Here is a 65,501-nt window from a genome sequence, read left to right on the forward strand (position 1 = left end):
CGTGGAAATACATTTTCAAAGAAAGATGCATTTCTCGATTCCATTATTGTATTCTTATGGATTTCAGGAATATTCGAATCGTGGACTAGGAATCGATAAGCCAAACTGTTATGTGCATATCCAATAAAGATGCAATCAACCGTTTTAGGCCCATTCTTCACCTTTTTAGGCACCTTATTTAAAAGGTAATTTTCCGTGAGAATCGCGTCTCCCCAGATGTTGGGTGGCATCCTAGAACTAAGTAGCATAGCATTCATCATATCCTTTAGAGTACGATTTTTGCGTTCTACTACACCATTGGATTATGGTGAGTATGGAGCAGTCCTTTGATGTATAATCTCATTCTGAGCACAAATCTCAGCAAATGGCGATTCATACTCACCCCCTCGGTCACTTCTTAGTGCCTTAATTTTCTTGTTGAGTTGGTTCTCAACCTCATTTTTATAGAGAATGAACTTCTCTATAGCCTCACTTTTGCATTTTAGCAAATACACATAGCAATATTTCGTGCTATCATCTATGAAGGTAATAAAATATTTATTATTCCCTCTAGATAACGTTGATTTTAAATCACTCACATCTGTATGAATCAGATCAAGGGGTTCATTGTTTCTTTCAACACTTTGGAAGATGATCTAGTCAGTTTTGTCTCTACACAAGTTCACACTTGTGCATGTTAATTGACATATATTATAGTCTTCACTACCATAAATTAGAAAGACTCATCCATATAGGTGAAAAAATACCCATGACTGACAATTGTCATTTTAAACAATCCACCACTCATGGCTATATATCAATTTTAGACAAAACACATTTGTCAACACTGAGTTTTATACTCATAAAAAAACTTTAAGAACATACATCAATTTATTTGATAATTTCAGTTATGTTCTACAGATCAATCCAAATGGCTTGGTCATACCAAAGCTCTAAGTCATTTAGTCCCCAGTCATAATCAATGACTTTTTCCATGATATCCTCCGATGTCATACAACAGAGGTTCATGTCAGCAACCTCCTGAGTGACGGCTTCAATCAGGTTTGCCTCCCTCTTTTTGTTTCTCTTTGGTTTGTTGCAGTCGACAAACTTATGACCAGTCTTGTCATAGTTGTAGCACTTGCCTTTAAACCTTGGCTTCTTGGAGATGCCTCCTTTCGGCCCCAGCTTGGACCCATGATACTTGCCTTTCTTGTTTTTGGAACCTTGACCATGTTCCATCATGTTTGCCTTGTTAGAGACATCATTGATCCATGCTTTCTTTTTGGATCCTCGGTTGTCTTCCTCAATGCGAAGTCTAACCTCTAGATCCTCCATGGTCATTTCCTTTCGCTTGTGCTTCAAATAATTCTTGAAGTCCTTCCAAGCAGGTGGTAACTTTTTCAATAGCACATGCCACTTGAAAACTTTCACCTAACTGCATTCCTTCAGCGTGAATCTCATGCAGGATTAGCTGAATCTCAGAGAATTGACTCATCACGGTCTTTGAATCCACCATTTTATAATCAAGAAAGCGGCCCATGATAAACTTCTTGGCGCCAGCATCCTCGATCTTATATTTTTCTCCAAGGATTCCTATAGCTCCTTTGCCGTTCCCATGCTAATGTACACATTGTACAATGAGTCGGCTAGACCATTCATGATATAATTCCTACATAAGTAGTCAGAATTATTCCATGCATTCACAGCAGCAATCTTTGCTTGATCGCCATGGTCAATTTTTTTTTTTGAACTCAAGAGCATTCTCCGTCAAAAATCTTGCCAGATTCAGAGTGGTCAGATAAAACATAATCTTTTGTTGCCACCTCTTGAAATGCAAACCGTTGAACTTCTCAAGTTTATCCCCATGGGATACTGAGACAGGTACAACGGGGGCAGCAGGCACAGTTGACACCAAAGGTCCATTGACATTTCCAGAATTTTCTTCGTTAGTCATTTTCGGAAACTGAAACACACACACAAGGTGTAAGTTTTCTTGAAAATTTGTAAAAAAATATCGAATACAAATTATATAAGCAATATCAAATTAAACGTCTTAAGATTGTTAGAAAGAGCAGTGATATATTGCATATATAATTTAATAAATTGAATTATAAATAATTATAAAACAGAAACTAAACATGTAACTTTAATAACGAAGAACACGAAAAGTAATTCAACCAAAATACCGAACTATTGGTGATGAAAGAACTAGTCGAGACGTGTGTGATACCACACTTTACTTAAGACGTTTACGCCTCCTCTACCGGTGCAAGGATGCTTGGCGCTTGTCTCCCAGGATATAACGACTAAACGATTCTAGGAAGTTGCACTACTAACTAGAACCTTCAACGAACTCGAAAGGTACCTATTTCTATTACCAGAGAAAAGCTAAGAATTTTGAGAGTGGGAGAGGATTGTGTTTCGAATGGGATGATATTACAATGAAAGGATGGTGGCTATTTATACAGTGAGGATTTGCAATCAGCAATTAATAAGATGGCTGTTATAGAAATCAAAAGATCATAACATATATGAGGTACATATGTTACAAACATTGATTTCAATTTTGTTATAATTCTCCATAACACACAATAACACAGTTGTTACAAAAGAAGAATTTGAACAGTCAAGAGATTTGAAAAGTCAAAACCGAATTTTCGGAAATGCAAAAAGAATCTGCGTTCCGACCCTCAATTCGGTGTTGCATTCGTGTCCGCAGGTCGCACGGGCATACACGAGTTTCCCTTGTGACCTGGGATTTGCACCCCCCCTGCGCGTGCGCGAGAGGGTATAAGGGGGCTTACACACTTTACAATCCATACACAATGGATTCTATATAAAGTCTTTTCAACACTTTTCTTTTCCAATGTGGGACAAACACTTTTCCCTCATTCTAAGTAGCCATTTTTGAGTGACAATTTCTTATTCACCCACAAACCAAATTACACAACCAAACATATGATCTTGTAGTCCTCATTATGGAGAACTCAAATCTATGTTCATCTTTGATTAATTATAAATTTAACTTAATTAAATTAATCAATTGAAATTTGGTTTTAAATAGTTTTCCTAACCATTTTTCAACAAACCATGCCCAACTTGCTAAGTGAGTCATAAAAGGCCTTCTTAGACACTCATTTTGTGAGCATATCAGCAAGTTGCTCTTCTGTAGGAACAAGAAAGAAAAATTAATGATCTTCGCGTCTACCTTCTCCTTTATAAAGTGACGATCAACCTCCACATGTTTTGTGCGATCATGTTGCACAGGATTCTGTGAAATATCAATAACTGCCTTGTTATCACAGTACAGCTGCATATCACATTTAGACTTAATACCCAAATCTTGTAGCAAATTTCTAAGCCATAACAATTTGCACACTCTTTGAGTCATACCTCTGTATTCTTCTTCAACACTATATCGAGCTACCACTTTTTGTTTCTTACTCCTCAATATAACAAGATTACCCCCCAACAAAGGTAAAGTACCCTGATGTGGATCTCTGATCTGTAATATTTCCAGCTCATTCTGCATCTGTGAAGCCACAAACCTCAAAGATATTATTGTGATTAAAGAACATTACTCCTCTTCCTAGAGTTGACTTCAAGTACCTCTAAATCCTTGCAACAGCATTCATGTGGTCCACATTGGGATTATGCATGAACTGGCTCACTACACTTACTGCATACGCAACATCTGGTTTAGTATGTGATAAATAAATCAGGCGTCCAACTAGCCTCTTAGAACGAGGTTTTTCAGTAGGCACTTGATCTGGATATCTACTAACCGATGGTTCTGCTCAATAGGAGTATCAATGGGAGTGCAATCCAACAAGCATGTACTTCCTCTGACATAGATAGATACCATCACTTCTCCGGGTTACCTCAATGCCCAATAAGTACTTGAGTGTACCTAGGTCCTTCATCTCAAACTCTGTGGCTAGCTGTTTCTGTAATCTATCCACCTCAACAGTATCATTCCCAGTAACTACCATATCATCAACATATATAATTAGGGTTGTTACCTTCCCTTGTTGATGTCTGAGAAATAATGTGTGGTCTGAATTACTCTATATGTAGCCAATTTTCCTCATGAATTGTGAGAATCTTCCAAACCAAGCACGAGGTGATTGTTTAAAACCATACAAAGCCTTTCTCAATCTGCATACAAAGTTACTTGGAGAAGCGGCCACATATCCAGGCAGAAGATCCATGTACACTTCCTCTGTAAATTCTCCATGGAGGAATGCATTCTTAACATCAAACTGTCTTAGTGACTAGTTTAAGCTATCAGCACAATAGAGCAATACCCGAATAGTGTTTATCTTTGCAACATGTGCAAATGTCTCATCATAGTTTATGTCATATGTCTGGGTGAACCCTTTTGCTACTAGGCGTGCTTTATACCGGCTCACTGACCCATCTGGATTATGCTTCACTGTAAACACCCAACGACATCCCACAGTCTTCTTGCCATGTGGTGTAGATACAAGCTCCTAAGTTTTGTTCTTTTGTAATGCTTTCATCTCTTCCTCCATTGTTTTCCTCCATTTTAGATCTCCTAATGCATCCTGCACTTTGTTAAGTACTGATAAAGTAGATATTTGATTCACAAATGATTAATATGACTTAGACAATCTTTAGGTAGACATAAAATTTACCACATGATACTTAGCTTTAGCCTGAAGGGTAGGTTCATATTTTTTTGTTGGTTGACCCCGAGTAGACCTATTTGGCAAGACATATTGTCTACTATTAGCCTCACTAGTATTAGCCCCGATAGAATGACTAACCTCATATGAGTGATCTTCCGTACCAGGAGAGCATTGGTCAGGTGTAGAAACAGTAGTACGAGAGACACGAGGGGCAGTTGTGTTGTCATCTTCTGGTACCTGAATCTCTGGTGTGACTACACCGGAATCATCCGGTGGTGCCTGTGTAGCTGACACATTGGTAATCTCAATTAAACCTGTCACTATATCTACTTGTTTACTTGTCTCCCCCTCTGCATGATACATCTCTTCAAATTATGAATTCTCCCCCTGAATAGCAATATCGGAAGAGGGAAAATAGCTCATGTCCTCAAAGAGAAAGCAACATCCATAGTAACATAGTACTTCCTGGTAGGTGGATGATAGCACTGGTACCCTTTCTGATGTCCTCCATACCCAACAAACACACATTTAACAGCCTGGGCATCCAACTTAGACCTCTGGTGTTTTGGAAGATGGACAAAAGCAACACAACCGAAAACACGGGCAAGAAGATTATGAAAAGAGGGTAATGAGACATGAGATGCAAGCACCTCATATGGCACTTTTTCCTTAAGGACACAAGAGGGAAGACGATCAATGAGGTGGGCGGAAGTTATGACGGCATCAACCCAAAGGTACTTAGGCATATGGGCACTAAAAAGAATACACCGAGCCATATCAAGTAAATGACGATTTTTCCTTTCAGAAACTCCATTATGCTAAGGTGTGTAAGAACACGTTGTTTGATGAACAATTCTGTGTGTGTTAAAGAACTCCTGAAAAACATGATTCACATATTCCCCCCCCCCCTTATCAGAACGAAGAACTCTAACTGTGGCATTATATTGTGTTTGGACAATGGTATAGAAGGCTTGAAAAGCTGGAAAAACCTCATCTTTAGTTTTGAGGAGAACAATCCATGAAAGACGGGTGCAATCATCAATAAATGACACATAATACCGCATCCTTGACACAATAGACTCTTTGAAATGTCTCCAAACATCAGAATGAATTAATTCAAAAAGAAGAATACATTTATTAGAAGTACTAGGGGAATAAGTAGATCAATGACTCTAGCCCAAAACACATGTCTCACAACGTAAAAGTGACTCATCCACACTAATAAACAAAGTATGTATAGATTTTTTCATAACACTAAAAGGTGGATGCCCTAAACGACGTACCATAACCAAACTTCAATTAGCTTGTCAGAAGTGGATTAAAGCGGTCCGAGACTGTGCCCCTGGTTTCTCCCCCGCATATTTCTGATCTAGATGAAACAACCGGCCTCTCAGATACCCCCGACCAATTAACTCCCCGGTGAGAAGATCCTGAAATATCACATACATAGGAAAAAATGTCACCGAGCACTTAGCGTCAGTGTTCAATTGGGGGACATATATCAAATGATGAGATAAAGCATGTACATATAGCACATTGTGAAGCTCTATTATGGGAGTAATACAAACTGACCCTTTTCCTAATACGGGGAACGCCTCACCATTAGCATTAGTAACATAGGGTACTGGTGGAGGAGACAATACGGTAAAATAAGATTTGTCATAAGCTATATGATCAGACGCACCAGAATCAATAATCCATGTATCAAAGCCAACAAAGTTAGAAATATTTAAAGCCATACTAATTTTGCCACGACCAGCTATGGATGCGGTAAGTATTGCTCCTCCTGCTATATGATGATCATGTCCAACCACACCATAGATATCTGGTTCCTGAACGAATTGAATAGTTGTTTTCACCTTCAGACGATAATTAGACCTCTTAGGCCGAAGGTGTGGATACAGCTTCCAACAGGTCGCACGAGCATGGTTAGTATCATGACAATAAGAACAAGGAGGGCGGGGCTGATTCTCGAACAGGGTGGTGCTGAAGATCTAGCACGAACAGTAAGACTGGAAACTTCAACTTATGTATGATGAAGACTCTCCTGTTGAGATTCATCCTTACGGATATATGTGAAAGCTGTAATTAGGCTAGGGGGTTCGGTCTTTCTGAGCAATTCCCCTTTCGCACTGTTATGCTTTGCATCAAGACCTTTCAGGAAATGGTGAACTCGCTCAAGCTCCTTCTCGTGTTGGTACCAAACAATATCCTCCTTATCCTTGATCATGCAAGGATGTTTCACATCAATCTCAGCGCAAATATTTTTTTAGTTTGGTGAAATATTGCGCCACCGGATGCCCATCCTGTTGCATGGCCCAAGCTGTGCACATTAACTCATGAACCTGTATGAAATCAGAGTCATTAGTATATAAGCCTTCAAGTGTCTGCCATATTGCCTGCGCAGTAGCACATGCCTCCACCAAATCAACTATCTCTTCATTCATAGCTTTCCACAAGACTGACATCACAAGACCATCATCGTCGTCCCACTTAGTGTAGGAAATAATATCATCTACACTATGAGCCTTAGTTACTCCGGTTACATGCCACATCTTGTGCATACCTCGAAGATGAACTGCCATAATTCTCTTCCATTTACAGAAATTGGTCCTATTGAGTTTGGTTTCCCCAAAAGAACCACTGTCAGAACTCTTGACATATACTTCAAATTTTGGAACATCATTGATATGAGAACTCTCGGTTTCGTCTCCAGAACCCATTGAAAAACAAATTAAAAATCAGGAATTATACAGCGGAAACACCAAAAAACTGATATGAACATGTCTTGGGTGCACGTGCACTGTCAGTAAACATGCACTGCCAACCAAGACTATCAAATCTGGGCCGGGTCAGGTTGAATCTGGTCCGGGTCGAATCAGGTTCGGGTCTGATCGAATCAGGTCCGGGTCAGGTCGAATTAGGTTCAAGTCGGGTCGAATTTAGGCCTGGCCGGGCGAGTAGAATCTGGTCCGTGTCGGGTCGAATTTGGAGCTCGGTGACTCGAAATTCGGAGCTTGGCAGCGACGATTCCAACGGCGCGGTGGAGAGCTCGATGCGGCGGCAGCAGTGGAAAGCTTGATTGGCGGCAGCGGTGGAGGAAACTAAATGCTCAACACCGCAAGATGTCGCAGGCGCTCATCGAGGAGGAGTTCGCCGGAGAGGAGCAGTCCCTCTCAAGACCGGCCTTCAGAACAAGGACGACGATGCAGTCCCTCGAGGAGGAGCATGTTGGAGAGGAGCTCGTTGTGGAGTCGCTACGCCGCCGAGATTGAGGAAGAAGACCGTCAGAGAGGCCCCGCACCGTGGAAGAAGACCCAGATTATGAGGCGGTTTCGGATTTCGCCGCCTTTCAAAGCAAGGCGGGCGAAGCTGGTGTGGTGACAGCGAGCTCGTCAGCCGGGCTCGCACCAAATTCTAGACGGGTCGGACCTCGTCGGCCAGGCTCGCACAGCTACGAAGAAAAACAGAAAAAAAAACCCCAGAAAGACAGAGCATGAAAAATTTGCTCTAATACCAAGTAGAATTGTATATCATCTTAATAACTCTATACACAGAATTGTCCTATATATAATCTAACAAGAGTACAATTTAACCACAAATCACTCATTGATTCCCTCCGTGAATCACGTCTGTGATTCACTCTGTCATTCACGCTAACAGACCTACTCTAGTTTCGCTCCAATCGATCTTCTCTCTGTTGAAACAAAATTTCAATCATAATTAGTGATCAAGCAGGAAAACAACAAGCTGATGAATCCACTATTATACAGATATTCATGTTTGTTAACCCCTAAAATTATTTATGGACCATTCATGCAATAACCAAGCCATTTTTTTTAAAGATATGTGGAGCACTTATTTTTAGACTACCCCTGGGATTTAACTGTCTGAGCAAATTATGATCAAGTTGCAGGCAGTCTTGAAAACAGGTATCTCTAGGTGGGAAGGACGTGTACACCAGAACGGCAAAACTTACACATGTTTATATTACGGCAGAACCTACACGCGTTTAATCACATCAATAATGGTACATAATGAAATGCAGAAATACAAGCCATTAAGTATCTAAAAGCAACAATACCTCCTTCTTCTTACATTATTTATACTTATCAAACTGTTCTTGACATTTTCTCTTGTCTGGGTTAGACTTTACCAATCCTGCAAATATTACCATGAGAACTGGAAAACTTTCCTAGAGACTAATTCTCGTGAGCAAGTGAACGATAATATAAAACTCAATAACCAAGTCAACAAATAATATAATAATCTGAATTTTCAATACCATTTCTTTTAATTTCTCGAAAATTAAGGGAATAGTAATTTGATTAAATTCATATTTTACGCCTTTTATTTTGTCATTTTTCGAAGTAGAAATTGGTTTCGAGAGCCAAATGTGTGTTATTTGATTAAATTCATTTGACCCAAGAGTTGACTTTTAATCCCTCACTCTTTTCAGAAAACTTCATTCATGAAAGTCGTAGAGTTCGTCAATACGAGTTCGTAGACGCACGACACGCTTTAGTCGGATGTCATATGTGAAAGTTGTTAGCAACGGAAATTTGATTTCTGATTTTGGAATGTGTATAAAAGAAAGGAGAGGAGATTAGAAACTAAGAAAATCAGTTTTTTTTCAAAATCAGCTCGTTTACTGTTCACGTGATTTTTCTCTCTTTGTTTCCGGATCTTTTTCTAGCCATATCACCGTCGTCCAGCGATGGAATTGAGTGAGATCAGTGGCGTTGGAATCGTCTCTTCATCCCCTATCGATATGGGTTAGTGTTTGGGAGAGATTCGAGCTGTTTGAATCCCATAAATGAAGAAACAATGCGGCTATCTCGTTTGAAGAATTGAGGAAAACGCCCTCCTCCGGCAACTAATCAAAGTGATTCTTCTTGTCTTTTGAAGGTTGTAGGATGTTTATCAACCCTCTAAAAAAGTTGTATCTATTTCAAAACACACAAGGAGAATCGACGATTTCTTTTTCTAGGGTCTGTAAATAGTGTCGATTTTATGTTCTTCGTCGATTGGACACTTTAGACTTCGATTTAGACTTTGGTGTCAACTAGAAAATTGTTGGAAATGTTGTTCAGATTGTGGTGGTAAATTTTTGAATCATTGGTGGTCACCGGAACTCTGGAAGTTATCTCAATAGTTGAATACTGCACATCCTCCAAAAAACTATATAGTTTCATTTAGCAGCCCCATTCAATTTCTGTCTCAGGGCAATCGTTTTTAGGCCTATCACATAATTTATGGAGCAAATTTAAAAAGAAAAAATTGCATGCCTTTTCTAATACACATATAAGATAATGACTCCGGTCTACATCGAGCCTCATCACCTAATTTAATCATAGCCAATTTTATGCACAATATATCATTTTTTGTTCAAAAGTAACTTACAAATAACTTAAAGCCATTATTACGACCACACCCACATACAAGTCTCATCCCCACAGAGTGTTGGTCTAAGCCTCAGGTACTCACTTGCGTCTTAGGCCACTATCCAGTCCCTAGGACTCACTAAGAATTTTCCAATGTCATACAGTATAAGAAAGTGCCAAAGGCCCAAAAGCACACCTTGAACAACTGGGGTAAGTTATATGAAACAGCCAATGATTTTAACTCGAGAGAAAAATCATCTATATAATTCTATGAAACTAATAATGTGTATCTCAGTGATGAGTGTGATCCCATAATGGCATAGCCTCTATCATTCCCAGAGATCTGAAACCATCCATCCACCTCTAAAATTCTTAATCAAATAACTACTATGGAAACTTGTTGTGAACCAAAAGCTACTAACTTTATTACATTCAACTCAAACAAAGAATACCCAGTACACTGATACAGACTAAAACCCTCAAAGAGTAAAACTCAAATACAGTCAATTATGTTATACCCAGAAAGGATCAGATAAGTTAAAGCAAACCCAGCAAGAACATAACAAAAAGATACATCCTTTTTCACTACGAGTCAGAACCCATTTGATAAAAGGCCATGCTATAGTTAGCTAAACAATAAGCAAAGACAATAAACAAAAGAAATAGAAAAGGAGATGGGTTTAAAGTAGAGGCTTACATTTGAGAGAGGCAGTGTACTGCTGATAACACTGAGAATCAGATATTCTAGCAGCGCTTGGGTATGGAGGTGTTGACGCACTCGATGGTGATGAAGCCATTGATAAAGCTTGGATATCTACTCTCTTCTATTCTCGGCTCTCTCGATTCAAAGATTAAATGCAATCAAGTAAAGGGAGGCCGAACCTGTTAGGACCATTCCCATCAGGCCAAGGTAATCTGATGTGTTTTACGTGCTAATCCAATGTCCATTTCACCTGCAAGGTCTTTATCTTGAATTGTTTTGGATGTATTCTCTTGTATCCTAGAAGATATGATCTTTTGTACTATTCGGTTGTCACTACCTTAAAATTTCAAGTGTTAAACTCGAAAATCAAAGCCATGAAAAACTATAAAACAATCTCAAATAAATTGAAATCATCTTATAGTCACAGTGTATCATAACTGAGTTCATTGTACATCTTAGTCGATTTGATTATTACAAAACCAGTTTATAATTCAAGCATTATAACAAATGGAAATGTAAAATTCTCTCAATCCTCACCACAAATAGAAATAATAAAACTTCGAAATCTTCATAGTAGCCCTCCAATTCTGCTAATCCACACCTGTAGAACTATCCCCCACACCATCGAATAGGTGCACCAGGATTGTAAACACAAACCCGGTAAGTTTTGCATGTCGTATAAGTAAAACAACAGTATAACATGCATAGTATACAAGTGGAAAAATACTGAAAACATTTATTTATAAATGCACTCATAAGTCACAGGACGGCTCATCTGGATGTCCAATAATATCTGAAAATATAAGTGCTCATGAAACATAGGGCAACTCATCTGTTTACCCAAATACATTTATAATATGGGTACACATGAGACCCAGGTAACCCATCTGTTACCCCTCATGCAGTACACTGGCAGACCGACTAGAGCTCTAACTGAATCGTAACTGTCACCCGGCCAAGGTTAGGTTCCGATATGCCAACACGTCCGAAGACATAAAACGTTTTAACATGACTCAAAGTTAAAACCACGTACAATACAATCCTCACATATTATGACTGTTCACGCGCCACCTCAAAACCAGCGCGTGGCTTGCCCACCACCGCCCAAAACTCTCCCTTCTCATCTCCTCCACCCTTCCACAGCCTAATGTCGTTTCCTGCCCTACTCAATCGCCCTCACGCGCCACCAAAGACGGCGACACGTGCCACTCCACCATCTCCGGCAAAACTCATCAAATCAACACACATCCAACATGAAAAATAAAGAGCAAGAGGAGGAGGTCACTACCATACCTTCAATTCGCCCTACAACGGCAGGACGCTGCCGGAATCACCTCCGCAAGGTCTCGGATTGGGATTTGAAGATCGACGGAGTTGCAGCTCGATTTGACCCTCACCGCAGATGGAATCGCATCGAGGAGGAAGATGGAGGGCTCACCGTCGTGACCCTGAGCTCCTGCGACACCGGCGAAGTCGAGATCGATGGAGCCGAGGCTATGCTTCGTCGGCGCTGCTAGATTTCCGCCTAGGGTGCGTCGTTGTCACCACCGGTCGACGCGTTGTGGCCGTGCGGTCCCAATGACATAGGCGGTGTCGTGCACGGTGGCTGTGGAGGGAGATCGCTGGTGAGAGGTGAGGGGAAGGGAGAGAGGTTCGAAGAGAGAGATAGGAGAGGCTGCGGGGGGGAAGAGATAGAGTTTCTGTTTTTGGAAACTATGATTTTCAAAAATTTCCTTTTATACAATTTTTCAAAATTGGAAACCAACTTCCGTCGACAATAACTATAACATACGACATCTGATTAAGGTGCGTGACATGTTCACGAACTCGTATCGACGAGCTCTACAACTTCCGTCAAGGAAGTTTTCATAATCGAGTGACGGAGTAAAAATCGACTCTTGTGTTGCGGAAACGTAATGTTTTTAACTTTTAAACTTCGGTTTCGTTACGTTTGACATCGTCGATTAAAGCGAAAAAAAATGCGATTTATTCAATTTCCAAGTTTAATAATTTCCAAGAATTCATACAATTTAAACCGAAAATTCAGGTTATTACATCGGTGGCTGGAGACCACTTCCTTGCTTATATATGTTGTACTTTCCCTTCTGTTGAGGGGATGAATGAAATTATGAAGTAGTATTTTCTTCCTTTTTTTCTTATTGTAAACCTTTCCCTTAGTTATTGTCTCTATCATCTGGTATCAGAGACCTCTGATCCATGAGAGCGCTCCAAGTTTCTTTCAACTACCACCCACCCACCCCTCCACCTCCACACTCCTCCGAGATGCACTCACCTCCTATTTTCTCCCTGACACAAACCAACACCACTAACATTCCCTCCTCTTCATTTCAGCCCGGAGAGATCACACAGACTCATCTTATGGAGGTAAGGCAAGCTGTAGAGATCTTACAAGATGAGCTCCACCATACCCTTGACTCGGCAATGGAACACCTGAGAGCTTTTGAGGACCAAATGGAGGCCAAGCTAGATGCTTTTCAGCAGATACTCCTCCACAACAACACCAACCACCATGCAGACTCTGCTCCCAGCACTACTGCACAACCATGCATTACCTTTGGCAGTGTTGCATCAATATGTCTCTCATTTCCACCCACCCCAGCCCCCAACCACTCTTCTCTCAACCTGCAACATTCACCTCACACTCCCACTTACACTTCCGCCCCAGCCATCAATTCCACATCAACTACCATACCACAACCCATGCCTCAAAACACTCATCCACATTCACAACCCCAAGTCCAAGGTCATCACTTTATATCATCACTCCAGCAGAACTTCAACCCCCAGTACTACTTCCAACCCCTACCAAATCCTCCTCACCAACAGTTTTATCACCCTCCAAAGATTGACTTGCCCATATTCATGGGCGATGACCTATCTGGCTGGTTTGTCATGGCTGAACGTTACCTTAACCAACAACACATACCACAAGACGAGCGTATTGCAACAGTAGCAGCTCATTTTGGTCCAAACCCATCCCACTGGATGAATTTCTTTTAGTAACGCCATCCACAAGCAAGTTGGGGTCAGTTCACTGCTACATTCTTGGAGCACTTTGGTGGAGGCTCTATCACTGACTACAAGACGAGTCTGACCCGTCTTCAGCAACGTTCTTTCATCGTCGCATTCATATCGGAATTCACCGTATTAGCCTGTCGGATTCCGGATTTGCATGATGGTGATTTTCTTGCTGTTTTTTTAGGGCTAAAACTAGAAATTCAGCATGACGGGAGGATTTTGGATCCTAGCACATTGGCAAGTGCACAGAGTATGGCAAGAAGGTATGAGGTTAAGCTTCAAGACAAACATGTGAACCGTTTTTCCCGTCCTCTTCCGTGGCAGGCCATAACGAGACAAACCAACATGTCCCCTACTCCATCACTTTCAACCACCACTTCAAGCTCAGATCCATTTCACCCCACCCAATCCTGAACTTCAAATACCTCTTTCCCATTTCAGTCATCCCTTTCCAATCCGAAACACCAAGGCGGACCCTCATTTCGTCACTGGTCCTCAAATCATCAGAGAGATCGTCGAGCCCAAGGCTTATGCCTCCACTGTGATGACAAATGGTCCCCAACCCATGTCTACAAAAAGCCAATTATGGCTCTTCTCGATGGCCCAACAGCTTGTGATGAGGCAGCAATTGAAACCACTTAGCCAGAAGACCACAACCCAGAATTGGAGGTAGCACATGCCAATTCATTCCATCACCACTGCTCAATTGGGAAAGATATTGAAATTTAGAGGCACGGTGAACGATTATTCAGTCACCATCTTTGTCGATTGCGGCTCGGTGCTGAACTTCCTCAACCCATCAATGGCTTTGAAAATTGGAAGTCATATCTCGCCGCCGCCGGCTATTAGCTTCACTACTGCCACCGACCAGCTGACTCATGCTTCTGGCACGGCAGAACAAGTCATTGTAAACATTCAAGGTTATGAATTTATTGATTTATTTGCTTTGATTCCAGTAACAGATTGTGACCTCCTCCTTGAAATATAACGGTTGGATACACTCGGCTTTGTTGGCTGTCATTTTGCAGAGAAGGTGATGGCTTTCCAATCACACGGTCGTTTTCATGTTTTTCAGGGCATAACTCGCAAGAATCAAAGTTTGGATGCTTCTGCAATTTGTGCGCTTCTATCTTCTGAAGAAGTGGACTTTGGTTCTACTGGACCTAGACCCATGATGGTGCACTCCAAGGCCCATGCCCCTAGCATTACAAACTTGTTAGCCAAATTTGCTGATTTGTTCTGTGTACCACTGGCCTGCCACCAAACGACCGCTATGCACACTCCTAAAAGTCCGAATTGGAGACTCAAGTCCGCGACATGCTCACCCAAGGCATTATTTGGCCTAGTCGAAGCCCATACTCTTCTCCAGTTCTTCTTGTCCATAAGAAGGAAGCAACATGGCGTTTTTGTGTGGACTACCGACCACTCAATGCGGTTACGGTAAAGGATCGATTTCCTATACCGAATGTCGATGAGTTACTTGATGAGCTTCATGGTGCCACATTATTCACCAAGCTTGACCTCCGGTCCAGTTATCATCAACTCCGTATGAATGAGGACGACATTTACAAAACCGCTTTTCGCACTCATGAAGGTCACTATGAATTTGTGGTAATGTCATTTGGCCTTTCTAATGCCCCATCTTCTTTTCAAGCATTGATGAATACTTTACTTAAGTCACTCTTACGCAAATGTGTACTAGTGTTTTTTGATGATATTTTGATCTATAGCAAGGATCTTGAATCTCACATCCAATACCTTGAGCTTGTTTTCTCCATTCGCTGAGCCAATGAATTGAAACTCAAAGAATCCAAGTGTGTAGCTCAGCCGAAGGTGCAATATTTGGGTCATGTAATCACAAGTGAGGGTGTAGCAGCCAACCCTAAAAAAATCAATGCCTTGATGGATTGGCCCAAGCCTACTACAGTGAAAGCTTTGAGAGTTTTTTTGGCCTAGCTGGATACTATAGAAGATTGGTCGGCAATTTTGGCCTTATAGCCCAACCTCTCACATCTCTTCTCAAGCGGGATCAATTCACCTAGATAGCAGAGGCCGATGTAGCTTTTTCTGCACTCAAGCACGTAGTAACCACCGCACCGGTCCTCACCCTACTGGACTTCTCCCGTCCATTTGTCGTCAAGACTGACGCTTCAAGCACCGATCTTGGTGCAGTCCTTTCCCAAAACAAGCGGTCGGTGGCCTCTTTGAGCAAAGCCCTCTCCCCTTACCACCAAAAGCTCTCGACTATGACAAAGAGATAATAGCCATCATCTTTGCTGTGGGAAAATGGCATCACTATCTCTTAGGTAACAAGTTCAAGATCATCACTGAACACCAAACCTTGCGCCACCTCCTCAACCAGCGCATCTCCACACCGTCTCAACATAAATGGCTCTCAAAATTGCTGGTTTATGACTATGAGATTGATTACAGGGCTGGTGCCCAGAATACAGCGCCAGATGCGTTTTCAAGAAAGTTTAAGGTTTGTGCCATCCAAACTATCTCTGCCCCTGTTTTTGATTGTGTGCATTAAATTGCTCACACTTACTTAAGAGATGTTGAGGCCCAATCTATTGTTCAAGCTTTGTTTACTGGTGCTCCCACAAAGCAAAATTCTCTTTAATTAATGGCAGATTGCATTACAAGGAGAGAATTTTCGTACCACAGTCATCAGAATTTTGGGCTAAGTTGTTATTTGAGTTTCATGCTTCACCTCAAGTAGGTCATTCCGGATTTTTGCGTACTTATGTGCGCCTTGCTCGAAATTTTGCTTGGCAAGAGATGCGTAAGCATGTCAAGTCTTACATTACGGAATGTGATCAATGTCAGAGACAATCCTATGAGACTATTCGGTTGCCAGGTTTGCTGCAGCCCCTTCCTCTTCCGGTGGAGATTTACACGGATATCTCCATGGATTTTGTGGATGGTCTACCATTGTTTCAAAGTCATAACGTCATTATGGTTGTGGTTGATCGCCTCTCTAAGTATGCACATTTTGTTCCGGTCTCTCACCCTAATTCGGCTTTAGGAATAACTATTGTGTTCACCAAAGAGATTTTTCGTTTGCATGGTATGCCTCGCACTATTGTCAGTGACCGTGATCCTCTATTCATTAGCCAATTTTGGTGTGCTTTTCACAAGGTATGTCACAGCTCAGCTTACCACCCACAATCGGATGGCCAAACGGAAGTTGTCAATCGTTCACTGGAGCATTACCTTCCTTGTTATGTTGCTGACAAGCCTTCTTCTTGGTCTGAATTGTTGCATTAGGCGGAATGGTGGTATAACACCACATTCCACTCCTCCATTAAGATGACTCTGTTTGAAGCCTTGTGCGGCAAACCTCCACCTTCGGTTGCAAGATATCTTCTTGGTTCCACCACAATTCAAGCAGTGGATGTGGCCCTCCACACTTGTGATCAACTTCTCTGCCTCCTCAAGCAACACTTAGAAGTTGCACGCAATAGAATGAAGCAGCAAGCCGACAAGCAGCGCAGATACATGGTATTTCAGGAAGGCGATTGGGTTTTCCTTAAGCTTCACCCATATCGACAACAGTCATTTGTCAAGCGCCCTTCCCACAAGCTCGCTCCTCACTTCTACGAGCCGTTCAAGGTCGATGCAAAGGTCGGAGCAGTAGCTTACAAGCTTCAGCTGCCCACTTGCTCCAAAATTCATCCCGTCTTCCATGTTTCTTTACTAAAGAGGAGACTTGGTGAAGGCACCCCTGCTTCTACAACCCTCCCTCCATTTGATGACAATGATGAATTGCTTTGGACACCCGAAAAGGGTGCTAGACATTGTAGTGCAAAGGAAGAAACGTCGCTCAGTGACTATGTAGCTCGTTAAATGGACTGGTCTCCCTGAGGAGGATGCTTCCTAGGAGGTAGCACGCTCCATCGTGGCCGAGTTTCCAAACTTTGGTGCTTGAGGACAAGCACCTTCTTAAGGGGGCAGGACTTGTTAGGACCATTTCCATTAGGCCAAGGTAATCTGATGTGTTCACATGCTAATCCAATATCCCTTTCATCTGCAAGGTCTCTATCTTGACTTGTTTTGGTTGTATTCTCTTGTTCTCTTATGTATCCTAGAATATAGGATCTGTTGTACTATTCGGTGGCTGGAGACCACTTCCTTGCTTTGTACTATCCGGTGGCTGGAGACCACTTCCTTGCTTACATATGTTGTGCTTTACCTTCTGTTGAGAGGGATGAATGAAATTATGTAGTATTTTCTTCCTTCTTTTCTTAGTATAAACCTTTTCCTTAGTATTGTCTCTATCAGAACCGAGGCAAAGCACCGAAGCCATAAAATGACCACGACATCATCGGTAAGTTAACAAAATTTTACTTTTTTACACCTTTGATAGATTGGACCATGTCTTTAGACCAAGTGTACCTAGTACATGTCATACTGGCTTCATTTTAATTTTTTGAGTGTGTGACACTGACATTGAAAGCAAATTTTGTCAACAATCTCAACATTGAAATATAAGATAGGAATGATCCAAAAAAGAAAAGAAATATAAGATATGAATAGAGGACTATTGATTGTTGAATCAAACATCTAACTCGGAAATTATAAGCGCATTCCTTACACAATTACGATGGGCTCTACAACAAAAATAAAAATAAAGACGTAATTTCATCTGACCACCTTCCACTGACTAATTTTCCTTGGAGGTGGTTACAACTAGACTTTCCTTTGCATCATACGCTCTTCATTAACCGCCATCAATGAGACAAAATTCTTCATGAACAGTTAACGAAGGACTAGTCATTTAGTCAAGTAGCCAACATCTCCGCAATTGCATTGTCTCACAATTTCTATGTTTGATTTAGATAATGTGTTTATTTCTGATGTGGGACTCATGCTGTTCCTTTTGCCTCGATGACAGCTCAAGTTAAAGTGACACTACAAAAAACATAGGTAAAAGCCACAAATACAAAAGTCACAAAAGTATGGATTTGTGGCCTTTATTGGTGTGGCCATTGTGAAAAGATCTCACATTTTGCATTCAAATGTGGCAATTTGATTATTATAATAATTTAATTGTCACATTTGCATCAAAATTGTGGCATTTTTACAATGGTCACATATGTAACACTCACATGCTAGCCACATTTAAATGTGTTTATTGCTAATTTTTTTGGTAGTGTGATATCAATAATCATGGCAATCTTTTTCTTTCCCTCTCAAACGACTTCGAAAAAAATTTCTTTTTTCTCTATTGCTCTTGTTTCTTTTTTCTAGAACCACTATATCATAATTGGTGAGAGGCAAATGTGTTCTTAATTTTCTCCAAGAAAAACCATTTGAGAGTGAGAGTGACAAAGAGAACAGAAGAAATCGTATGGCAAATACCAATACTACAACAAAAGAAGTAATATCTTCATCATCAACATCTGAGTTCATAAAATGCGTGACAGTTGGAGATGGTGATGTTGGAAAGACATGCCTTCTCATCTTACACTAGCAACACTTTCCCTACTGTATAAAGTTTCTCATCTTCAACCTCCATATAAATCTCAGTCGACCTTTCTTTTCTGGCTGTTTCTTTCCTCGCTCCATGCCATGTCTTTTCTCTTCATACTGTTATTTTGTTCACAGTTCTAATTTCCTTCATGAAGGATCTTTGTTCTTTCTGTATCCTTGAACTTCTATTCCTCTTCCTCTTCTTCTTGACAGGATTATGTTCCAACTGTATTTGATAACTTCAGTGTTGATGTGCTGGTTGATGGGCAGTCTGTGAATTTGGGTCTCTGGAATACTGCCGGTACTAGCTATTTTCTCTCTCTCTCTTATAATTTTGAGCTTAAGAGGGTTAAGATTTATTGAAGTACTTTCTCATATATAGCCATTGTACAAGTTGATAAACTTAACTTCGGATATCAGTCGAAGAATAAATGAAATTGTTATTGGTTAGTGCTAGTCCATAAAGTTTTCAATTGCATAATGATATTATGATATTTCAAACATGTCAATGATTGTGAGCGATGTGAGAAACGATGGGAGTGATAAGTGAACACCTGCATGAGATCCCGAAAAGGTCTCAATTAGGAAAAACCATATTTATGAAAAGAAAAGAAATTGAATGCATTTCAATGGTAACTCATCAATGTGTATCAATTATCAACGACAACCTCAATGCCCTCTCTTTTGCTTTGGAGAAAGAAAAAAAAAGCCTTTTGGAGATAATAGTACCTTTCTGAGCTAATTAACATTATCATATGTTGTTACAATGCATATATGATTTATATCATTTGAAATGGTTAGTCATTTTTCAATCAGTGAGTACTTCATACTGTTAATTAGTATATTAACATAATATATAAACTAACCACTGTAAATTTTATAATGTAGATCAAGAGGATTACAATAGGCTGATGCCTCTTAGTTACAAAGGAGCTGATATTTTTCTTCTTGCATTTTTCCTCATAATTAATTTCTATTTTGGATTTTTCTTCTTAATATTTTCCTTTTTATTTCATTTTAATTATTAAACTTCAATGCAATATAGTATCTTCAAATCTCACAAATATAATGTCAATATATAAATAATACTCACACCAAGAACAATATAAATACGAAATCTAGTTTCATGCTATTCTAATTTGAATTTGTGGTTTAAAAAAATCATCAAGTTCGTTATTGTTTTCCTAATTGTAATTATGTATTATCATAGTTAAGCATAAGAATCTCATTTTATACTTATTTGGATAATGGATTGAAATTCTATATATTATAATGGAGATGACGAAGAGTAGGTATAGTCCAAGAAAATAAATAAATAGGTTTGAACCAACCAAATGAGTGTTTAAAGAAAAATATAATTATCATTTATCAGATGTTCCAAAATTGATGGAGGTCTAAGTTCGGATTATAGTGGTAAAGAGAAGAAAAAAAAACGTTTTTATTGATATTATTGGAATATGGGCGTTCTGAAAAATTTAGGGAGGTGCAAGTTTCATTTTATCTGTTTATACAAGTTAATTAGAGGTCCAATGAGCAAGGAAGTCCAAGTGTCCAAGTGTCATTTTTAGAAGTATGAATAGAAGCTTTCATACCCATTTTAGACAAAAAAAAAACAAGATACCGGCCAATTGTCATGAAAAACCACAAAACAGAAAAGAAAATGTAATGCAGACGTCTAATATATTGAAGAAGTACGATAGATCAAAGTTTTTGGTTCTTAATATATCCTCGGTTTTTCAAAAAAAAGAAGAAGAAGACGATCTCTTTCATCAGATAATTATTTGAGCCGCACAGATAATTATTTGATCACTCATATCTATATCTCATTCATATATAATTCATTTAGTTTCTTCTCAGATTGTGTATACTGTATGTCTAAAACAACAATAGTCATGTTCGAATTGTAGAACCTTCTTCTATAATTAAAAAGGTGTTGAGTATTGTATTAATCGAAGAGGGCTTCAACACACTCTAACAATGTCACACAACTACCCTTGCACTATATTCATATATATTAAGAAAAAAAATGTACGTAATTGGTCAAAATCATAAAAATGTTAGTTCCTACTCACTGAATTAATGATAGATTAATTGACTAATCGTTGTAAGACTTTTGGTGAATTCTTGCTACACATGCATGTTGGTCAGTTGGTGTTCATGTGTCAAATAGCACAACACATCTTTCTAGCTATGATGATCTAGTCACATAAGGTCTTTGTAGGATGAAAAAGGTTGTTGGACAGTTTGTGAAAAACTATTACCTTGTTGGAAACCAAGGTGGAAGTTGAGATCCCATCGGAAATCTTGGATGAGGGGGCGTAAGAAGGGTTTTATGGTATGTGAAATCCTCAACATGTATTTTATAACTTATAACTCACGTCCATTGATCTCTTTCCACTAGTTTGAATTTGATCAGCACGATTCGTTGATAACATACACGTTATCTCACAAAGTTTCCACAACATGCAGAATCGTCTTCAACTGTCTTCAACTTTAAGTTCAAAGAAGTCTAGTACCACTAAGTAATTTTCTAATTTTTTTTCCCTTGTCATCACATAGAAAAGTCAGTTCCAATAAGTAGAAACAAGAGCAAAAACTATCATTTTGGATTGCAATTATCTCAAGCTTCTATCTTGTTATTTACCGTTTCTTTAACACTTGACTTGCACCTATTTCCCTTGCTTCAGGCTTCTCGTCTTCTTTGGAGCCGACTTCACAACTTGTGGCCATTGAATTGACATTCAGTTGTGTTTGTAGGCAAGTGTTCTTTTGATAAGTTCCGGCGTAGAGGCTTCCACAAATATGGAACGACTTTCGTCTCAAAACGTCCTCGTCCGTTCTCCTCCCGTCGTGGAGGTGATTTCTTATGGCTTGGTTGGGCAATCAGTGAATTTGACATCATACCTTTGTGAGTTCTTCTCCGGGTGACCAATACATCCTTCATCATCGGCGCTAGAGGCAACTTGGGGGGTAGGCGTGGAAGCATAACATTCTTTAACTTCTTTGGTTTTCTTATGTTCACGCGCCTCCTTTGTGAAACAGAACGGTGCTTTCATCGGATGAAAATGGAGTGGAACTAGGGGTGGACAAACTGACCCGAAAACCGAAAAAAATCGGACCCGAACTCAAACTGAACCCGAAAAAACCAAAATCCGAATAAAACCGAACCGAAAATTAAAAAACCGAACCGAACCGATTCTGTTTGGGTTGGATTTTGGGTTTAGTCCCTTAGAAACCGAACCGACCCGAAAAACCCGAAGTCAATGGTCAACGTTACAAAACGACATCATTTTGTCATATTTATAATTTTACATTATTATTATTTTTTTAATAAAAAAATAGTGTAGTCGGCCTCACAGCCGCACCTAATTTCTAACTTAATTGACCTAATATATAAGAAGCGCATTATTTAGCTGTCTTGTTTCCTTCATATAGTCGTTACATAATGCGATAGTTTTATTTTAAACCTAATATAAATGTTATGATACATTAGTTGACACTTAGGCAATCGCCAACTCTAATTCGAAATATGGTCGATCGACACAAGCAGATGTGATCAGTATATATATGTAGGGACCACGTAAAAATTTCATCCATTTTGGACATAGTTTGACCGTTCGTACCTACGGTTAACTAAAAAAGAGGTGTTTTGACATATTGAAACCACATTGACCGGGGTTTTGCCAAATAGAATTCTTCAGTGCGACCGCGCACGATAGGTAACAAAAATTAGGTGATTTCAAATATGCAAACGGCTTTCGGCATTCGCATATTTGTAATAGGTCCTCCCTTAAGGCATAATAGTGGTGTTTTCGATTTACCAAAAATTCCGACGGTCAAATGAGGTCTGAATTGGATGAAATTTTTATAGGGTCACTAAATATATATACCGATCACATCAGCTGGTGTCAATCGATCCCTAGAAGTTTTCTTCATAGTCGCTTCATAATGCGATAGTTTTATTTTAAACCTAATATAAAGGTTATGATACATTAGTTGACACTTAGGTGATCGTCAACTCTAATTCGAAATATGGTCGATCGACACGTGATCAGTATATATAGTTAGGGAACCCATAAAAATTTCGTCCGTTTTGGATATTGATTGACAGTCCGTACCTATGGTCAACAAAAAAAAGCGTTTTGACATATTAAAATCCTCATTGACCGGGGCTTTCCCAAATGGGTTTTTTTGGTGCGACTGCACACAATCAGTGACAAAAATTAGGTGATTTCATATATGCAAACGGCTTTTAGTGTTCGCATTTTGGTATTGGGTCTTCCTTTATGACATATTAGTGTTGTTTTCGGGTAAAAGCCCATCGGGCTTGCGGGACTCGGCGAGCTTTTCGGATCCACGGGCTAAATGATGAGGCATAAGTCAATTACGTATGGAATAATCATTAGACCATTAGTTTTTCATTTTTATGTTAAATTTTGTATTTTTAAAATTAATATATAATATTACATATTTTACATACGGGTAAAACCGAAAAAAAACTGAACCGAACCGAACCGTACGGGTTGGGTTGGGTTGTGGGTCACAGTCTCTAAAATAGAAAAACCGAACCAAACCGAACCGTATTTAAAATTTAGGTTGGATTATGGGTTTTGTCCAAAACCGAACCGAATGGACCCGTGTCCACCCCTAAGTGGAACTGGCTCGAACGACCCAAATATTACAGTAGTGCAATTGACTTCAGCAACGTCGTCGACGTCCAACTCAATCATTCCTTGCTTGGCGAGGTTCATTATCAAATCCTTGATAAAAAGCACTTCTCTATATGGTGACTAACGAGGCGAGGATATTTGCAATACTTCGGATCATTGACACGATGCATTTCTTCTGGACGCTTGCACTCCGGAAGATCTATTATCTTGTTTTCGAGCAGATCCTCTAACATGCCCGCCACATCAGAGTCTGGGAACGGGTACGTCTTTCGCTTCATCTCCTTCAACGTGCATTCACTCCTATCATATGTTCGAGGAGGTTCCACCTTATTGAACTCTTTCTTATCTCGCATAGAAATCTTAACCGGTGCAGTATTGATGACCATTGATTTTTTAGAAGGCTTCTTCATAACTTTGTCAAATCTGCTTCCGAAGACTTTGTCTTTTCGTTGGTCAACCAGTGGCTCATTCTTTCCATTATGACTTACCAAGCTTAGCTCCATGTCGGGTGGACTCGAGTAGCCAACTCTTTGAAAGAACAAGGCTTGATTTTTTGCAAGATGTATAGCAAATGAAAGTGCATGCCTTGGATGCACATTTCAACGGGTGACACCTTTGACAGTCAATCCTTGCAATCAAGGCTAAGTGAGCGACATCTATTGATGTAGCCGATCGCGGTTTCATCCTTCCGTTGCTTCATGTAAGTTAGCTCCATCATGCTCACCGTCCGCTTTGTACTATAGAATCGATTAAGGAACTCATGCTCCATTTGGTCCCAACTGTCAACATACTCCGGCTCTAAGTCTGTATACCACTCGAAGGCATTTCCCTTTAACGAGTGAACTAATTGCTTGATAAGGTGATCGTCTTCTGTCCCGGCGTTACTGCAAGTCTCCACAAAGTGGGCGACGTGTTGCTTTGAGTTCCTTTTACCTTTAAATTGTTGGAAATTTAGTGGCTGATACCCCAGCGACATCCTTAAGTTATCGATCCTCTTAGTGTAAGGTTTGGAGTAAGTGAGGGAGTCACGAGAAGGACCTCCATATTGAGCCCGAATTGAGTTGGTGATGATGTCCTACAATTGCTGGAGTGATAAGGAACCAAGCGAGTCGTCATTGTTCTTCGACGTTTCTCCCTTTTCATTTACTTTGGTCCTGCCAGACGACCCTTTAGTGGAGTTCTCATCATTGTGATCTTCCAACTTGCTAAAGAGCTCAGCGATTTGCACATCATTTTCTTCAACCGTTCGGGTGAGCTTTTCAACCATCTCCAACAGATTGGAGAGTTGCTCCTCGATTGTGGATGCCTCTGTCACCAAGACCTGCACATTGTCAGAAGAGGATTCATGTGCCATAGAATGAAAATTATCGCCATCTTCTTTGGGACTTCCATGGTATGATGCCGTGCTTGATTCGTTATCAGAGAAAACTTCTTCCAGGATAAGGCCATCACCATGAACGGGTAGAAGAGATTGCTCATTTGGCTCCTTCTCCTTTGACACTTGCTTCTTCCCACTTTCAGAGGCATGTTTTATTGCTCCCAAGCTCTCCAAGGTGATAACTGGTTGACGAGGCTTACTAGAAAGTGCCGTAAATATCGTGGGTTGAGCTCTAGCCACGCTCCGGGTGACAAGGGCAATCTGTTCACTCTTTGATTTGGAGGATGTTTGTTTGGACTTCTTGACCGGCTCAGCCTCTCCGCTTAACCTCGCGGTTGTGGACTTGGATTTCGTCGATGGAACGGCTTGGTTGTTCTTGGAAGCCATCGCACAAACGAATTTGAAGATTTCTTCGAAGAAGGAGATGAGAGGCCAAAAATGTCCCACTAGGCGTGCCAATTTGTAGAACGGGAATATGAAAATAAATGAGAATGCAGACACGTGTACAAATAAAATGTAATTTATTGATAATCAAGCACGGGTTTATAATCTTTGTGAACTCTTCTGATTTTATCTCCGTATATAACTTGGCTCAAGGGTGACGTGCACTTAATCTTGAGAATTTGAGTTTGATTTGGATTTAGATTTGATGAAGAACGATCAATTTTGTAGCTTGATGATTCTTCGTGGACTTGAGGTTGGATTTGGATTTGATGAAGAACGATCGCTTTGGGAACTTGATGATTCTTCGTGGACTTGAGTTTGGATTTGGATTTGATGAAGAACGACTGATTTGGCAGCTTGATGATTCTTCGTGGACTTGGGAGACTTCGGGATTTCTCGATAGTGATCTTACTAAAGTGATTTTATTTCTTCTTCTCAAGTCCCCTTCTCTTCATGTTGAAGGGATATTTATAGTGTCAAGACTTCTATTTTATAGAATATTTTAATACAACTAAAATAATAAATTTCTTTAATTTTATAATTAAATCAATATGTATTTTCCGATTAATTTAAAATTAGTTATTCTCATAATTAAATTAAACAGAAAATAATTGACTCAATTATAACCGTTAATGAATTTATTAATTTAATCAAATGTCCGATTACCATTTCGAATCGTCAATGACATTCAATTTTTCGATTTACGTCTGAATTACGTAGCCTCAATTACGATCATCCATTTATGTGCTGACGCAAGTTTTATTCGGATCTACACCAAATTTGTTGACTTTTGGGCCACGTGTGCAATTTTATCGGGTCTTTGTTCGATTTAATTATTTAATGAAGATTTTATTTCATTAAATTTCATGTGTCTACAGTCATTTAATTATTTAATGAAGATTTTATTTTATTAAATTTCATGTGTCTACAGTCATTTGATTTGAAAGACGGGCACGGGTAGGCAAATTACATGTGGTTGGCAAATTTGCTTTCCACTAAGTGTGATGATCTAGTCACATATGGTCTTTGTAGAATGGAAGAGGTTGTTGGACAGTTTGCGAAAAACTATTGCCTTGTTGAAACCAAGGTGGAAGTTGAGATCCCATCGGAAATCTTGAATGAGGGGGCGTAAGAAGGGTTTTATGGTATGTGAATTCCTCAACACGTATTTTATAACTTAGAACTCTCGTCCACTGATCTCTTTCCACTAGTTTGAATTTGATCAGCACGATTCGTTGATAACATACACGTTATCTCACAAAGTTTCCACAACATGCAGAATCCTCTTCAACTTTAAGTTTAGAGAAGTCGAGTACACTAAGTAATTTTCTAATTTGTTTTCCCTCGTCATCACATAGAAGTCGGTTCCAATAAGTAGAAACAAGAGCAAAAACTATCATTTTGGATTGCAATGACCTCAATCTTCATATCTTGTTATTTACCGTTTGACCCTCACATATCAAAAATATAGTCAGAGTTCACTTCCGATTAGGGGACGTTTGTGTCTTTTCCATCTTGAGAAAGATAAAAAAGCGCCACCGAAGACCAAGACTATCACAAAAGTGTTTCACTGTTTCAGTCTCTCCTCCCCCATTCGCAAACCCTTTTGTTTTTCTCTTCTCCCACAAAACCCAGAGGAAGGAAAGAGAGAGAGAGATTTAGAGATGGAGGTGGAGTTCGAAGCGAGAGTGAAGCCTCTCGACTACAAGGTCAAGGCAATGTCACGTGAGTCCCCGTCTCAGAAGGCCGCTCACGTGCTCGACGCCGACCTCCGCTCTCACTGGTCCACCGCCACCAACACCAAGGAGTGGATCCTCCTCGAACTCAACGTAACTCCTTCTCCCCCTTAACCCTAACCCTAAAACCCCCAATTTCTTCCACTCAGTTTTCTAATTCAATTTCTCTTTTGCTTTCATCAGGAACCTTGCTTGCTATCTCACATCAGAATCTACAACAAGTCTGTCCTCGAGTGGGAAATCTCCCTCGGATTGCGCTACAAGGTCACTCTCGATTCACTCATATTCCAATTGCTTGTGCCGATTTCAGCTTGGTAGTATTGATTGCATTTGATTCATGAGTGTCTGGGCAGACTGTTTACTATAACTGTGCGTGTTTTACATTTTGTGCATGGTTTGTGTGCTGTAATGTGTTTTTTTTTTTTGGCTTTGGAGAACAGCCAGAGACGTTTGTCAAGGCTCGGGCACGCTGTGAGGCGCCGCGGCGGGATATGGTGTATCCAACGAACTACACGCCGTGCCGCTATGTCCGGATATCGTGTTTGAGGGGGAATCCCATTGCCATTTTCTTCATACAGGTGAGAAATGGGGAATGTTGTGTTTGGTTTGAGTTGAAATCATGTAGGCCAGAGGTATATATCTGTCCATTCCACGATATAATTAAATCGCTTACAATTGAATGATTAGTTATCAGTTGGTCGTATGGAATATATCTAAATTTGATCATTTATTAGTCTTTCCTTCTTGCTCTCACTTTGTATAGTGGGAACTATATGGCCATTACTATAAAATCCCGCTATTTTGAATTTAATAATTCGTATTATATCATCTCTGTTAATCATCTTTCTTATATTATTAATATATATATATATTTATAGTTTTGCTAAGAACATTCATTATTATCACGTATATTTAGCAGCAGTAAATTGTCTTATATTTTTTTTCACCTTGCAGCTTATTGGGGTTTCAGTGACCGGACTGGAACCAGAATTTCAACCAGTTGTTAATCACTTGTTACCATCTATTATATCTCACAAACAAGACGCTCAAGATATGCACCTTCAGGTGGACGACCGTTCTATCCATCGTGTTTACCATGTTCTTGTAATTTCATATGTATCTCTCTCTCGTTTCTGATGCCTACTAGTTTGTAGTTGCTTAAAGACATGGCAAGTCGGTTGCTTGTGTTTCTTCCTCAACTTGAGGTACACTTAATTGTTTAACAATTAGTATTTTGCTTATCTTTTTTGTGCTTTAGTCACCTCTTTTTCTGTTTGGGTTCCTCTGTACCTGTTTTCATTTTCTTTCCTAATAATTGATGGCCCTCTTTTATCTGTCTTTTATTTGCAACTGTGCAGGCAGATCTTAGCAGTTTCTCGGATGCTGCTGAACAAAACTTACGATTTCTTGCTATGCTTGCCGGCCCATTTTATCCAATACTTGATCTTGGGAAAGAAAGGCATGTACTTGCTCTATATATTCCTTCTATATATTCCTTCTATATATTCCTCAATTCGCTTTTCCAAATATTAGATTTCGACGAATGCATGGTTGTTATTCATGACGTCTATCACTCTATGCAATAGGTCATAGTGCTTTTGCGGCACAATGGCTTGATTATTGTGAACAGAGATCATTGTGATGTTTTAATCTAAGATTTCTCATATGCATTCTATCTAAGAGCATTCTCTTTTCAATCAATTCTGGATTATCCTGCACTTGTTTGATTAAACTCACTGTTCAAATGTTAAAAGAGGTTTACTAATGTTATCCTGGCTTTATTCATTTTGCATCTTATTAGAGCTGATTTGATTATCATTTATCAGACTAGACAAATTTTTAATCCTTAAATAGGAAAATATTTTTTTGTATCAAGCCCTGTGATATTATTTATATCTTCTCCAGCTTGTTGACCTGCTATTGTTTTCTTAACACGCTGTAAAGGATATAGGTTAGTCCATTTTCAAACCATTACTAATTAGTATACAAACAAATAGTTTCTTGCAAAATCACAGAGATGGAGAATGGTGTAGAAGTTCCTAAGGAGTGAAATACTGGTCTACGTTCTTAAGAGTTGGTTGTAAGAAATTGGGTATCTATGAAGCATGGATACGTTAAAATTTAGGTACGTCCGTATCGTACCCGTGTCGGATACGGGTACGGTCTGGATACGCCATATGCACGTATCCATGGATGAAAAAACGTATCCTAATTATGTAGTGCAAAGTCAACTCATAGGATACGGTCCATATACGATTTGGATACGTTTAAGGGTACAATTGTCATTTTATGATTGATAAAACCTAATCTATGGTTGTAAATCTCTGTCTTCATATCATGGCCAACGAACTGGATATTTCAAATTCTTACTTTGAAGTGATTTCTGCTGATAGTTCATGGGAGAAGACTGTCTGCAAGTGTTCTTGAATCAACCATTAATGGGGTTTTTTTTTCAAATAATTCCCCTAAACTAACATTAAGAGGCCCTTTGGATAACTTCCGAACTATTCTTTCTTTCTTTCTTTTGTGGGATGATGATTAACCAGATTAGATTATTAAGAGTAGACTGTTCTTTGCACATTATGTTCAAGTCAATACACCAATTTGGAATTGTTATCAAAACGCAGTTGTACTTTAAACTTGGTAGTGTGCATGTACATGAAGTTTGGTTGTCATAGGAATACAACAATGAATTCTTTAGGTCCACTTCGTCCATTGGTATTTAAAGATGCAGAGGGCAACTTGTAGACTTATGGGTCTGTCATAGTTGTGTTAGTATTGTGTTTTTTGAAATGTTGTTATAGCTGCATATGATGGTTGGTTTTCTTTGTATTTGATGAATATTGAGTTTGTTGAATTTGGCTGGGAAACATGACTTGTTTGTTATGTAGGACAGATCATAACTTGTTTGTTATGTAGGAGTATATACTGGAAAATGATTCTTACTTATTGTTATGTTCATGTTTGATAGATCGGAATTTGTTTGAGCTAATTGCTTGTTTTTATCAAATTTTTGAATTTATTATATATATATTAAATATTATTTTACACAACGTATCCAAAACGCTACATACTAGAAAAAACGTGTCCCCGTATCATGCCGTACCCATACACGTATCCCGTACCCGTATTGGTGCATCATAGTCGGGTATATATTGAAGATCTGATAAAAGGTTTTTCTAGGCACATTTGTAGGGGTTACATGGGGCAGAAATGTTAGGGTCTTTAGGCTCATATGTGAAATGCTTAATAGTTGGTTGTTAAGAAGTCGGGTATAAAGAAAAAAAGTTGCTTTGACAGACGGAATCTAGGTATTGACCAGTAATTGATGGATTTCAATTAGGTTATGTTATTAGAAGTGTTGCAATTTATTATATAGGCTCTACCATTTTATTAAGAAAAAAATAAAAAATGTACAACATAGCAGAGTAGAAAAACACGAAACTCAGAAAATTATCTTGAAAAATCAACAGAACCCCCCTGAAACTAGTACTAGCGCTATAAGCATCTATTCTACAAAACAAGGAACTTGGTTATGCAATTGAGATGTTTATTCGAGCATTGATCTGAATACGGTATATGGTTGCTAAATGTCAGTCCACCATTACCAGAGGCTTTTCTTCCATTTTATCTTGTTCCATGACCGGGGGTCATTAAAAACTGATTTTAAATGGCACAGCAATTTACTGGCAGAAAAAATCAGGCCCATGGTTTTCTTCCTTATTGTATTGTGTTTAAATCCAGTTTGCAGTGTCTCCCGCTATTTGCTGGTGTTGATTTCCTCAACGAGGCCCCAGTTTTGAGCCCAGGTCCATAGAGCAGGTTTGGGGGATTTATAGCTATTAAAGAAGGAAATGGCACAATGATTGAATTCACATCGTATGTGCCTATGTTGAATGCAGTCATCTTGTTCTGAGGATTAATCGTTTGAAGCATCTCACTATTTTTCTGATCGTTATAAGTTTGAGTTTGTTTCATTACTTTTCGGAAATCAGTTATCATGCTTATGTATTTATCTAATCTCTCAGCAATAATTTGCACATGTCTGTTAGCTAGATCAATCTATACCTAATGGTAATTCTAAATGATGCTGCAGGTCAATTACAAAGTCTTCAGGCAATATCTCAGACTCTGAAGTTTCTAAAAGTAGCCAGGCATCATCATCCTTGACCGTGTCTTCTAACTTTGAGGTCTGTTTACTGCTTCTTTACTTTTTATGTTATATGTATATATTTATAATCCTTTTCAAATTTACTTTTTCTTGTTAGATGACATGCATACAATGCCACAGCAATGTAAGAATATCTAATTTTACCATGTTGTGGTCTTTAATGACTGGTAGTTTTGCTCCTTTTTGGTGTGCAGCCACGGAGATCACGCAGCGCAGCACATTTTGTTCTGACCACATCAAGTTCTATAGTATTTCGTGCAGATGCAATCTTTATGTTGTTGAGAAAGGCCTATAAAGATTCCGATCTGGGAATTGTTTGCAGAAAGGTGATCAATTTCGTTCTATCCTTTTGCATGATTTTTGGCAACTTGTTGACTGTAATACATTACTGTTTCTATACTGCTTATCTCAGGCTTCTAGGATTTTGCATAGGCTTATAGAACCTGTTACAGTACATGAAGTATTAGCATCTCCTGATGAAGTGACATCTGGAGATGAGGTAACAAAATCAGAAATAACAAATCCAGCTCCTTTAGTTGATTACTCAAACTTGTTTGGGGAAGAGTTCAAGTTGCTTGATGATCACTGGGATTCAAGCTACCTTAACATCTTGGATATAGGAGCAGTGGAGGAAGGAATTTTACATGTTCTCTATGCTTGTGCTTCACAGGTTAGTTGAATGTAAGAAACTGAATGAGCATTCTCTGTGATGCCAGCTTTTTTTGCTGTTATTCTGTCCATTCACTAATGACCTGTGATTTTCTCAGCCACTTCTCTGCAGAAAATTAGCAGATAGGACTTCTGACTTTTGGTCTGCATTGCCTCTAATTCAATCATTGCTACCAGGTGAGTTTCACACCCATTATATCCTTCTACTGCAATCATGTCATAAAAATGTCATGAAAAAGATTTAGATTCCAAACTATCAACATTTTGAAACCAGAATGTACACTTTTCATTGAACCAAAGGGGAAAAAAAGCAGATGATTGTATGTACTGTTGCTCTGGAACAAATTAATAATAGTGATTTTTTTTTCAACTTGATCATGTAAATTTCATAATGCCGTGGTATATTTAAGCCAAAGAGTATAAAGAAGCTTTCATACTTAATAGTGACGTTATAGTATGGAAATTAAACTTCCTTAATTTTGTGGATTATGTTTTAGTTTTGTATTTGTGTGGGTGTTCTCAAATTTATGTAGCTTGAAAATTTTATTCCTTATATAAAAATACAACTGGGAATTTCACCAATATTCCTTTTATTTTGTTATTATTTCATTAAATAGTTAATGAAGATAATAAAAGGTTGCAGTACTTGGAGCAACTGTTGAACTTTCCAATAGGAACAAAAGAAAAGTAGGGTAAAATAATTAAATTCAACTTCTAGGAAATTGGAGAATAGAAGAGCTTCAGAGCAGAGATACAAACTCTCAAATTTCTATGAAAAACCAGAATTTTCTTGTTTCCTATATTGTTTATAGGCTATAGCCAGAAGTTCACTTAACCCGGAAAATGTGATTTGAATTATTGACTCAAGTTTCTTGGAGTGGCCAAAATTGATTGCTTTCTCATGGTCCCCTTTGGGTTTTGTAGCACTTCGTCCCTTGTCAACCCGTCCTGATATTGTTGATGACAGCTTCAGTCAATGGAGACAACCAATTGTGCAGCAAGCCCTATCTCAGGTTATACTGAATGGTGCAAGTTGATTCAATTTGGCCTCAGAATTCTTATAGTGATATAATTGACTTTTAGCTCATATTATGATCATGGTGTTGTGATTGCAGATTGTAGCAACATCATCTTCGTTATTGTACCTTCCACTCCTTCATTCATGTGCTGGCTATTTATCATCATTTTCTCCTTCACATGTTAGTCGCTGTTCATTTTAATATTCTATTTTATCATTTTGGCCTGTTTTTATTAAGTTTTTTTTATTTTATGTAAAAAATATATTTTTAAATGTTTAGTGACCTCTACATTCCAAAAACCTTCTTGAGTGAGTTGTGCGATCTCTCCATTGGGATTGGCAAACTGACTAATTCAGGAATTGGGCTTTAGTTGATAGGCCATAGGTGAAAGTAAAAAGTAGAGGGACAGAGTCAACAAAAAAGAAAATTGAATTCCAGGAAAGATAACTGTTGGAACTTTGGGCAGACCTAAGCATTTTATTCAAGTCTTCTCTCTGGTCATGGGTCTTTGGGTTTACAAAGCTTTCTGTTTCTTTACTCTGCTATTATCGCCAACTAAGTATGTAATTTAGTTATGTAAGTTTATGGTGGAAAGGTTGTCCACCTTTGCGATTGTTCTTTCTTTTCAATAATTTTGATTTCTTTTAAAGTAAAAGTAGCTGTCTGAAGACTTTGGTTAATTCAGGGGTATTAGTTTGGAATTTATAGTGTCTTGACATTGTTAATGCCTTCATTAATAATTATACTCTTATAAGGAGTGTTCCCCTCATGATTTGTAACCGGTAATGTTTTTCTCTTTCTAAAAAAGGGAAAATGAAACAGAAAAGGTATTAGGATATTTTAAATGCTGTATGCAGCACATATATATGGCTGAAGCTGTACTTATTGGGTTTAATTGTTTTGCAGGCTAAGGCGGCATGTGTATTGATTGATCTGTGTTGCAGTGCGCTAGCACCCTGGCTTACTCAAGTGATTGCAAGGGTTAGTCTGTTGCCGGTTTATTTGTTTGTAACTCATCTGTAGTTTTGTTTTTGGGTTCTTGTTTTGGTATTTTATTTTAGTTTTAAATTTAAGTACTTATTTGATATAGGTAGATCTGGCGGTAGAGCTTCTGGAGGACCTCTTAGGTGTAATTCAGGTATGCTTTTACATGAATAAAGAACTAATGAATGATGATATTAATATGTTACAAATACTACCAAAGGTATAGAGAGGCAGAATTACATGCATTAGATAATGCCTTAAAGAGATGCACTGGGTCCAGTTTTCTTTGTAACTTTTGCCCTTGTTCTCACATAAGTTTTTGGAATCATTAGGTGAGTACTGTGTCATTTTTCACGTAGAAAAATATATGTTCTGATGATGCTCACAGTGGATCTATTTGTCCCATTGATGTCTGCATCACCAATAGACCTGATTGGTCATTCTGAAAGCAAGTGAATAGGTTATTTGTTGCCTAAAGAAATTAAATCAAGTTTCTGCTCCCAACTTGGTTATGCAATCTAGTATTCTATCTCGCAATTCAACTTTCAAATTCAGTTAATAATTGTTGTTTCCTCCCCTTTATCTGTTTTGTACAAGAAAGTTCATGTAATAGCTCTTCTTTCCATTACGTAACAACATTGTTGTCCTTGTGCTAGGGTGCTAAACATTACCTGCCTCGTGCTCGTGCTGCAATAAAATACATCATTCTGGCTATCTCTGGTCATATGGATGATATCTTGGGAAAGTACAAGGTATCAAATACTGTTCTCAGTTTTCCTTTGGAATTACATCACTTCATTTTTCACATTCATAAATGTGCTATATGCTTATAATAAAGACCATCTTCGCTTAGTTGAGTGGCTATCTATTCTCTGCTTATATCAACTCTGAAGTGATACTATGACTGTGTTAGCATATTGATGTCATATAGTCTTGGACTGATTGAGACGTAGAAGCACAGCAAACCTTGGTTTATATGTGAAGTGAATGAAATCTTGCCTTTTAGCATCTCTACTTTTCACTGTTTTCAGGAAGTTAAGCACAGGATACTGTTTCTTATAGAGATGCTAGAGCCATTTCTTGATCCCGCTGTAGGCAGATTCAAGGGTAAAATAGCCTTTGGTGACCTATCTTCTCAATATCCGGAAAAGCAGGAATGGAATTGTGCTGTTGCTATTAATGTGATCCATACAGCAGTGCAGAAACCAGCAGTTCTTTTTTCACTGGAATCTGAATGGAGGCATGGATCGGTTGCTCCCAGGTAATAGATGGTCGTATTATTTCAAATTTTTTCTCATGACTAGCTGAGCACATGTAGACCTTTCCATAGTGGCCTGGCATATGAGAGGTACTTGGCAGCAGAGCTGGAAGTCTACGGTTTCTGTTAAATAAATCGAGTATCATGATTCTGTCTTTGAATTGAAATCCATTTTCCTCGAGCGTATATGAATTTTCCCTACTGGCCTCAGAATGGATACATTCCAATGAACATGTGAATCTGGTCTGCCCTTTCTTAAATTCCACTTTGTTTATTGTTTTCCGTGGGGTTAAATAACCTTAATTGTGATTTCAATTGGCATTCTTTCTCCAAAAGGTTTAATCCCCCATCCTGTGAAGATGAAAATGAGCATTATTGTGTTCTCCCATAAGGCTGTGTTTTACCAACTGTGATTTTATTAATGTTATTTGAGATTGATGATGGATGATGTTCAAATCTTTTTGCAGTGTACTACTTTCGATAATAGAACCTGACATGCAGCTACCTCCTGAAATTGACCTTTGCATATCTCCCGTCTCCAGACTGCCTCAACTTGAACCTTCAACTGGCTTGTCATCTTCTGCCACTTCTCACCATGGGATGGTTTCTTCAAAGTCAAACAGTCAGGATGAATCTGATGGTAAAACAGATGAAACATCTATAAAAACGGACATTTTAGAAGATGCCAGTCTTCTGTTTGCTCCTCCAGAATTGCACGATATAGTTCTCACAAATAAATGTAGCAGTCCAAATGAGTATAATTCTGTCGCTAACCTTGGAGATGTTGACTCTGAACAAAAATATGGGGTTGGGAAAAGTTTTCCGTATCAGTTTCCTAGTGACTTCAAACTAGATTCTGGTTTTTCTGTGGAATTTTTCAACTTGCAAGCAGATTATTTCCAACTTATAAGTTATCAAGACTGTGAGCTCAGAGCTTCTGAATTTCGGCGTTTGGCCTTAGATTTACATTCACAGAATGAGATCACTGTTGAGAGTCATGATGCTGCTATTGATGCTTTGCTCTTGGCTGCAGAGTGTTATGTAAATCCATTTTTTATGATGTCTTTCAGAGGCAGCCGAAAGTTGATGAACGATAGAAACACCAGTAGGGTTCCACTGAATCTTGGAAGTTTGGAGATGGAACTGGTCTCTGGAAAGTCTAAGAGTGAACTTGAAACAATAGCCGTTCTAGAAAGGAAAAGAGACAAAGTTGTTCTTCAAACTCTGCTTGAGGCTGCAGAGTTGGATAAGAAGTACCAAGAGAAGATTTCAGATGGAAATTGCAGTCCATACAACACTGTAGGATGTGATGAAGAAGTGATTAAGTTGTCTCCCTTTGATGTACAATCTGCAGATGCCATCACCTTGGTTCGGCAAAATCAAGCTTTGTTGTGTAGCTTTCTGGTTCAAAGATTGCAAAGGGAGCAACACTTGATGCACGAAATTCTTATGCAGTGTTTGATATTTTTGTTGAACTCTGCTACTAAGCTATACTGTGTTCCAGAACATGTGATTGACATTGCATTAGGATCTGCTGAGTATTTAAATGGAACGCTAACATCCCTTTATAATCAGTTTAAAGAGAGCAGTGTGCACCTGGAGCCAGAGACAGTGCATGGTATACAACGTCGGTGGATACTGCTTCAAAGACTTGTAATATCTGCAAGCTCTGGTGATGAGGGAATGGAGTTTGCAATCAATAAAAACGGTTTCAGTTATGGAAATTTGATTCCTTCTTCAGCCTGGATGCAGAGAATAGCAACATTTTCCAGATCAACATCCCCTCTTGTTCGGTTTCTTGGTTGGATGGCAGTATCTCGTAATGCAAGACAATATATTAAGGACAGACTTCTTCTTGCTTTGGATCTGCCACAGCTGACATGCCTTTTATCTATATTTGCAGATGAGCTCTCTATTGTAGACAATGTTGTCAATAGAAAATTTGAAGATTTGGGGGCTAGAACTGTTGCTGATCAGGACCAATCTTTTCGTGCCATTTACCCTGATCTCTACAAGTTCTTTCCTAACATGAAAAAGCAATTTGAAGCTTTTGGAGAAACCATTTTAGAGGCTGTTGGGTTGCAATTGAGGTTCATTTCTTCCAGTATGGTCCCTGACATATTGTGTTGGTTTTCTGAATTGTGTACCTGGCCATTTCTATGTACAGAGCAGATTTCAGCTGGAAATAGTTCAAATCATTTGAAAGGTTATGCTTCAAAGAATGCGAAAGTAATCATCCTTGATTTACTAGAGGCCATTGTAACTGAGCACATGGAAGCAATGGTTCCTGAGATACCAAGAGTGGTGCAACTTCTGGCATCCCTTTGTAGAGCATCTTATTGTGATGTATCTTTTCTGGATTCTGTATTGTGTTTGTTGAAACCAATCATCTCTTATTCTCTAAATAAGGTGTCCAATGAGGAAAGATTATCGGTCGATGATTCATGTGTGAATTTTGAGTCATTATGCTTTGATGAGCTTTTCAATAACATCAGTCTGATTATGAACCAAGATGATTCCACAGCAAAAGAATACAACAGAGGACTGACAATTTTCATTTTGGCTTCCGTCTTTCCTGATATATCTGCTCAACGTAGGAAGGAAATATTGAAGTCCTTGATGCTTTGGGCTGATTTTACTGCATTTGAGCCTACTTCCTCTTTCCACAATTATCTTTGTGCATTCCAGAGTGTCATGGAGAGCTGCAAGCTATTGTTAGTTCAGAGCTTACAATTCTTTGGTGCCATCCCACTTAAGCTGCCAACTGATGAATTGCATGACTGTAGTTCGGAGTCACACTCATGGTTCCTCAGCGATTTGTGGCAAACCTCACTTCCAGATAAGATCTCCGAGAACTTAGAAGGTTCTCAAGGTAATATTATGAATAAGAAGGCTAATGTTTTATCTCATGAAGAGATAGCAGAATTCTCAAAGCACTTGGGCGATCTCATTGTTAAGCTTTTCTCCACACTTGAACTCTGTTGGAATCTTCACCATCAACTAGCTAAGAAAATAACTATTACATGTACAGAGTGTTTCATGTACTTAAAATGCTTGGCATCAACAGAAGAAAGCCTTAATGTTGCTCAAGAAAATGATTCAGAAATCTCTCTTCCATCCAAGCCAGTTGATGAATTCCTTGTTTCTTGGAGCTTTGGTCTAGAAGTAATTTCTGAAACTATTTTGACCCTTCAAGAAAACAGATGCTGGGAGGTTGCATCCGTTATGCTTGATTGTGTGCTTGCAGTGCCCCTTAAATTTGGCCTTGCCAATGTGATTGCCATTATTTGTTCTGCAATAAAAAATTGTTTGTTCAGTGCACCAAAACTTGTTTGGCGTCTACAGAGTCATAAATGGTTATCAATGTTACTCGCCAGAGGCATTCATTCTTTCAAGGAATGTGAGGGTCCTCTCGTTAACTTGTTCTGTACAATGCTGGGTCATCCTGAACCTGAACAACGGAGTATAGGACTGCAGATTTTAGGCAAAGTTGTTGGCCAAGATTTGAGTGGAGCAGCAGACCTACAGTCTTGCTTGTTGTACAGACAATTAGTAGCACCTGACTTAGCTATCTCTCTTTCTGAGTCCACTATTTCTAGTATCGTTTCAAGTACCTGGGATCTGGTTGTTGTGCTGGCATCATCTGATGTATCACTACTTGTGAAGACTCGTGCAATGGCACTTCTTGTTGATTATATCCCATATGCTGAACGACGTCTACTACAGTCTCTCCTTGGGGCAGCAGATAGTGTTCATGGACTGGGAGTGCTTGCCCATGCAAACAGTGAGGGACCCTTAGTGAGGCTTTCATTAGCACTGATAGCTGGTGCCTGCCTTTACTGTCCAGATGAAGATATCTCTCTGATTCCTGAAAATGTTTGGAAGAATATTGAGACCCTAGCAATGTCGAAAACTGGTATTTACCTGTTATAGTTATCTAAATTGATAACAGTGTCCTGAAAATGTTGGGAGCATATCTTTAAACATTTTAAATTCCTGTTTTTCATTTTCTAGATGGCAGGCTGGGAGATGTTGAGAAAAGAGCTTGCCAAGTTTTATATAGGTTGAGAGCTGAAGGTGATGAAGCTAAACAGGTAGACTACTGGAAATATTGGTTTGTTGTTTTAACATAAAAATTCAAAGTATATTGTCCCATAAATCAGGAGTTTTCCTCATAACTCTTTTTTTTTAAATCATTATATTTGAATTAACTTACATATTAATTGAACCTCACTTTATGCGTAGATCCTAAGAGAAGTGCTCTCATCAAGTTCTTCGAAACAAGTTGACCCAGATTTTGAAAGTACTCGTGAATCTGTTCTTCAGGTGAGGACTGTAGAGATGACGTAATACAATTTAATTACTGGTAGTGATGGTATGATGTGTGATGCTATTGTTTGTTATTTTGCATTAAACACCACCAAAACAATATTATATAATAGTTTTTCTCAATAAGCCATAATCTTATTTACTGTTTCAAGGTTGCAGCAATTCAGATTAATCAACGTCTCTAAGTTTTTTTTTTATTAAGACTCAATTGAACTGAAATGAAGCAAGGATATATTCTTGTCAAATCCTTACAACCAGTTGTATTATCATAAAATTGGGTGTCTTTAATCCATACCTGTTGGTGCTTAGTGATCTTGTAGAATCTCTTGGGTGAGCAATTGTTTCTCAATTCATGCTGTATTTGTCCTTTGCTTGTCATCAATTAGGTCTGTCTACCTTTATTTTGAGAATGATATGTTCGTCCATCACATTGTCATTGTGTCATTTTCTTAGCAATTACGTTGAAACATGTTTTGATTTTTTGTTTGCACATCAAGGAAACCAGGATGACCATGTCTGTTTTAAATACATGTTAAACAGTGGATTGGAGTGACATTTGAATTTAATACTTATATTTTTGGCACCCTATTTCATCTTTTCAGTAATGTTTTTTCCCCTCCATTTTTTATCGGTATCATGTGTTCTTGACCTGCTGCCTCCTGTGTTTGTTAATTTGTTACAGGTTCTTGCTAGCTTAACTTCTGCAAAGGCATATGTTGATGTTTTCTCGAATAAAATTGACCAAGAGGTTATGGTAAAGCCTGAAGCTCTAGTGATACTGGTTAGTCACGTATCAAACATATATATGAAGTTAAAATAATTGAACCTGTTTGTAGGAGGTGGAGGAGGCTGAGTTAGAGTTGGACATTCTTCAGAAAGATGTGTTGCAAGAATCACTTAAAGAGACCAAAGACAAACACAAGATTCCTTCCCTAAGCTGTAATAATTTCCCTCTATTGAGTGTATAAAAGACTGCACCTTTTATTTTAATTTCTACCATTTTTTCACTTTCTTGTTCTGTTTCTTTTCAGCTCCTCGGAAAGATAATGCACGTCTGCAGCAAATCAAGGACCACATTCATTCCTTGTAAGTGCGAAATATATTTTCAGTATATTTTCAATATGTAAATTTCAATGTGAAGAGTGAGGCTAAAATCGGTATATTTGACCAGCAACCATTTTTCACATCTCTAAATCTTTGCGATGTTGCTCTCAATATGTCAAATGTTGATAGGCATAGAAATGTGATATTCTCCTCTATATGTTGCCATTATTGACATATTTTCACTAGGTACTGCCAATATTTTTGTAGAAGAAACACTCAGTATTTTTTCTTCAGAACCCCTACTACAAGTCTTTAGCCAATATTTCTTTACACCCTACCATCAACGTTTTTGTCATGGCGCAGAAGACCGAACAATTAGGGACCAAGCAAACCACTGTCTGACTGTATCGCCTACCCATGATATGGCGACATATATATTACCTCTATAAGTAATTTTGTAAATATTGGTTTGAAGTTTAAACTTATAGGCTTTAGCCACTACTTTGACGTGGGTATACCCTCCAAAGGATTTGGTCTGCTGATAAAGCGTAACATTATATATCTCATTATCATGTCTTGGGAAAATATACTATATCATATTCAGTGCATGATTTCTGTGCGTTTTATCTTTGGAAAGTTTTCCAGTTTCTTGGCTTGGTCTATAAACTTTTGGTCTTTTCCTTAACAGAGAAATGTCCAAGCTTCGTGAAGACATTGTCACTCGCAGGCAGAAAAAACTTCTTCTGCGACATGACCGTCAGAAATATTTGGAAGAGGCAGCTTTACGGGAAGCTCAACTACTTCAAGAACTTGATAGGTACAGCATGCATCCTGAGAGGCCCATGTATACCTTGTTTTGTGATGAACATAAATAACTGGATATGGACTAACATGTGGACTGATACCAGGGAGAGAGCAGCTGAAGTTGAAAAGGATATCGAGAGACAGCGATTAATAGAACTTGAGAGGGCAAAAACAATGGAGCTGCGACAAAATCTTGAAATGGAGAAGGAAAGACAAGCACAGGTAAAGTGCAGTCCGTATTATTTGATATGCAAATTTTCAATCGACTTATGCTTTTGCTTATCCTATTTGCTACATAATTTGCATCGTGAGATGGCACTCTTTTTGTTAGTTAAACAGTTTGTAGTCTGTTCTTCTCGGATTGAGAAAAGTCAGAAAACTAAACATACATCTACTTCAGCAAATATTCTTACACTCTAATATCTCAATACTTACCTTGTCACAGAGAGATCTTCAGCGTGAATTGGAGCAAGCTGAAGCAGGTCTCCGTCCATCACGACGCGACTTTTCTTCCACTTACTGTAGGTAAGTGTTTCACATCATTACTTGACTGCTTAATCAGTCCTGTACTAAAATTTAGTTTATCTGAACTTAAAACATAGGATGGAGCCCCGAAGAAATGTCAATAGAATATATGTCCTTTGCTTTTATGTACAGTATCTTTTTAAAGTTGGAATAATGCCTGCTGTTAATGTCTTGTGTATATGATGGATATCATATGTTTTGAAACGGGACATGTTCTTTTGTGAATGTTTTGAATGGATATTGGTGGTTGTGCATTTATGTCTCGCTGTTACTTTTGGTTTTGGAGTTATAATGGGGTATATTAATATGCAGTCGGCCCCGAGATCGGTATCGTGAAAGAGAAAATGGAAGAGGCGGTAATGAAGGTAGTACAAGAGCAAGTAATGTGCAGCTAGAGAGTTCTTCCACCAATTCATCCATGGGGACGATACCAACTGTGGTTCTATCCGGTACCCGGACATTTTCTGGACAACCGCCTACCATCTTACAATCACGTGATCGTCTGGATGATGCGGGCAGTGGTTATGAAGAAAATCTGGATGGAAGCAAAGACTCTGGTGATACAGGTAGTGTTGGAGATCCCGACTCTTTATCAGCATTTGATGGTCAGCCTGGAGGATTTGGATCGGGCCAGAGGCATGGTTCTAGAGGGAGCAAATCCAGGCAGGTGGTGGAACGGAGGGAAAGGGATGGTAGACGAGAAGGAAAGTGGGAAAGAAAACATTTATGACCTATTTACTTTGAAAGGGTAGACTTCTTGTTTGTAGATTAGGATGACTATCCTCTCAGGTGTATGTTCTATATGCATGATAGGGTTGGAAAAGTAGTATTTCCACTTATTCTGATCTCCAACAACAGAAAGGCCAAAGGGCCAAAATGCCATAAAAGGGCTAAATTTAGCCCTGTGTCTAGCCCATGCCAAATCAATTAGTGTCCCAAGTCAGATTAAAAGATAAAAACATGTACAATTAGATTGTATATAAAGACAAGTGTCATGATATTAATGACCTAAATCTCTATTTACAAATATAATTTATAAAATCATTGCAATTATACATAATTATATGTATAGCTTGGATCTTGAATATGACCAATGTACATTGATGTTATTATTTTTTTCGGTCTAAAATTAAATAGCTAACTTTTTAAATTATTCGAAATTTTAATAAAAGCAATAAAGATCAAAATAATCAATTATTATTTTTTGTTTGATATCATCATATTAAAATGTTATCAATGAAACCATATAGATATACTCAACCATACATACACCTTAAGAATTAGTTTAACACAAATTCAATGTAATTTAAATTAAATTATTTTATAATAAGTTTATAAATTCGTAAAATATTTGAAAAGGCTAAAATTTAGTCCTTTCTTATTGGAGATTGTGTATTGGTTTTTTAATAAAAAATAATATTTTAGGAGGTTAAATTATAGCCCTGGCTCCAATATATTGGAGATGGCCTAAGTAGAGTTAACTGAGAACTTACCATCGGTGAGCTTCCAACCCCGACTAGCTAAGAGGTATGCTCAAAATCATTGAAGCATGAGTTTGTGGAAAAATAGAATCGTAGAAAACTCAATGTCGAAAAAATTATCAGGATAAATTGGGCAAGCTATATCAAATTGACTCTACCAGGTTCATTATATATTAGTTGCACGACCTATATACAGGGGCGGGACTACTTTCATAGATGAAGGGGTTCGGACCCCCTTACATTTTTAAATCTTTCCATAATGACTTCATATATCTATCTCATAAATAGCTGAAATTTTGTGCCAACTTAACGATAAATTTTTAAATACTCAAGGACCATGTGACAATATCTAGTGGTACTCCTTATCTGTTATATTCTGACACGTGGAATTGTTACACCAAAATTATAATTTTACATATTTTTATTATTTGTGAAATGACCTTCATGAGTATTGATAATTTTGAACTATGATTTCGAGTTTAGAGTTTATAGTTTAGGGTTTAGGATAGTATTTGACAAAATAACTTAAATATGAATTTTCTAATTAAATCTTACGTGTCAATTATGATTAAAAATGAGAACCACTAGATATTGTCATATGATTCTCCAGTTTAACAACCGAACCCACCACCACCCCGCCCCCCCCAAAAAAAATTAAGGATAACATTAAGTAAGGACAATCAAAGAGGTTAATTTACATTCAGTAGTACTTAATATGTGCTAAATACACCTAATTTCAAGATAAAAATATCTAAATTTGGAATATTTTGTAATTAATTATCTTTAATGTCTTATTCGTTTAATTGTTGTATATAATGAGATACGTAAGATTTGTTAAAATCTTTATTCTCTACTCTTTATTTATATCTCAACCCCGAGATTCAAATTTTAGTTCTCTCACTGCTTATATATGATAAGCATGCAAGTAACTCGAGTGAACTCATAAATCAAACTACAGAAAATAAGCTTGCAAGTTATGGAATTCATATCCTTCGTAGGGTTTTTCAAGTGATCACGCTATGCCACTGTTCGAAGTACAATCCCGACATATGGTCCTATCACTTACACGTATGAGTTAGTCTTGTCTTGGTCACTAACTAACCAACTATGACTTTTGAATTTTGATCTCCCATTTTTCTATGTATTACTTGAATAATTGAAAGAAAAAGAAGAAATTGAGAAATGAAAAGGACTTTACTTATAAACGCCAAAACGGGTGAGTATGCCAGTGATTGGCTACCTAACTCATAGATAATAAAATTACCATCACAACTCGAGTTAAGCTACATGTTTACGTAAGTTAGAACAAAACAACCGTTAGAGATGTTGGTGTTGTTTGACAGATCAAACCTTTCATTTTAGAAGATGACTTAAACCAACCATCTGACAATACATTGTCTAACCCACTAAATTATCATTTCCATCGACCGTGACCATTGTGGACTTATATTATAAAATCACTTGGTAGTTAAATTGACCGTTGTTTTATTTTCTAGCTAGTTTTATGTTTGACGAGAATGATCGAATCTTTTCTTCTCTATTATTTGGTTTAACTATCATGCAAGGTGCACTTACGTATCTATAAAGTAACACAAAGATTCTCTTGTTCAAATCTAGCAAATCAATCAGAGATAGATACAGTACTTCAAAGTAATATTTGATTCAAAGTAGGATTGCAAGTGAGTTTTAGGAAATTAAAAAGTAGTTGATTTATAATTTATTTTCTCATTCATCTCTTCATTCCGGCATTCATCTTTCTATTCTGAAAAATACACACATGCATAAAGCTTTCATATGTTATTCCACAAAAATGAATAATGAGTTTTTTTTGGTACAAATGGGGTCATTAACCCAAGTAAAAGAAAACAACGAAAAAACTAGACAGAGCTAAAAATGAATAATGAGTTTGATCTGCCGGTAAACGAATTACAATCAAATTGGGCATATCCTAACAAAACTCATTAATCCAATTAGAAAGTATACTAGCTTGTAAAGCAACTTTCATTATTGATCTTAATTGGTTGTATTGGCCAGTGGGTGCAACTGTGCAACTACTACTAATAGAGTTGAGATAATTAATTAGTTCATCAATCTAAACGTAAAATGGATTCCAACCTCAGAACACAGGCCTATCTTTCCCCATATATAAAAGCATACCCTATCTATCACTTTGTCACTCACTAATCCGATTACATCTCACTACTCAAATTAAAACATAAACAAAGCATACGAAGCTAGCCATCAATTAATGGAGACACTCAGTAGCATTTTCCTTCTGGGCCTTTGCCTTCTCTTTGCCTCATCAGTAATGTCGACGTTGGCCGACCCCAAAGCTCACCACCATGAGTTTGTTGTAAGTTCATTCTCTATCCTTTAGTTTATCCTATTCTATTCCTTCTCATTCTTCAGATACTAATCAGCCATGCCATGCATGCAACAAATGTAGGTCCAAGCAAAACCAGTGAAGAGGCTGTGCAAAACCCATGACAGCATCACAGTGAATGGACAGTTCCCAGGGCCAACCTTGGAAGTAAACAATGGCGACACTCTTGTCGTCAAAGTCACTAACAAAGCTCGATACAACGTCACCATTCACTGGTAATGTACGATAGCTGATCGAGCCTAGAATTGCAGTAATAGGATAGTTGCACACATTCATTATCGATCGATCAGTTATATTATTTACGTTACTTGTATACACTTCAGGCATGGCATTCGGCAAATGAGAACTGGATGGGCCGATGGACCTGAGTTTGTTACTCAATGTCCTATTAGACCAGGAGGGAGTTATACCTACCGGTTTACAGTCCAGGGCCAAGAAGGTACTCTGTGGTGGCACGCACATAGCTCATGGCTTAGAGCTACCGTGTATGGAGCACTTATCATTCATCCAAAGCAAGGAGACTCCTATCCTTTTCCTAAACCAAATCGTCAAGCAACACTTCTTCTCGGTGAGTGGTGGGATGCTAACCCTATTAAAGTGATCAGAACAGCAACTCGCACCGGAGTAGGTCCTAGTCTTTCTAATGCATTCACTATCAACGGTCAACCTGGTGATCTTTACAATTGTTCCAGCAAAGGTATGGTTCCATTCCACATTGATTAGAACATATACGCGGATACGCCCCAACGTACTCTATGAAAAATGATGGTAGAGCACTAGAGCTACGAACAAACGAAATGAAACTTATGACACATGAATCAAATAAATAGATATTCTGCGAGACCATGAATCAACTCATATTCGAATTGAATATTACTCAGGCACTGTCGTGGTTCCCATAGACTCCGGCGAGACCAACTTACTGAGAGTGATAAATGCTGCCCTTACTCAGCCTCTTTTCTTTTCTGTCGCCAACCATAAATTGACAGTGGTTGGTGCTGATGCCTCCTACACCAAGCCTTTCACCACCAACGTTCTCATGCTAGGGCCCGGGCAGACAACTGATGTTTTAATCACCGGAGACCAGCCTCCATCTCGGTACTACATGGCAGCAAGAGCCTATTTCAGTGCACAAAATGTTCCATTTGGTAACACCACCACCACAGCCATTCTTGAATACAAGTCCGTCCGTTGCAACACGATTAGTTGCAACAAGGGTAAACCCATAATGCCAAAGCTGCCAGCTTTTAACGACACCAACACTGCATCTGCTTTCACTAAGAGCTTCAGAAGCCCTAGAAAAGTTGAAGTTCCAACTGAAATCGACGAGAACCTCTTCTTCACAATAGGACTTGGACTTAACAAATGCCCCAAGCACTTTCGACCTAGAAGATGCCAAGGCCCCAATGGCACACGCTTCGCTGCTAGCATGAACAATGTCTCATTTGTCCTTCCAAACAACATGTCAATTCTCCAAGCTTACCAGCAAAATATTCCTGGAGTTTACACCAGTGATTTTCCAGCCAACCCACCCCAGAAATTCGATTACACCGGGAACGTCAGCCGCTCGCTTTGGCAATCAAGTTCTGGAACAAAGGGATACAAGTTGAAATACGGGTCTAGAGTGCAGGTGGTGTTACAAGACACCAGTATTGTCACACCAGAGAACCATCCAATTCATCTTCACGGATACGATTTCTACATCCTTGCAGAGGGTTTTGGAAACTTTAATGCCAAGACTGATACTAAAAAGTTTAACCATGTTGATCCACCTCTAAGGAACACTGTGTCGGTGCCCGCAAATGGTTGGGCAGTCATCAGATTTGTAGCTGATAATCCAGGTACGTAATAACATGCAATACGTAATTACGTACATAGATCAATATATATATATATATACACAAATATTACATATACATCTTTCTTGGCTAAGGAAATCCTTATTTATTCAAATGGTACGGATTTCTTATTTCGGCTAACTTTTCTATCATATTTTTGTAACCTAACTGTTCATATCTTAGCTCCTAATGTATAGATCACCTCTACAAAATTTCAGCTAATTTGGTTATCGTTAAGGCATTCAAAACTTGATTTAGTATTAAAATTACAAACGATTAAGTTTTTGCAATTTTTCGCTCGTTCATGATTTTAAAACTTTTTTGATATCTTAACGATTATTAAAGTGGCTGAAATTTATATATGTGATCTATACATTAAGACCAAAGATATGAATAGTTAAAATGTAAAAATATGATAAAAAAATTTGGTCAAAATAAGAAATACACATCATTTGAATAAATAAATGCCTCTTTAGCTAAGAAAATCTGTATCGTGATCGACAAGAAAATAATAAATGCATCCTGATCAACATGCGTATTGACATGATTATATAGGTGCTTGGTTGATGCATTGTCACTTGGATGTTCATATAACTTGGGGTTTGGGCATGGTTTTCTTGGTGGACAATGGAGTTGGGGAGTTGCAAACAATAGAGCCTCCCCCTGTAGATTTGCCTCGGTGTTAATAAGATCATCAATTAAAAGGATAAAAGAATGTTTTTGTAACCCTAGAATCAGGGTGTAGTTCGTGCTTTTTCTTCAATATGATGTTGTTTTTGATACTAGTAGCTATTTTTTAAAAGATGGTTACGTTTGCAGAACTCTGTAATATTGCAGATGCATGTGATTTTTTATCCATGGATGTTTCCCTTATAGGGGCAATGATAATGATAAACAGTCGCGGATCCAGAAATTATATTCTGGGTGCTTGTTAAAAATTTAACTATAGTATACTAAATATATATTTTATCGGTTTGAAAATAAATACATCCAACATGTCTATTCAATCATCGATTATGAACATAAATTTTTTGGAATTGAGCATAGAACTTAATCAAAATGAACACCAAAATAAGAAATTTATTCTTGTAAGGACTAAAAACACCAATGGAGTAAAATAAAAACATCTACATGTAATAGAGAATTAGAGATAGATATGAAGTAAATAGAAATTAGATCATAGATTTACATTTGAGGAGAATTGAACTTGGGTGAGCTTGGTAATATCATACATCCTTAGCAATTTTTCTGTTCAAGCACTTGGCTGAAGGTAACACACTCCTCAAGCACTAGATCTGTTGGAAATTCACCCAACAGGTGCTTGCGTTCCACCATCCTTAAGTTTTGCCTGCTCAAGGTAATCTAATCCGGTGGTTTGTAACTATGCCACTGAGTATCTTCATCCACGTCTACATGTAATTACCTCTTGATGAGGATACGCACGTCGAAAATAGACCATGCAGAACTCGAGAAATGGTCGCTTGCCATTATCCTCATTGTAGCATCCCCAGTAACGATGATGATATGTAACATGGTACCATGCTGATGAATAGAAAAGACCCCAAGAAACACTGATAACATGGTATCATCCATCCTTAGCAATTTTTCTTGAAATTCTTGGGTGGGCTTGAGCCCCCCAAACCTTGCACCTAGATCCGTGCTTGATGATAAACAGCTCGAGTTCAATGATAGCTAGTTTTTTTTTTTTGAAAGCGAGTTCAATGATTTTTTTCTCATATGTACGTACCTCCTTTTTCTGGACAAATAATCGGGTCAATTAAATTTAGCAAAAATAAACATATATAATGCTACACCCATGCACGACTAATAACAAGTAATTAAGCCCCTAAACAAAATGCATGCATCAATGTAAACTAAGTTTTGTCTGTAAACTCGTGGTGATAGCAAGGACCTCAAGCCTCTATTTATACTAGTTCTAGTTATAAGGATGTCTCCCATAAAAACTATTCTTCATAGAATTAAAACTGTAATAAATATTCCTAATGCATTACAAATTTGGACATTCTTATTGTCTTAACAATGGATTCCTAATTCAATAGTAAATACACTTTTGTATTGAATATCTAGGAAGATAGTTTTCCTTATCCATGTCATAATTGATTCAGCTCGGCATTGGACGATTCCTAGTTACTCTAGGATAAATATGTGATTGTCCAGTTTTAGTCTTACAATCTCCCACTTTGACTATCACTTGTTATCAAGGAAAATCATCACTGAATAATGTCTAAACAATTTACAACCAACTGAAGTGTGCACCAGAAAAGAAAAACATCTTAAATCCATTCAACATGGTCAAAATACAATAACTTATGCAGAGCAAGGAAAACATACATTTTAATTTAAATGTAGCACTTCCATACCACAACATAAGTCCCTGCATTTTACATATGTTATTTAATCAAAAAATGCAGTATGAACAATGTGTATTACAAGAAGATAATATATGAATTGGTCCAACTGATTGTTTCCAATGAAACTCAAGTAAAACTCAAAACATTGATGATCCTTAATGCTTGAACTGAAATAACATGTTGAACTGTAATTCCACAAGATCATCTGATTTCAAGATAAAACAAAAATACAAGATATGGTAACAGAAACAAGCTCAATGAATTATCTCATAATTTATTAATAATTCTAGTTTAATAACAATACATAAGATTAAAGAACTACATGAACTGAGACGTAAGAATTCAAAAAAACACATATACTTAGAATTTTATTTTGCTCTTTAACTAAATAGGCTCCCACTGAACTTAAGCACTCAAACTTGACCAAATTCCCATGTTCTTGGCATGCTGCTTAAAAACTGCTACTGCTAATGCTTTGGTAAAAGGGTATGAAAGCTTCAATTCTGTGTAGACCCCTAAAACTTTAACTTCTCCACGTTTCACCCTTTGTCTCACACTCTAGTACTTAAGATCAATATGTTTTGAATTATTTGATCTCTTACTTTTCTTGCTAAAGAATACAGCTAGTTCATTATCACAAAAAATCTCAAGTGCATCTGAAATTATATAACTCAAGATATCAGTATGCATCAAGAAATTTCTAATCCATAAGGCCTCACACATTCCTTCATAGACTGCTATAAATTCAGCATGCATTGTAGATGTAGTTATCAAACCTTGCTTCATGGTTTTCCAAGCAATTGCACCACCTGCAAGCATGAAAACATATCCACATGTCGATTTCTTAGAACTTGGATAGTTTCCTGCAAAATCTGGATCACTGTATCCAACAAGCTTCAATTCATTGACTTGTTAATACACTAACATGTGGCCTTTAGTTCTCTGTAAATATCTAAGTACTTTCTTGCTAGCTACCCAATGTTCATGACCTGGATTAGATTGATATCTAGATAAAATGCCAACTCCACAGGATAAATCTGGCCTAGTGCAAACTTAGCATAAGGCTTATTCTCCATTTCAATTTTCCCTGCATCACTCTTTGGACTTTGATTCTTTGTGAGCTTGTCACATTTTTTGACATTGGATCCTCTCCTCCAGCATAAGTCTCCATATTAAATATCTTCAACACTCTAGAAATATAGTTCTACTGTGACAATCCCAGCACTCCATGTGCTCTATCTCTTTTGATTTCAATTCCAAGCACATATGAAGCCTCTCTAAGATCTTTCATGTCAAAATTATTTGACAGAAAAGTTTTAGTTTCCTTAAGCAACTTCATGTTACTACTAGCCAGTAAAATGTCATCAACATATAACACTAGAAAAATAAATTAACTTCCAACAATTTTGAGATATACACATTTATCTACCAAATTTTCTGTAAATCTAAAGGATGAGACCACATAATCAAACTTCTTATACCATTGCCTTGAAGCATGTTTAAGACCATAAATTGACTTCTTCAACTTGCAAACTAAATCTTCTTTTCCAGCTTCAACAAAACCTTCTGGTTGTTTCATGTAGATAACTTCATCCAATTCTCCATTCAAAATTGATGTCTTCACATCCATTTGATGCAACTCCATGTCAAACTGTGCAACAAGTGCCATGATGATCCTAAATGAATCTTTTGTAGAAACATGTGAGAATGTCTCAGTGTAGTCAATTCAATGTATCAGTGTAGTCAATTCCCTCGTTCTGTGTAAACCCTTTGCTACCAATCTACCTTTATGTCTCTATTTTTTCATATGCAACTCCATGTCAACCTGTGCAACAAGTGCCATGATGATCCTAAATGAATCTTTTGTAGAAACATGTGAGAATGTCTCAGTGTAGTCAATTCAATGTATCAGTGTAGTCAATTCCCTCGTTCTGTGTAAACCCTTTGCTACCAATCTACCTTTATATCTCTATTTTTTCATGTGCATCTCTTTTGGTTTTAAACACCCACTTAGAAACTATAGGTTTCTGTTTAGAATCAGGTTTAGTTAATTCTCATACTCCATTTTGTTCCATGGACTCTATCTCTACCTCCATAGCAATTTTCCAATCATTGCACTTGTCACTTTCAACAGCTTGACTAAAGGTAAATGGATCATTACCTTCACCAAAATCCATCTCAATGTGCTCAGTCTCTTGCAAATAAACAATGAAGTTTTTTTCCAGTACGTGATTCTTCCCCATAAATTGGAATTCTTGTTCTCTTAGATCTCCTAAGCTCAGGGTTTGGTTATGTAGCTTGGTCTTGTTCTACTGTTGCACTATTGGTTGGACTTGTTCTACTGGTTGATTCTGCACAAGTAAGTGTTCTAACTCATCTAAATCTAGATCATGTTTAATGTTACTATCATCATCTACATCATTCTACAAATCTATATAATCATCTATTTTTGCATTATCCTGAACACCACCATCAACCACAATTTCCTCAAATTCTGAAGACAAGTCCTCAAAAATTGTATTGTGCACACTTTCATTTAAGAATTTAACTTGATGTGTTTCAAAAATTCTTGGTGTATAACTAGCTAAATAGAGCTTATAGCCCTTGGATTTTTCAGGATAACCAATGAAGTAGCAGCTGATAATTTTAGGATCTAATTTGTTGATTTTAAGATTATAGATTATGCCTTCTGCAAGACATCCCCACACATGACAATAATGAAGACTTGGTTTTCTACCACACCACAACTAAAATATAGTTTTATCAACTGCCTTACTTGGTGTTCTATTGCAAATATAATTTGCAGTCCTAAGTGCTTCACCCCATAAAAATCTAGGTAAACTTGTTGTGCACATCATACTTTTAACCATGTTCAGTAATCAGTAATGTCATATTATTTCTCTCAGCCATGCCATTTTTGATTGAGGATTATATGGCGTGGTATATTGAGCTTTTATGCCTTGCTCCTAAAGGAACAGTGGAAAAGGACATTTCTTTGTCCATACTCAGTGTATCTACCATAAAATTCACCTCCTATATCAGACCTTACAGTCTTAATCTTTCTTTTTAGTTGTTTTTCTACATTTACCTTGTATATCTTAAAAGCTTCTAGAGCTTGTGACTTCTCAAAGAGTAGATAAACATAACTGTATCTAGAAAAATCATCTATGAAGGTGATGTAGTACACGTTCCCACAAATTGTTTGAGCTCTAAATGGATCACATATGTCTGTATGAATTAATTCTAAAAGTGCATGGCTTATGTGTGCAGTTTTCTTCCTCATGTTGGTTATTTTCCCCATAAAACATTCAATACAATCTTCTAAATAGGAGAAATCAAGTTTATTTAGGAAATTTTTCTTTACTAAAATTTCCAGTCTCTATTTTGATATGTGGTCTAACCTTCTATGCCACAAGTATGCAGAATTTTCACTGGACTTAGTTCTTTTAACCTACATAGCACGGAAGCTTGGTTGGACGACCGATTCCCGCTTCGGAAGCGGAAGCGGGAGCGGAAGCGCTCGGAAGCGCGGGGAAGCGCGACGGAAGCGCGATTCCGAAAAAGGTGGGTTTGGAAGCACGGCGGAAGCGTTGGCTTCCAAATTGGAAGCGCGACGGAAGCGTTGGCTTCCAAATTGGAAGCGCGGCGGAAGCGTTGACTTCCAAATTGGAAGGGTGATTCCTTCTCTACCTCTATTTCATCAATCAATGTCTTGAGACTCTTCTTGTCGTCTCATCTTCTTATTTATTTCGTTAAGCGGTTAAAGATGAATAACATCAATCAATCTAATATGTGTCAGAAATATGGGGAAGTGATATCAGGAAAATCTAGATGAGAGAGAGATATATAGAGAAGACAGAGAGTTGTGGAGAGAGATGAAAAAAAATCCATATGAGAGAGAGAGACAGAGGGAAGACGAACATTTTTTTTTTTCAATTTCATCTAGTGATGTCTCTTTGACTTGCACGTGCCCAACACCTTCACACTATGTTGTACATTCTTTTGTTTGAATTTTGAAATGAAGCTTTAATAATGCTATAATCAAAGATAATCATGGGTTAGAAAATAAGTCATTAATAGTTATCTAATTATTTTAATACTAGATAAAATAATTAAAAAATAAAATATAAATATATATATTATTCCGACGCTTCCAAAACGCACCCGCTTCCTTAATTTTTGGAAAAAAAAACGCTTCCGCGTTTCCAAACGCTTCGCTTCCACGTACCCGCACCCGATTCCATGCAGCCTAGCTTTTAACACTAATTAAGGCATTATTAAGTGAATATGTGTTCTCAACAAGTAAAATCTCTTGTTGTGCAGGAGAACAATTTAACTGTAAATAATCACCAATAATATTTGTAAAGGACTGTCAGAATCTAACCACCAAGAACTTGGTGTTACATCAACTAAATTAATTTCTAAAGTAAAGACTATATTAGATAACTTACTCTTCTTGGCCATCAGCCAGTTCTTAAAGCTAGTGCAATCTTTCTTCATGTGTCCAACCTTCTTACATAAGTAACATTTAAATTTGAATGGCTATCTCTAGCTGCAGAGTTTGTGGTTGAGGTTGTGTTGGAGTTTTTGGCAATGGTTTTGTTTGGTTTCAACTTATTTTGGAACTTCTTCTTCTTCTGGTTCTCAACCAAATTTACTGAGGTTGCAGGCTCTCTTTCTCTCTTAATTCTATCCTCTTCAACTAAATAGACGGCTATGAGCTCCTTGAGTGACCACTTCTGCTTTTGGGTGTTGTAGCTAGTTTTGAGCTGATTGTATGAGTTGGGAAGAGAATGCAGTGTATGATGCACCACATAATCATCTGTATTTCCCATCTCGAGCTCCCTGAGTTGAGCATTGATATCAATAAGCTTCATGATATGCTCTCTTACATTTCCATTCCCATCATATTTTGCATCCTGAAACTATTTAGATGATCTCGCAGCCTCAGCTTTGTCATTCTCCTTAAACGTGTCCAAAATTGCATACAAAAATTCTATGGCCATTTCAGGTTCCTCTATGCTACCCCTTACTGTATCAAACATGGTATTCCTAATCACAGTCTTAGCCATCTCGTGCGCTTTCTGCATCTCGTCTCCAAGCTCAGCCCCAATTCAAGATGACCGTTGATTACAACGTTTATAGTCTCAATCTCAAATTTAAGAAGCTTTTGGGCCGGGTCTTGGGTCAAGGAGCACAGGTTCTAAAGGCCCAATTGTTTTATTTTTCTGGATGCAAAACAGTTTTCGTGTTCTTGAGTGCTAAAGCATATGTGCAGGTTTTGAAAAATCTTAAAGAGCAAGAAACCTCGCTTTGATACCATAATGTAAACTAAAAAATACATTTGTTATGCTCTTTATACAAATTATCAGAGTGCATAATGTAAACTAAAAAATACATGTCTTCTGCTGATCACCAAACTTAAGCTTCTGAATGGGTAGAATAAATTGCTTGTAACTCGTGGTGATAGCAGGGACCCCAAGCCTCTATTTATACTAGTTCTAGTTATAAGGATGCCTTCCATAAAGAGTGATCCTCATATAATTAAAACTGTAATAGATATTCCTAATGCATTACAGATTTGGACATTCTTGTTGTCCTAACAATGGATTACTAATTCAATAGTAAATACATTTTGTATTGAAAATCTAGGCAAATAGTTTTCCTTATCCATGTTGTAATTGGCTCGGAATTGGACGATTCCTAATTAGTCTAGGATAATTTTGTGATTGTCCAGTTTTAGTCTTACATTGTCGTCGTAGCCATTTTGGCGTTTTGGCGAGAACATTTGCTTGTTGCTCCCCTAAGTTATCCTCATCAATCACACCGGCCGGTGTCGTTACCTACATGCAGTCAGCACAAGCCCATACCAAACTACCAATGAACCATTCTACAAACATAGCATGATAGCAAATTAATTAATTCCAAATTCTAAGATGATATTAATTTAGGGCTCACTTTCATTATGTAATATGTGCAAAGTTACAAAAAATAATTGATGTAAGATATAATGTGTAATATCTATACTACAAGAAACTTAATAAATATCTTTTAAAATAGTGCACAATATCTTTCCAAGAAAATTGTGTAAATACGTGCATTGTTCATATTAACGAATGTGCCAACTGATAACCACCAAATTTTTCGATGGCCAACAATGATTATATTGTCATGTTAATAATTTAGTAATTTAATTACAGCTGAGTGTACGTGAATTCACCTAGCTAACAGCCACACGCTCCATACACTAAGTGTGTGGCTGTTGCTAAATACTGTTGCAGTGCGCTCAACTTGCCCACCCTATAAATTCTAGGACTATAGCACCTCTGCTTCCACCATTGAGAATTTAGCCATGGAATCGCTATGGAATTTCCTCATCAACTCTCCTGAACATGCTCTTCCCACCCCTTGGGAACGGCATGTTGATATGGAGGTTAGCCTCTCTCTTTAATTTCTCGGTTGTATTTGTCCATTAATCTATGGATATCACTTTAAATTTATGATAATGATATTAGTTTATACATCAAGTATGTCTGACTAATATGGATCTAATTCATGTAATGTGTTTGGCGCAGACACTAATGGTCTATTATCAAAACAACATTGATGATACTGTGGTATATGATTTGGGGCCTCGCGTGTATCTTGGGGGAGGTCTTTATAACATCAACACCCTCTGGCAACAAGTGATCCGCAATAGAACGTGTCTTCCACTAATTCAAATGCATAGCAATCGACATGGTGAAAGTCATCCTATTTTTCTATCTTTAAGCTGTAGCACCTTCATCAATACCACCACCGCGCAAACGATCGTTCATCTTATCTTGCCGGAATTACCCGCTCACTGCCCCATATGTCGCCGTTTATTTTCTTTTGTCTAATAAGTACTGATGAGGACTTCTTACAACTAGTAGGTTCCATGCATAAGTATGATAAAAGCTATTATTCGCTTCTTAATAATATATATGCTTTAATTTGGTGCAAAGTCTATTTGCAATTGTTCCGATTTTGGGTGTATGAATAATTTCTTCTTTGTTTACGTGGCCGAAGTCTGAATTCTGAATTCATCGAACAAAAAAACAGTCGTAATACTCAGAAGTTGCAATATGGCCTTTGGCCAAAACCTTCTTCTCCTCTAAAATCAATGACATGCAAAATATTACCGAAAAGGAAAATATAAAAGAATCAAGCTTCGTTCTCTATGGTCCACATAATTTAAAGAATTATTTTCATTTCATTTTTCTTTACTTTTCGCAAGTTGGGTTAGGAAGATAAATTTAATTCTTATGGCCAAGACCTGTTAATTAATTATTCTTTACTGGTGTGATGTCGTGAGCACACATAAAATCTCTATTTACACACTCTTTCAATTGTTAAATTGGGTGTGCAGACTATGAGTGTGTTAATAACATCATTCTTCACCCTCACTTTCTTTCCCTTTTATCTACTATTTGAGTTATATATATATACAGTCTCTATCCAGAGTGAAGTTTCACTCTGGAATTACAGAGTGAAGTTCTAATTTTAGCACACTTTTCGGTCAAATTTTTTCACCATAAGCGATTCAATATTTAAGTATGCTATTCAAGATCATCTCTACAAAATTTCATCTAATTCGGACATCACTAAGGTATTGAAATTAGATTAAATCAATGAATGAATTAAAACTGTTCAACGTGAACTGTTCGTGTAAATCTCAAATTTGAAAGCTCAAACCATTGTCAAATTGGATGAAATTTTGTAGAGATGATCTTGAATAACATACCTAAATATTGAATCGCTTATGGTGAAATAATTTAACCGAAAACTGTGCCAAAATTGGAACTTCACTCTGTAATTTTAGAATGAAGCTTCACTCTTGATATGAACTGTATATATATATATATATATATATGTAGTACCTTATGATTATTAAAAAACGCATTTACTTTATAAATTTCCTTTTTATTGCACAGACGGCAAATGGGATTAGATACCCCAGTAGTCCTAGCCGTAAATGATAGATAACTAATCAAAATAGGCTAAAATGCTTCCGTCATAATTTTGAATATACACGGGGTTATACCAGGTAACAGTGAAGGTTCATAGGGTCTTTCTGCGCACAAGGCTTTCATGATCTTATAAAGTGTTTCCACCACCCAGAGAAGCAAATTTGTTAACCACCCTAATTTGCTCACTAAAATGACCACTCTCCAATTTTACTGACATGTGTCATTTTCTAACTATAGTCATTTTTCCTAACCATGATTTATCAACTAATATTGAATTCTACTATTAAAATCAAACAAAAAAATAAAAAAAATGAAGAGCCTCCCGTCGCTAAACAAATACCAAATACCAATGTAATTAAATACTCTTGTCTCTCTACAGAATAAGACATAGACAGAGGAAGAGTTCAATTATAATGGTGGGTTTTGAAAAGATGAAATTGAAAGTGAAAGCACTGTAACTCTGTACGTACAAGCACTTCAACAATTTTCATGGTTTATACCCATATGATATACCGGAGTTTCTTTAGTCCAGCCAGTGGAGCTTCACCTCCACAGTTACAAACGGAGCATCACCTACACGCGCTGTTAGTTTGCTCCAGAGTAAGAACAGTAAAACTGATTTTTCACAGTCTGCAAACGGGTTGGTACTCCGTACTCCCCTTCATTCGTAATAAACCCTTCAACATTAGGTTGGGTGTGATCGATTTGATCAAGGTAGAGAATCTCGCCTCGAATAAATTCGACCCATCCAGAGGTTTCTCGTCTCCTATCATTTGCATCACTCCCTTGAAGTAAATCTCCGCTGCCTGGACCCGTCGTCCATGATTGACCGGAGATTCGAGGTGTCCAGCTAGATTTATAAAGGCTAAAGCAAACCCAAAGACCCTAATGCACCTCAAGCTAATTAAGCGAAGGATTTTCCCTGGTTTTGAATTTATGAAAATATATCAGGGAAGCTGATCAAAAGTTAATTAGAACATCATTGAGAACTTCATGGTTTGCGACGTGCAGAGAAGGGAAAAGAGAGAAGGGAATATGGTAAGTAGTGGGATTCAGTGTATTGCTCTTAGGATAGAACTCCTCAACACCAATAATGAATTAACAATTACAGAGGCAATTATGTGGAAGCAAGCCTAGGATAAAACTCCTCAAAACCAATAATGAGTTGACACTGTGTTTGAATCCTTGAAATCTTACAACAATATTAATTTTTTTTGAAGGATGCAATAATATTAATCACCAGCAACACCAACACCAAGAAAAAAAAACAACCAAAATTTTCTGATATGTCACGGAGATGCACTCTTTACACATATGTAATTTTTTTTGAAAATTTATCTCTGCATGTCATAGCTGTCCTTAGAGAATAAAAATATACACACGTTGATTGTATAGAAATATATCTAAAAGGTCAGAAATCAAAAAATTGGTCACTTTTGATTTGATTAGTAGCAAGAAATAGTGTTACACCTACATGTTGTGTACGTAAACTCTTTATTGAACCTATGAGATCGTTGACTTTTAAAAATGATCGTGCGATTACAGGTAAATTTGAAGAATTGATTGTTGTATGTCTTATGGAACTAGTAGTCACAAGTGTTCACGACTTTTTCTTAAATTCACAAGTGTTCATTGTGTAACTTGTTTCATACATGTATGAACCCTAAAATGCTAATTCCAATCTTGTCTAACTTTGCTAACTCCCCCTTCTCAACCCGTATCTTGTTTGTTTTGGAAACACATCTTCCAATAAAACACCATATATATACTTATAGCATTTTTAGGAATGATAGCCATATTTTAGTTAAATTTCAATAAAAATAGCTTAAAAGTCATTTTGGCTATCCTTTAGAAATAAGTATGCATCAATTCTTTTTATTTTAGCGTTATTTGAATTCATTACATGCTTAAAAAGTATTTTAAAATTATTTATAAATTATATATAATTCCCTACAATGAATGTTTTAAATTTCAATATTTTAATTTTGAGCTATCTTGACAAATTGTTGAGTGAGATAACTCAAAGTTAAAACAAAGTTATAATAGAGAGTCTGATGCAATCACTAATTATCATAAAAAACTAAACATACTCTCTAAAATAATTTCAAAATTATAATAGAGAGTTTGTTGTTAGACTGATGTTAGCTAGCCTTAAAACTAGTATGTTGACCAATGCCTTATTTACCAACAACCTTGCCATTATTTTCACATGACATGTCTATTAGCTTATAAGATACATCTAAAACATATAAAAAATCGTTAAAATTCTATTTGGTTAGTAGTAGAAAATATTATTACGTTTAGTAATATAACATATATGAAGATGTGGACTTTCGCAAGTGATCACACAAAATAAAAGTAAATTCACAGAAGTTGACCGTTAGTAGTACATATGATTTAATGATTTATTTAGCCATAGTAAAGGCTACATTGGTCAACTATCATTCTATTATTATACTCTATCTAGACACACAAACATGACTAAACAGACAGTTAGAGGAAATAATTATGATATTTCAAGTAGATTTATAAAAAAATTATCCAATTACTTTAGTGAATTGGAAATGAATCACGGGGTCAGACAACCAATTATATTTTATGCATGTTGAATTGTTGAAGAATCAAACAAGTTTTTTGCAATCATATTACAGTAAAACTTTTATAAATTAATAGTCTTAGGACTGACGAAATTTATAGTAAAATAAGTTTTTGTTTCAGGATGAAATAATTGTGTATTATTGAATGATATGGGCAATGGTCTAAATAGCGGTTATCGGCATCGTATCGGTTTTGTAAAATAAGGATATAACGGGGATATATCTGATTATATCAGATTTATCGTTTTTGCTAATTTTTAATTAAATTTAATATATTTATAAACATATACATCAAATATACCAAATAAACTTGAGAAATTAAAACTTATAAAAGTAAATGTACTAAATAAACTTCATAAAAAAATATTTGATTGTTTCGACAATTAAAATACATAAATAATATTAATTAATAAACAATAGAGGTGATCATTTATCATAAACTCTCTTGTCATCGAATGTTATTGACGAAACTTTTATTTTCTTTAAATGTTTTTTCAAAACAACGTGGTTTTAAAAAAAAATTTAAAAAAAACGCCGATATATCGTCATTTGACTTGATTTTTCGGGTTGACCTATATAATAGACCAATAAGCAACTTATCGTATCGTTTTCTTAATATCGGGGATATATCGAGAATATATCGGGATATTTAGAACAATGGATATGGGGGCCTATATATAGGCATTACAAAACCATAATCCCGTAGGATTCGGAGTCCTAATCTATTACGGAGATGCTAATCTATCTCTTAATAGGAACCAATTAGGCTAAGACACACACAATGGTAAAATAGTAATTCTCTTGGAACACTCCCCCTTGTGTCGCATGCCTAAGTTGCATGGTGCACACATCGTTGCTTTGGTAAAAACCTTGTCAAGCAAAATAAAAATCTCTTGGGTAAAAACAAAAGCTTAATCGAAGGGAAAAAAAGTACAACGCACCGTCTATATTTGATAGCATCATGTGAGGTAGACTCCCCTGAAGTCTACGAAACAACTCCCCCTGATTAGTGCCATAATTATGGAATACAAAGAACAACGTATACAACGTTCATTACATGCTTCTCAAACGTAGTCTAGGGCTAATGATTAATCATTAATCTAGCCACAGATCCTTAGATCATACATGTTATACTTAGCCAAACTTAGATCTTAGGAAACAAGATTGTATAACAACTCAAAACAAGAGTTTGCAATTAAAATAAGATTCTCGGGTAGAATGACCTTCACTCACTTAAACAGCCATAACGTCTTCCTCAAAATAGGTATCAGCAAACCGTAAAATTTTCTGGAAAGTAGACACCCGTGGATTTCCAATGACATAATGTTCACAACCTAATTCGATCGGAGCAGTTCACAGTACTCTGTCGAAGTTGACTGACTTACAAATTTCCGGACAGAAATGTCCTACTTTGCTAAAACGGTCATAACTCACTCAATATGATAGCTATGAATAAATGGTTAGTGTCCCTGGAAAGTAGACACATATACATTTCCAACGGTAATTTCACCATATTTCATTGAGCGAGCTGTCATATAGGTCTCGTTGAAGTTGACCTACAAAACTGGACAGATTCTGATTTGTCACATTCAATGTGTCTTTCGCAAAAAGAATGGGGGAATAGACCAATGAAGGACTAATTTTGGTTCGAGACGGAACCGTACGCATCCTCTATGCTACCAGTGTCGACTGCTACACCAAGGCGTACGTTGATATTGCTGGAGCTACTGGCGGCGTTGGTGCGGATAGGATTTGTGTTGGTTCACTAAGTGTAGAACTAAACCCATGTCAAGGGAGCAATGCAAGTCCAATGACAATACATATGCACAGAGTTAATCACGTCATAATGAAAGCAATAGTGTCCCAACAACACTTACATATATGAATCTATAGCTCATTGAATCTCTTCAACATCTTTACTTAGACGGAATAGAGAATCAAGAATTAGTTTTCATATGAACACATATGGGTATGAGTTCTTGCAATCGATTGTACTACGTTCTCTCGAACGTCGCAATCTGATTACATAAGCTCTACGTGGTCTAGAGGCATTTAAAGTCTCTCGGGCACTCTCATATATGCGTCAAGATCCCTTTACAGATATTCTATGACCACTATCATATGCTGCAAATCAGTTTTCATAGACACTACTACTGATCAAGTAGCGGAAAGCAATTATGTCCATAATGAGAGAATATAACTCATCGTAGTCAAGAATAGGATAATGAGACAATCTTTGCGCCATAAGTCCTGCATATATCGCATGACTTCATCTTTCTCATTACACTTACAAACAACGACCAACATAACAAGTCTAGTTCAGCCTGTATTGATTCTTTCCACTTCGGTCAAGTTGCTCATCGTTGATGCTTTACAACGGAATAAGAGCGTAAGCGAATACATCATCAATCATGGGAGATCAATCCATTAAACACATGTGTGCGCTATATACGATCAATTTGTGAGATTTCTACTCTTCTCTAACATCAACAAAAGGAGTCTGTAGCGTCCCACAGAACCTTAGTTGATACACATGTTTAGAGAATATCTCTTGATGATGGGTGAAATACTTGTGCCTACGTAGTTCGCTTCTTTCTGGTTTTGATTCCAGAGAATAATGGTCTCCTCCTCATCTAGGTAGGAGCCAAGACCAAAGCTATGACCCTTACTAGTCCATCTTTGCGTTTGCCGCCCTTATTTTGTGGTGCAATACCACAGGCACTGACAACACCACAGCATACGATGGTGTCATCGCCGGCTTCCTTCCCACTGTCAAGGATGGTGCCAATGGTGCTAGGACCAGCTCATATGAAATTCTCCCATATTCCTAGAGTTCCAACCTTACCGGCACATCACAACATTTATGTGCGATCTCGTCACTTTCGCAATATCAGTAAAGTGATTGAGCATCGAATCTTTGACTTTATGGAGGTCGATAATGCGTTGCACTTATTGCTTACTTAGATCAGTGCGGGATCTTAATGAGACATAGTGCCACACCACGTCAATTCCAGGTGTTAAAACCGGAATAGAAGCATTTCATCTCTCCCCCTAACAACGGGAAGTATGTCTCATCAAAGTGACTGTCTGCTAATATCGCAGGATAGAGATCAACGATTGTAGATTGGAAATAGCGAACAAGTGTTGGTGGTTCATAAATCATAACCAACCAGAATACTTAATCGTTTCAAGTGGACCCATTGAGATAACTATAATAGAGGCACATAAACAACTTTAACCAAATAGGCGTTTAATGAAAAGAACGTTGGGATCGTATCCAGTAACCATCTCGTACGCACTAAACGCTTGGCAAGTTCTCGGTCTAAAATGAATAAGTGTCGCTGCATGCAACATCATTACATATCCCCATGTAAAAATCGACAGGTTAGTACCCATTACCAAGTCCGAGCTCTGCTAGATCATGCAGTGAATGAACATGAGGAATAATATGTTCAACGACGATCCCAGTAGACATGCAAAACGAAATCATCAAAGTCGTGGAGGTGAACTCTCCAACGATATCCAATCGAATAGATTTGAGAGGATAGGAAGGGTGGTGAGCCCTTAGGATGATGATCATAGCTAAAAACTTTAGCAAATGCAGCGTTCCTTATGGAAAGCAAAGCGACGTGTGACCAACGCGTCGATGCTCTTAACCTATACCATAAAAATACCGAAAAATGTCCGCATTCGGTTGGATATGGTCCACTAATGTCACCTTAAATACTTTATAAGAATGGAATGTTCTCAGTTGAACCCTTAGCAAATAAGGACTTCCTTGAAATCTAGCAAAAGAACAAGCTTTGCAAAATGAGCGATGTGCATCAGAGATTGTCATAGAGGCATTAGAAAACACGGGAGGCATCACAAGCTCCTGTGAAGGAGGGGATGCCGCCACCGATAGCTTGAATGCCATGGAGCCGCCGAGAGGGGCAGGCTCAGCCTCACCGTGCATGGCACAGATAGGCACGGCCTCACCGTGTGGAGCACGGGTGAGGTGATCCTCCAATCGCTTCGTGAACATGAAAAATAGATGATCATGTGAATTTCAAAGAACTTGAATCATCATATCTCGTTCAAAATGACCAAAAAAATGATCATGTCAAAACTGAGGAGACACCAAAACCGAACCCATGATTCAAAGAATCTTGAGTTACATAAAGCTACTGCTGCATGCAAGCAAAGTTATGGCCGCAGGCTAACAAAGCTACTGTCTAAGCTTGAAAAGGCTACTGTGAATGAAATTTGACAGATTTATTCCTCTCCAATCTTAACACAAATATCAAGATGAAAATTCATCATTGGCATGTAGGGCCTTTGAAAACATAGCAAGGCACGAAGATATAAAACACAATCTCCGCACGAGATCCGTAAAACAACTACATGCACCGTAGGATAGTGTGGGTGGTTACGCAATTAGCAAGACACTCGATTTCATGGCGGGACATGCTCAAAATAAAATTAAGAGAGTCAACGACGCGGTGAACTTCTCTAGACAATACGCCGTATGATATTGTAAGAAGGGGGATTGAAACAAATGTGCAATCCCATCGAGTGTAGCACATGATAATAG

At 37.7% G+C, this 65,501-nt stretch overlaps 2 protein-coding genes and 1 pseudogene across 5 annotated transcripts; all 3 read left to right on the forward strand.

Moving 5' to 3' along the window:
• Positions 1–19,113: 19,113 nt before the first annotated feature.
• Positions 19,114–20,263, forward strand: LOC126803522 (rac-like GTP-binding protein RAC9; annotated as a pseudogene).
• A 7,047-nt stretch (positions 20,264–27,310) lies between these two features.
• LOC126801476 (uncharacterized) lies at positions 27,311–43,307 on the forward strand. 4 transcript variants are annotated; one of them, XM_050528838.1, is made up of 26 exons: positions 27,311–27,556; positions 27,647–27,727; positions 27,904–28,041; positions 28,418–28,528; positions 28,618–28,668; positions 28,822–28,922; positions 31,560–31,653; positions 31,829–31,960; positions 32,047–32,304; positions 32,402–32,480; positions 33,228–33,316; positions 33,419–33,502; positions 34,229–34,303; positions 34,413–34,460; positions 34,963–35,058; positions 35,338–35,567; positions 36,032–39,480; positions 39,579–39,658; positions 39,810–39,890; positions 40,576–40,647; positions 40,730–40,832; positions 40,925–40,979; positions 41,626–41,754; positions 41,846–41,963; positions 42,187–42,266; positions 42,579–43,307. In XM_050528838.1, the coding sequence occupies exons 1-26, from the start codon at positions 27,392–27,394 to the stop codon at positions 42,994–42,996; spliced, it is 6,417 nt and encodes a 2,138-aa protein (XP_050384795.1). In that variant the 5' UTR covers positions 27,311–27,391; the 3' UTR covers positions 42,997–43,307. The 4 variants fall into 4 exon arrangements, with proteins under 4 accessions (XP_050384795.1, XP_050384796.1, XP_050384797.1 ...); XM_050528839.1 differs by lacking the exons at positions 27,311–27,556; positions 27,647–27,727; positions 27,904–28,041 and having other exon boundaries at positions 28,611–28,668; XM_050528840.1 differs by lacking the exons at positions 27,311–27,556; positions 27,647–27,727; positions 27,904–28,041 and having other exon boundaries at positions 28,628–28,668.
• A 2,688-nt stretch (positions 43,308–45,995) lies between these two features.
• Positions 45,996–48,732, forward strand: LOC126802478 (laccase-12-like). Its single transcript, XM_050530116.1, has 5 exons — positions 45,996–46,100; positions 46,194–46,345; positions 46,454–46,827; positions 47,012–47,971; positions 48,524–48,732. The coding sequence occupies exons 1-5, from the start codon at positions 45,996–45,998 to the stop codon at positions 48,652–48,654; spliced, it is 1,722 nt and encodes a 573-aa protein (XP_050386073.1). The 3' UTR covers positions 48,655–48,732.
• Positions 48,733–65,501: the final 16,769 nt, after the last annotated feature.

Source organism: Argentina anserina, chromosome 7 (assembly GCF_933775445.1).
Source record: "Argentina anserina chromosome 7, drPotAnse1.1, whole genome shotgun sequence".
In the NCBI taxonomy this organism is placed as follows: Eukaryota; Viridiplantae; Streptophyta; class Magnoliopsida; order Rosales; family Rosaceae; genus Argentina; species Argentina anserina.

What these genes read in the sequence shown, in the direction of transcription:
- LOC126802478 (XM_050530116.1), top strand. Translation starts at nt 45,996, where the DNA reads ATGGAGACACTCAGTAGCATTTTCCTTCTGGGCCTTTGCCTTCTCTTT. An exon ending in TACAACGTCACCATTCACTG is followed by an intron (nt 46,346 to 46,453) that starts GTAATGTACGAT and finishes TATACACTTCAG; the next exon opens with GCATGGCATTCGGCAAATGA. An exon ending in ATTTGTAGCTGATAATCCAG is followed by an intron (nt 47,972 to 48,523) that starts GTACGTAATAAC and finishes ATGATTATATAG; the next exon opens with GTGCTTGGTTGATGCATTGT.
- LOC126801476 (XM_050528838.1), top strand. Translation starts at nt 27,392, where the DNA reads ATGGAGGTGGAGTTCGAAGCGAGAGTGAAGCCTCTCGACTACAAGGTC. An exon ending in TGTTTCTTCCTCAACTTGAG is followed by an intron (nt 28,669 to 28,821) that starts GTACACTTAATT and finishes GCAACTGTGCAG; the next exon opens with GCAGATCTTAGCAGTTTCTC. An exon ending in TGCAGCAAGCCCTATCTCAG is followed by an intron (nt 33,317 to 33,418) that starts GTTATACTGAAT and finishes TTGTGATTGCAG; the next exon opens with ATTGTAGCAACATCATCTTC.